General features: G+C 39.3%; 3 long non-coding RNA genes and 1 pseudogene across 4 annotated transcripts; 2 read left to right on the top strand and 2 right to left on the bottom strand.

The window, feature by feature from the left end:
- The first annotated feature begins 13,271 nt into the window (after positions 1–13,271).
- Positions 13,272–60,851, top strand: LOC141425743 (uncharacterized). Of its 2 annotated transcripts, XR_012450826.1 has the most exons (4): positions 13,272–13,368; positions 13,454–13,575; positions 52,163–52,291; positions 60,716–60,834. It is a non-coding gene; the product is annotated as an uncharacterized lncRNA (long non-coding RNA). The 2 variants fall into 2 exon arrangements; XR_012450827.1 differs by lacking the exon at positions 52,163–52,291 and having other exon boundaries at positions 60,716–60,851.
- On the bottom strand, positions 25,775–32,773 carry LOC141425741 (uncharacterized). The gene is made up of 3 exons (XR_012450824.1): positions 32,685–32,773; positions 30,085–30,208; positions 25,775–26,019 (listed from the first exon to the last, which is right to left on the bottom strand). It is a non-coding gene; the product is annotated as an uncharacterized lncRNA (long non-coding RNA).
- LOC109697090 (large ribosomal subunit protein eL21-like) lies at positions 34,418–44,119 on the top strand (annotated as a pseudogene).
- A 677-nt stretch (positions 60,852–61,528) lies between the features above and the next one.
- LOC141425742 (uncharacterized) lies at positions 61,529–64,041 on the bottom strand. Its single transcript, XR_012450825.1, has 3 exons — positions 63,953–64,041; positions 63,183–63,279; positions 61,529–61,663 (listed from the first exon to the last, which is right to left on the bottom strand). It is a non-coding gene; the product is annotated as an uncharacterized lncRNA (long non-coding RNA).
- Between the last annotated feature and the right edge of the window lie 8,048 nt (positions 64,042–72,089).

Raw genomic sequence — 72,089 nt, 5'->3', positions numbered from 1 at the left:
CTTCTGTCCAGATATTTCCATTTACTTTGTAAATTAAATGATTCCTATCCATAAGAATTGGCTGCCTTTTTCTTCTGGAGTGCCATTAAAAAGTTAAGAGAGGTTGTGACTGACCTGGACTTAGTGTACCTATCTTAGAGCTCACGATTTTTCTTATATACCTTCTCCCAAGTCAGTTCAACAAAAATGCATGCAGCTGAGTGTCTTCCCAGAGTTGTTGGGTCAACAAGCTCCCCTGGGAGGCTATGGAAGCACCTAATGGTCCCTTGAATACTGTGTCTCATCCACTGATTAACACAGTTCATGCTGCACTTCTAGAGATTCAGTTGGGAATTGCTGGACTTTGTGCTCCTAACTTTTCTCTTCACATGATTGATCATACTTAGTGAGAATTATCAGCTGAAAAACAAGCAAGTCCAAAGCTATAATAATAAACAATCTTCAGAGGAACAATAAAGTACCCAGAACTGATAACGTGATTCCCAACTAAAGAGAACTTCATTCTGGGTGAAATGAGAACCAATGGGAATGACTTTCAAAAATGACAGGGATAATGTGGCCTATATTCAAGATGAGAACTAAACCTAGAGGCAGAAAGGCAGGACTGTACAGTAGGTGCAGTGTGTGGGGGTGGATGGAACCCTGTGGGGAGGAGAGTGAATGGAGGAGATGAAGGTGAGGGGATATGGTTGATAGGCTTTATATACAGACACACATAGAGAGAGAGACATCTTGCAATTGCTTTAAGGGGGGCAGGGAGGGAGTTGCTGGGGGGCAGATGGTGGGGACAATCTAACCAATGTACAGTCTAAGTCTATTCAGAATTGTCACAATAAATACCCCCTGCATAATGAATATATCCTAATAAAAATGGGAGGGAAGAAAAGGGAAAAAGATATATAAAGATATAGATATAGATATATCACAGAGCATAAAGACTGGCTGGAATTGGAGAACTAATAGGAAGCTACTGGAACAGCTGAATCAACTTGCACCAAGGCAGTGATGGTAGGGATGGATATGGGATACCTACAGTTTAAATTGATGAAACATGACTGGTGGAGTGGCTCAAGCAGTAGAGTGCCTGCCTAGCAAGCATGAGGCCCTGAGTTCAAACCCCAGTACCACAAAAAAAAGACAATAAATTAATAAAACAATGCAACGGACTTGATGCAAATAGTGAAGCAAAGCAGTGTAAAGCAGAGATAAAATGACAGTAACGTTTCTGGCCTTGATTATTAGTCTGAGCAATGCCATTAATATAATTGAGGTGCATAGAGGAACAGCTGGTATGCGGAGAGAAACAAGGAGTTTATTTGGGGGTATAATGTGTCTGGGACATCCGTTGGGAACATCTCAGCAAATTATTAAGGTATGCCTAAGGCTCAAAGAGAGTATTTAATGGTACAGACTTTAAAATAAAATCCTGGTCTGTAACTCAGATTGAGTAGTCTTGGATGAGATAGACATTTAAACTTCTGAGCTTTCTAGCTTCCGTAACTGAAAAATGAAGGCAGTAACTAAATTATAGGATTTCATAAGTATTAAATACGAAACACATATGAAAATCACTTATACTGCTTGGCACAGTGTAGGTACTAAGAAGGTTAATGCCCCGTGAACCACTTCAGTAATCTCTCTCTGTTCTTCCTCTTTCATTGTGCCTCCCAACCCACCTTCTGCATGGCAAATAAAGAGATCTTACTATAACAAAGGCAAATCACCATGGGTTTGCTGCTTAAAAGTCTTTAAGAGGTCCTTCTGAACAATGGTCCATATGATTTGGCATTCTTTTTCCTTCGTGCCTATCTCATTCCAGCCTCAGGGCCTTTGCCATTGCTATTTTCTCTGTCTGGAATGCTCTTCCCCAAATTTCTCAAGGTTGGCGCTTTTCATCCTTCTGCTATTAGCTCATATGACACCATCTCTGGAAGCCTCTGATGATCTACTCCAGGCATCCTTTATCCTGTTACTCTAGTGTTATACTACCCACAAAATATTATTATTTGAAATGTACTTAAATATGATTTCATCTGTTCCCCCCTTTCAGAATGCCAGCTCCTTGACAACATGCTCGCTTTATTTCCTGCTACTGATACAATAGTTGTTGAAGGAAAAAATGTAAATAGAAGCATTGTGAATCCTATTCCATCATAGAGCTACTGTAACCTGGATGTTATGCTGAGGTAAGACAATTAACCTCTCTGGCCTCCATTGTCTTTCTCACTCTAAATGAACCAACAATTGCCATCCTCTTGCTGAAGACGGATGCAGTAAAGAATAAGTGAGATGAAATCTGGCAAGGTCCTGGACTTTTACAAGAGGAAGACACTCTATTTAACTGTTCTGCCCACCATAAAGATGACAGACACATGCCAAAATGACATAATCAAAATCCCAAGAGTCACATCAAACCACTAGACTATGAATCCCCAAATGGCCTGGAACAATAGTCTATTAGAATTTGCACCAGGTATAATGTTAATGTAAATCCCAGGATCACACTTCAGTGTGATAGTTCCTGAAATATTATGAAAAACAAAGCCATTCCCCAAGTGGATATGTAATCACAAAGAGTGCAAAATGCCTTCTGCCAGAGAAAGATCAACACCTCAGTTCCCAGGCTCCTGGCTTCCCTCCCTCCATGGGCACCATCAATCAATGCCCCTCTGGGACACAGAAGCCCACTCCTACACCATTCAGTCAGCATCTTCCAGGAATCTTGCTCTCAAACAAAGCTTTTCAAGAGCTACTCAGTCAAACTGAAGAGAATAGCTTAGTCTTGAACTTTATTTCAGGCCCAGCAAAGGGAAGTCGACCTTGTAAGTGTATGGATTATGGCTCAGTTTGGGAAAACTCTGGCTTGCAAAGCATCTTCTCTGGTTACACACCTTCTGTGAAGTCTCTGTTAGAACAAAATAGTCAAGAAAACTTTTGTCTAGTGTAGGGATTAAGAGAATAGATTTTTCATTTAGGCAGCCCCAGGTTACCCCGACTTTATCAAATGTGACAGTTGTGTAACTTTGGGCAAGTTATTCTAAGCTCTCAGGGGCTTCCATTCACAAAATGGAATAATTCACAAAATGAGGATAAAAGTGCCTACCTGTAGAGGGTTGTTACAAGGATAAAAGGAGGTAGAGAAAAAGCTAAACATGCTCAATGAATACTAGCCATTAATATGACTCAACAGTTAACAACCATTGATTGCCAATATCTAAACACAAGTTATTTCTTTTTAATTCATCTAGCAAATATTGGTTGGGCACCTGCTTGATGCCAGGCATTGCGATGCCAGGCAGATGCTGAAGATGCAAAAACAAACATGAGAGCCTATCAACAGATTTGTGAATATGCAATTACAGTGTGGCATAGTAAGCATGACAATGGAGAGAATTCAGAGTACACTGGGAGCTCCTGGAAGGGACAAACAGGGAATGAGGAAGGCCACTTGTAGGAAGCAATGCTGTACACCATGGATGCTATCCAAAGTTTGGGGAGGGAGGAGCAAAGAGAATCCTACACAGAAGAAACACTATCTGCAAATGCCCAAAGTACAGATAGCAAGGCATTCTCAAGTTGCTCAGGTGTGAGCAGGCACACGAGATGGGTAAAAAGGTCCCCATTAAAGATTTTGCTCCTTAGAGCCATTCAAAACATGGCAAGATTTTAAGTTAAAAGAGTAGCATGGCTGTGTTGCAGAATGATCAGTCTTCTTGTAGGGTGAAGATAGATTAGGCAAAGAAACTTCTCTGAGTTTACAAATTAAAGAACGCAGCTACAAGGATGTAGAGAAACAGACATATTCTAGAGATATTTAGAAGGGACAGAATTTGGCAACTGATAGGAAGGTAGAAAGCGAGGATGAGGAAGATGAATGCCATGATGGTGACGACACTCACTGAGACAGGAAGCACAGAGGAGGAACAACTTTTGAGGGTTCAGTAGATGATGACTATGGAGTGCCCACAGGCTGTCAGGTGGAAATGTTCAGGAATAAGATGGTAACTGAGCCCGGGTCTTTTCTTATCTCCATCATCATAGCTATCTTTTTCAGTACTTACTAACTGTCCCTATGATCCAGCCATACAGGACTTTTCTCCCTCAAATATGCCATGTTCATTTCTGCTTCCAGGACTTCACATCTGCCATTCTCTGCCAGCAATCATCTCCCTCAGATGGCCAAATTCCCAGCTCTTTGTCATTTAGATGTCAACTCAGAGATTCCCTCCATAGAGTGTTCTTGTCTGACTATCTGACCTGAGCTCTTCCCAAAGGCACTCTCAAACCCTCCCCCATCCTATTTAGCATCTTTTCTGCCCTCCTTACTGTCAGAAAGTATCTAGTCTTCTATTTCTTTATTTTTTCTTGTCACCCACACTCTAGATCTGAACTTTCCAATACCACAGCTGCTAGCCACATGTGGCTTTGTAAATTTAAAGTAACTAAAATTAAATAGAAAGAGGACTGGAGTAGACAGATAGCTCAATGACAGCGCATGCCTAGCATGTGTTCTGGGGTTCAATCTGCAGCATCACAAAAAAAAAAAAACATCAAATGAAAGACCAATATTAAGTCCTCAGTTTCACGAGCCACATTTCAAGGACTTAATAGTCATACATGGCTATTTTGTGGTAACCAATATGGTTACCGTATTGGCAGCACAAATACAAAATGGTTTCATTTTTCATAGAAAATTCTAATAGCTAGCTCAGCTCCAGAAAGAAAGCTCCATGAGAGACACTTCTATATCCCCTGAGTCTACAAGCATCTTTTCCAAACTGTAAGACAGAGCTCATTATTCAGAAATTTAGTGGATTATAACAAATATAAGATTTAATGAAATAGAGGAGAAAACAATAAACCCTATCACATTAAACATGGGGAAAGTAAATTTCTCAATGAAAATATATGGTTATGTGTCCCCTAGGTGGCATTATAAATTGTATTTCTTATTGTATGTTACAGTGAAAAAAAAGCCTAAATATAGTACCTGTAATATAATATGGCCTCAAATCTTTCTGTTGAGCCAATATGTCTTATAAAATTTGTCTGATTAAATTACTCCTAACTATAGCCCTGTGAAGTAGGAATTATTTTGCTTATTTTAAAGATGAAGAAACTAAAGCTATGCCAGTTACCTGCCTTATCCAGATAACAAAACCTACAAGGTGGGAATTGAGGACAAGACCTGGGTCCAGCCAACTCTAAATACTGTACTTCAGCCTCAGAAGGGCGTTCTTGGAGCTCTGGGCATGGCTGGCTTCCCTGCTGTGAGAATTGATGAGAAATTCGGGAAGAATCCTGAGGAAACCTGGCAAAGGAGGAGGAAGATTCTCTCACCTTAGAGGAGCAACCAGAGAGAAAGGGAGGTACAGTCAAGGTAGAGTTTCTTCGTGTTTATTTTGAAGACAGGACATTCTGAACACATTTATATGTTGGTGCAAAGGGAGACAGCCATGGGAGGGGGTGAATTCAACTATGACCTATTGTAAGAACTTTGTAAATGTCACAATGAATCCCCAGTACAACAATAATATGATAATAAAAAATATAAATTAAGGGGAAAAAAAACCAAGAGGATAATTCAAAGAGCAGAGTTCCTGAAAAGATGGGAAACAAAGAAACCCAGGTGAGAGGTGGAGAAATTAACCTTGGGAAAGGGGAGGAATGCCCTCTGGTTTATCCAGGAGGAAAGGGGCAAAGATGAATGCAGAGAGGTGAAGTGGAAGATACTAGAAGAGGACATCTGGGAGTTCCTCTCTGATGGCCTCTCTTTCCCTCTGAGATACAGGCTTTGTGTGTTATGGATGAAGGGAGAGCAGGAGAGGTGAAGAATCACTTCCATTTTAAAAGAAGAAGGAGGAGGAGGAGGAAGAGGAAAAAGAAAGAAGAAAAAAGAGGAGGAGGAGGCTTTGTTTACATTCAGAGGTACATAAACCCATAAAAGTGTGTTCGTACTTCTCCTATATCAAAAAAAAAAAATGTGCCCCCATCATGGCCACTGAAGAAGTCAAAATGCAAAACAGTGACAAACACGAACCCAGCTGGGTGGCAATGGAAGAATGTAGGCTCATGGGCACCACAGAAGACCCAATTAAAGAACTTTAATGACACTAGTCAGCAAACCACTTGGAAATGACTGGAAAATCTGTGGTTCTAACTGAGCTGTTTGACACATCAGGCCTTTCATAATAAGAATCTGACCTTGTCCCTCCCATGAACACATAAAGATGAAAGAAACAAACATCCAGCAAAGAGCAACTGAAAGGGAGAAGTAATCCAAACAATGTACGCGCATGTGAATAAATGAATAATAATTAAAAAAAAAAAGCAACTGAAAAATACAAAAAACAGCCATTTGGGGGAACTTATCTGACCCTCCAAGGGCATATAATCTAAAGCAGAGTTGTACCCTTTCTTGCATCCCCTTGAGTCTTTTACATGCAATCAAAGTTCCTAATCTTACATTTCTAGGTACACAGGATGATGTTAGCACAAAAAAGTTTATCTGAAGTTAGATAAACATAAGCCCTCAAAAATCTGCTCAGTTATCCTAAATCAAAATTTTTAAATGCCCTCCATCATTGTGCAGTGATGTAACAGAGATACAAACTATTGAAGTGAATTCCATTCCCAATATTAAAAACAGTTCTTGCTGTTTCTCTTTATTTGAAATGCTTGACTGCTTCGTGTGCACCACCATCCTCCTAGCCACTCACTCCCACTCCCTATCAGTGAGTCAATATTCTCCTCTTTCCGTGAGACTCTTCACATCTTTCTCCAAAGCCTCCCAGTGCCTTTACTGCAGACACACTGGCAGTGAAATGCATGCCACCTTGGCCCCTCCAGATTCCAACATTGCCCCATAAGGCAGGGTCACATCTCCTTCCACTCTACAACGACACCCTGCTTATCCCAGGATGCCTCAAACATGAAGATCAACAAGTATCTGCAAGGCCTTCACAACCAATGTGGGGAAGGTGGATCCCGTCCTCATGCCACACACCCAAAAACTTCCAGTCAGATCAAGACATAAAACTGCAAAGCAAAACAGGAGCAAACAGAAAAATACCAGAAGAAAAACATGAGAGAATTTTTGTAATAACCCCAAAACAGTTGAACAGGCCTTTCCATAATTTCCTCTCAATTCCAGAAGCCATAAATTCAAAAATTGACTGATTTGGCTCTTAAATATTGAGCTTCTTTATATCTCAAAACACCCAGACAAGATCAAAAGAAATTGTACTTTACATCACAGACCAAGAGCTAATTTCCTCCATGAGTAAAGAGCTCTTATAAATCAATAAGAAGAAAGATGTAAAAGCAAAGAAGAGTAAAATACAGTTCATAGAAAAGGAAAAACAAATGACTTAAATATACGAAGAAGCACTATGCCATTCACAGTGTTTTAAAATGAAAATTAAAGTACACTGAGAGACCATCATTCAATAATCAGATTGGCAAAGATCAAAATATTTAAGAACATATAAATGAAAATTAAAGTACACTGAGAGACCATCATTCAATAATCAGATTGGCAAAGATCAAAATATTTAAGAACATGTTGGCAAGCATTTATAGAAACAGGCACATTCTTGTATTGCTAGTGGGAATATACATTAGCATAATCTCTTGTAAGGTAATTTGACAATAAGCACTAAAATTTTGAGCATATATATATATATTGTCTGAACCAGTAATTGACTCCGAGTTTTTATCCCATAAATATATTCCTACATGTGAAAAATGTACCTTTGTCTATAATAGCAGAAAACTAGGAATGACCTAAATGTCCTGTGGTGAAAGACAGAATATGTTGTGTGTTGGGATGGATAAATCTCCAAAACATGGTTAAGAGGAAAATAGTATGATTCAAAACACAACAATATATAGAGCATGCTAGCATCTGTGTTATATATATTATATATAAATGTATATTTATATGTACATATATATACATACAGATAAGCATATGCACATATGTTCATAAATATGTAATGTTTCAGAAATGCATGTGAGAAACAGGTACTAGTGATTGGGAAACAAATTAGATGGCTAAAAAATAGAGAAGGAAGGAGATGTGGTATTTAAGATACTGTGAATTTTTAACAGATGCTAACCAGTTAAAATTAAAATTAAAAATGTTAATTTCCTGGGGCCAGGCATGGTGGCACATGCCTGCAATCACAGCTATGTGAGAGGTGTAGATAGGAGGATCGTAGTTTGAGGCAAGCCCCAGGTAAAAAATGAGACCCTGCTTGAAAAATAAACTACAGCATCAAGGACCAGGGATGTGGCTCAATTGATAGAGCAAAGCATAAGGCCCTGAGTTCAAACCCCAGTACCACCAAATATGTGTGTGTGTATTAATGCTCAGCAAATAAAATAAGGATACAACTAACTGATCTAAACCACGGCTCCATCAATACTATGCAGTATAAAACCATAGGAAGGCTGGTCAATGATCAGTTGGAGTCACCTTTGAAAGTTTTTTTCTAAACATGAGCTCCAATGACCGTTAGGGCCTAACGTTCTCGGAGGCACAGAAAACACGCATGTGCGGAGACCACAGCACTCCACTCCTGGCGAGCAGACTGGAACAATTCAAGCAGAAACGTGACTTTTTTTTTTTTGCAAACCACCATTACATGACTCTGGTTTAGTTCCAATCTTAATTAAAAGGTTTTTTGGGTTTTTTTTAGCAATTTGTAATAATATCACCAGAAAATTCAAAACAAAGAACGAAAAAGGTCCCTGAATTGTTCTGTGTCCAGCTAGAAGAGCATTTCCTCTAACCCTACTCAAGAAGAGAAGAAGCCAAAGTGGTCTCAGAGTTGAATTTCAGTCCAATTGAAATCTTACCCTCAAGACTGGACATAAGCCTCTTTGTGGACTGTTTGTCATCAAAGAAACCTGGCATGTTATATAGAAGACAGGATTAATGTGTTCACAAGTAAACAGAACAGTGAAATCCAACCATAGTTACTCCAGTTGATGAATGATTTGGAATGTTTATAAGACAAGGAAGCAATTTCTTTTCTTAGATTTTCTCCTCCAGCATTTCTGAGTAGTTACATTAGGAAGTGGCTATTTACCCTGGCACCCGGCTCCTTATCTCCAACACTGGGAAAGCAATTCTCTGAGCTACAAATACCCAGAGAGCTGACTCATTACCAAAAAGGAAGTTCTGTTTGGTAAGAGAATTGAAGGACATACTTCAGAACATGCATTAAACACTAACGTTAATCACTGCCAGAAACACAGGAGCAGAATAGAGGTGGGCTGATGAACTTAAATCCAAAGTTATTTTGATAACTTTTGGACCTTGGACTCTAGGCCTTGCATGAACAATGAGGCTGTGAACCCAACACCAACTTGAGTGTCAAGAACTTTCTGTTTCCATTATAATTGCAATAATTTATCTTCCTGTGATAGATATGACACCACTGACTCTGTTTCCTCATCTGAAAAATAAGCCTGGCCTACCTACATTAGGGCTGTGCCGAAATTCATCTTACTATGCCTAATGCTTTATAAGCTCTGCTATGAAAAGCTCATAAAATAAATACCTTTTCTTAAATTATAGGTAAAAATAAGGAAGTGAAAAGTACATAGTTTTATCTACCACAAAATTTTGTAACTATAAACATATTTTTTCAACTATACACACTAATACATATGTTAATTTTTTTCCCTAATTTATTTATATATTTCCTTTCTTTTCTATCATAAAACAGAAAAAATTATCTCTGGACTCTTCCCAAAGTGGATGCATTTTTTTTTTCTGCCTGGGCTTACAGCCAATAAAGATTAAACTGGGAAGGGAATTGATATGCCCTTGGAAGAGAGTATTAACCCCTTTGGTTGCCAGTTTCCTCCTCTGTAAAATAAGAATGCTGGACAAAAGTGGTTCTCAGACCTTTGTGTATTTTGGACTCATAGGGAGGGGGGGTGTTGCAGGAAGAGAGAGATGTCTTGACCACTGGGGTGGGATTGTGCTTCTGTATATTTTTTACAAACTCCAAGAGATTCTGATACACAAAAGAGTTAGAAAACCTCTAAATGCAATGATCCCTAAAGTCATTTCTTGCTCTAATAACCATGGATCTTTTTTTAAAAACATATCTGCTCTACATACTTGGACAACTTTATAAAAATGCAGAACTGTAATCCTGTACATACTTAAGGGGAAATTGTTTCTCTTCCTTTTTTTCCTGTTACTTCCTCTTCTGCTACTCGTCCCAAGCCCCTCTGTTAATAAAGTAGACAGAGACCTGCCCAGTCCCTTTTTCTAGATTTGGAATTCTAAACCCCAAATCTCAAATGTAATCTAAGCAAAAATATCAATTACATTCAAACCCTCTCTCTTCTCATTCTCACTTCCTCATACCATCCAGACAACCTCGGTTCTGGTCAGTCATGATGATCTGCCTCTGGACAGGGAGAACTCAGTGCTTGATGGGCATTTGTTCATTGTTTGTTGACTGGCTACCTGGCTTTGGAAAGGGAGAGATTTCAATCTTTGTCCCTGACCCATATTGAGTCATTGTCTTTACTATCTTTACTGGGAGTAAGAATGAAAACGATAAATGAAAGAGGCAAAAGAGTCAGAAAACCAGAACCTAGAGTCCCCCATGTTTACATCTGACTCTCTCTAACCACAGGCAAAAGAGACTCTGAAACTGAACTGGGTTTATAAAAGCAAGACAAAATAATGGCTTTCCCCAAAATAGGTAAGTAGAGTCTTACAAAAGATCATCCTCAAATCCAAGCTAATATCATGTGTAACCTCATAAAACTTTTCTGCTCATTTGTTAAGTTTTCATAGGAATTAGACTAGGGGAAGAAACTGAATTATATGGTGTTCTATTTGAATAGAAGTAATAATATAGTTTGTAATTTGGGACATTTGTCAGGAAATTAATAAATACTTTCCTAATGGGTAGAAATTTTCATGAAACTGAAAACCAATTAATTTACTTATAGGATCAAAGTATTTCTTTCAATGAATCACTATGAATGTGAAATTGAGATGTGATTGACCACCCCACCTCCAGTCATGGGCCTCCTCCATCTCTTTTTCTTGGTGTCCATCCAACCAGGCACAAGAGCACACATCACTTGCATTGAACATCTCTGAGGTTCCAGGAAAGATTCTTCCAGAACCATCAGGAAAATGGATTGTGCTGCCTTCCTTGGCTACACAAACCAGTATATAATAACCCTCCTGGTCAGGAAGTCCACCCTTCCATTGTTGTCAATGTATATTACAAATTTAATTAAGAATTCAACAAAGAGCCAAAGATCAAAAGAGCATGGCTGATTACACATCTTTAAATCCATATAAAAATCAATACCGAGCACATTCATTGGCCTGTTTTCCAGGACACTTCTGGGGCTTGTCATGTGCTAGAGAGCTCTCCACCGAGAAGACTTTGTTCTTCAGAGCAGTCAGCAAGCCTCTTGATTCATGTATTAAAGTAAACATTAATCATCATGGCATGACTAAGGCAAATCTTTAAGCAAGTTTGAGAACCAAGGCCAAGTCCCTCAGAACCAAACTCCTGTACTCAGTGACCTTCGCACATCTATGAGCCATGGGGACTGTGTCCATAGTTGGGGTCAGAAAAGCCAGTGGGAGTGCCATGGCAAGGCGGCTCTTCCATAGCCTTTTCTAATATCTCTTCAGTGGCTTGTATCAATTTCTGCTCCTTTTCTTTGATCTCCTTTGAATAAAATAGCAGACATAGTTCACTTCTCACTGCAGTTATACAATGATCTATTCTCAGTACCTAATGTAAATAGGTATGGATTCACCCCCACTCTCTCCTAAGAGGGGCAGGGCTTAGTGAAAGGTGCAAATCTTAGAATGTAAATATATCTGAAATGTTTGAAATGGCTAATACACATTGCCTAGACAAAAGTTCCATACAGTTGTTAGGTAAATGTAGAAGTATGAACTTGATCTGAGACAAAGCAAGAAAAATCAAGCAGTCAGTGAACATAGGCAAGTTAGTTAGCTATTTTAACTAGCCTCTACCTCAGGAAAAATAAATCTGATGTAAGTTAATCTTTTTAAAATTCCATGAGACATTCATATCTCTGCAAAACAATATACTAATTATTTTTATTAAAATAAATATTAGTTTTAATCTACTCCATTAACAAATCATCCTTCACTTTGCTGCTCAAAGCTAAAACTTCATATTCTGCTACTTCCTTGCTGTCCTTCATACAGCATCCAATCCACCAGCCAATCTAATTTGTCCTAATGCAAAATGTCAGCCCTCCAGATTCACAGGTCCTGCATCCACAGATTCAACCAAAATTTTTTTATTTGTATAGAACATGTACAGAATTTTTTCTTGTTATAATTCCCTAAAGTATACAGTATGAGAACTATTTACTTCACATTTACATTATGTTAGGTATTATAAGTAATTTAGAGGTGATTTGAAGTATATATGAAGTGGTATAAGCATATGGGTCTTATGCCAGTACCAAGAGGTTTTATAAAAGGATTCGAGTATCCTTGGATTTTGTTATTGTTGGGACCAGTCTCCTAAAGGATGACCATCCAGACACTAACAAGTATCTCACTTTTCCACCTCTTCCCAGCTTCCCACTGCCCTAGTGTGAGCCAAAAGCATCTCCCTCTAGCTCACTGCAATCACTGTCAAAATTCATTCTTCTGCTTTCCTTCCTGCCCTCCTCAAAGTCAATTTCCATCCGCAGCCAAGACGACCCTCGAGTCATTCAGCCCTCCCATAGCTTTCCCATGCACTTAGGATAAATGCAGACTCAACCCAGCTTCTCACAGTAGCCCCACAACTGCATCTCCAGCTCTATCGCCTGTCCTGCTCCCTGCTCAGTGCCACTCTGACTCTCACTCTAACCCTTCAGCTCACCAAGTTTTTTCCCACCCTACTTTCTTTCACTCGCTCCAAGAGGTATAGGATCCTGCACTTATTCCACTTTCCAGGTTTTCACTCAATGTCAGCACCCCCAAAAGAGCAATTTGTTACTCTTTGTCTAAAGTGGTTACCTAATCCCAATTACCCCGATTATTTCCTCCACAGCAGTGTTACATAAAATTGTAAAAGATCATTGATTTGAACCCAGCACCAGCCCCAAGTACCAACAGACCAAACCATTATGGAGTTTAATCATAGTAAGTTTTTGTTGGTTGCTTGAGGCCCAAAAGCCAATAATTAGCTAAGTAAGAGTTAACCAATTAACTAACTAAGCTGTAACCAATTGACTAGTGGACTAATCTCTGTAGCCGATTGAGTTGTTTTCTATGCCTCACTTCCATTTTTCTATGAATGCTGTTTGATAACATGGCTAGCATCCTCAGAATCTGCTCTGGTTTGTGGATTATTTTTTACTTTATTTTCCTTTGCTCAAATAAACTACTAAATTTAATCGGTCTAAGGAATTTTCCTTTTAACAGTTTTAGAATAATCAGCAGGATCCTAACCAGAGCTCCAGGATTCCCAGGAAGTATTAAGTAACCAGGCACAGGAACCTGCTGAGTCCATTGTGCTGTTTTCTTGCTGCAGTTGGAGACTGTGGGTAAGTTCTTGCTGAAATTTTGAGCTCTCTGAACTTATTTGTGAACCAGAAGAGTTTGAGCAAACTATTTCATCCAGACTGGGTTAGAAAGTCATGACTTGGATCAGACTTGGATCCTGAGGGGAAGTCTCAGGTGTCTGAGTGGGTCAGACAAGAAAATAGTGAATTGAGATAAGAAAGGTGATTAGTAGATAGGGAACCATGGGTTCATCTGAACCTATTTAGTGCCAATGGTCGGTTTCTGGTGATGCCTGTCTTCCTGGCTTTACAGACAGCCACCATCTTGCTACATGATGCATGCTTGTACAAACTCTTCTTTGTGCAGGCTCAGAGACAGAGTGAGTGCAAGCTCTGCTGTATTTCTTTTTATAAGGACACTAATACTGTAAGATCAAGACTCCACTCTTATGACATCATTTAACCTGAGTTACCACCTTGTAGACCTTATCTCCAAACTCAGTTTCACTGGAGTTCTACATATGAATTTTGGAAGGATGAAATTCATTCCATAGCAGACTCTGAGGAAACTGAACCTAATCCCAGAAACAAAAGTGTTCTGAGATTTTATTTAATCCAGTATGAACTTATTTTTACCTTCCACTCTGTCTTCCATCTGTAGGAGCTTTCTCACTAAGGTGAAATGGGAGTGTACAGTATTTTCTTGTCAAAATCCAGAAGAATTTCAGAAGTAGAATTACTAGCAAAATCAGAGAAAAGCATCTGAATAGACCTCCACAAAACTATGATCTCCAGGTGGCTTGGAGAAGAATGACTGATCTAGAACACTAGTGTTCTCTAATTCTATGCACTCTATGAGGGTATATATGGAAAGAGATGATGGGCATGTAGTTCTTTGCAATCAAAAAAGGAAAATTATAAATCAGTAAAAAAAAAAGTTGAACTAGGAGGCTGATATGCAAGTAAATTTGTTGTAACTGTCAAGACTGGGAATAAAAAAATGTAAGTGTCTTTTATCATAGTTTAGGCAACTCTGAATCATACTTCTAAATTTTTCTGTCTTCTTCTATATTTCTATGATTTTAAAGCTAGAAATAGATTCCATGAGAGTTTTAATAAATTATTAATTATTAATAAGCAAAGAGTTGAAAATGTTTCAAGGTAAGCTTCCTTAAATTCTTTATTATATCTACTCTGTGCACTTTTGTGAAGAATCTGATCTAAACTTATATCATTTTAGAGACTCAGTAAAACATAGGAATATTATTGTATTATTTAAGAATAACTATTTAGAATATTTTATTTGTTTTAACTATTTTACATTATTCTGAGTCATGTAATTACACATGACATGACAGTGACAGGTAGGCTGGGAAACAGCTCATCTGGTCAGGTGACCTCTTCTGCCTGGCTGGGAAGCACAATTTCCCTGTCTGTTCCATAAAACTGTGGGGATTCAGGAAACTTTATCCTCAGTAGAATTTGTACTTGAAAAACTTTGACCACTCAAGAGAGCCCTACACATAGTAGGCATTCAGTAAAAGTATATTAAATATATCAAATTGGTAAGATTATCCAAAGTCACAGACACATGACAACTTTAGGAATTAAATTTGGAAAAATTGTAACCATTACAAGATCCTCTTTCAGAGGACATACTCATTTTGAATTGTGCTTTTTTTTTTTTAACTAGATTTGAAAAGGACTAGAAGGATGGAAACTAACTTTTAGATTATCACAGTAGAAGAAAAAAACAGGAATATCTTAATAGGCAGCATCCCTAATAACTGCTTTTTAACTGAATCAAACAGTTAGGGGTTGTTTAACATGATTTCATTTCTTTTAATAGTCCACTATTAAACTCTGAATGAACAGTCTGATCTCTCTTCCTCAGAGTGAAACAGACTTGTCCTACCACCCAATAAACTCAGCTGACTTTCTCCTAGTATATTTTTAACCTGCACAGGAAATACTAAAGAGTAAGGAAGTTGGAATGTGACTGACCTTTTACCTATAATGATACCAGCCACACTGGTATTTGCCACCAGTGACATGGGAACAGAGCTGACGGTGTTTGCTGGAGAACTGAGTGGCTTCTTTTCATTTGACCTGATATCTTTCCTGTAGTTTTGCGGTGTCCTATAATTACTTCAGACGTCATTGATTTTAAAACAGGGCATTTACACCTTTTGAAAGAAACTTAAGAATACTATCGCAGGGGTATTGTTCTTTACTGAAGATCCAAACAGATTAATGAAATGGGAGTCTAGCAAGATTACCTTCCACACATGCAGCTATGCAATGACATGAGGCCTTCCTGTATAACATATCTTGTTAGGGTAGTCTAAGTAGAATGTCTAAATCATTAAAATGTCCAGTCATCTAACACAGAGCAATTTACCAATGTTTTGGTCACTAAAACATTAACAGTACAGCTTAATTATGCTTTGAAATCCTTTTACACTCAGCCATTAAATGACTGTTGGATGACTTTGGGCCCAGTTCATAGACAACCTTATATAATATTTGCTTCCTTCATAGCTGTAAACCAACAAAACATGACATCTTCTTCCTTTCTTTTCACTTAATTACATGACTCAGAATCAGGCTTTTAATTCATACTGGGTAGTAGCCATCCAAAGGCACCTACAGACATTTTGTACATAGTAACTGAGAAACATAAATTTATTTTATTACTACCAAATTCCCCCAACAGAATTCTGAGGTAGCAACCCCCCAAGTCCTACTGAAGTCACCTCCCCCACTGCTTGGCTCCCTCCTTAATGCTACTACCCCACCTACCCCCCCACTCCACCCCCACTCCCACCATGGTCTAAGATGCTATCATTGTTACCTAAGTTATTACAACTACCCCCCTTGCCATCTTTCCTCTAACCTCCTCTACTGCATTTTCCATTTGACCACAGATTGCCTCCTACACAGCAAATCTCATAATGCATCTGTCCAACTTCAAATCCTTCCATGGATTTTTTTCGCTGCTTCAAACTAGAATGCTGGCTTTTGAAGGTGATAAAAATGCTTAGACCCCCACTGTCTTCTCCAGCTTCATCAGCCACTCTATTTTCACACCATGGGATGTTAGCACTTGCTTGGGCATTCACTGAAGAAAACTTAGGTTTAGGTGTAGCTCTGTAATAACAGAGAGATTGATGCTTCTATGTCGTTACCCAAAAAAAAAAATCCTTATCAATCTTATCAGTTGCTAACCAAATAATTGCTTTGATGAAAGAGATGAGATTGTGTAAATTGACATGGTATCTTAAGTATCAAAATGATGCTTAAAAAAATTATAATTTTTTAGGGCTTTTTTTTTTTTTTTTTTAGTAAGACTAGGGTTTTGTTCACACTTACAAAGTAGGAACTCTACCGCTTGAGCCAGGTCTCCCATCCATTTTGCTGTGGTTATTTTTGAGATGGGGGTCTTGAAAACTGTTTGCCCAGACTGGCCTTGAACTGTGATCCTCCTAATCTCAGCCGCCCAAATAGCTAGGTTTACAGGTGTGAGCCACCAGCACCCAGCTAATTTTTAAATTTTTAATGTCCCAAATATATACATGTGCTTCATACTTACTAAATCTCATCTAATTCTCCCAGTGCCTTCCCAAGTGGGTAACATTGTCTCCAGTAAGAGGAGGTAACCACATACTGGAACTGTGGATTTGTTCACTAGATTCCAATTAATTTTCTTTGGAGGGGTTGTATAAACAAAAACTACATTTCCCACATTCCCTTGCAGCTAGAGTTCTGGAAGGAAATTGGGTCTCAAAAAGTAAATAGCACAACTGTGACATGAGGATATAGAAGACAGAAATAAGACAAAGACCACATTGTCTTATTCTGTTTTTACTATAACAGAATACTTGATAGTGGATTATATATAAAGAAAAGAGTTTCATTTTTGACTCATAGTTCTGGGAGCAGCAACGTCCAAGATCAAGCAACTAAATCTGGTGAGGGTGACATACTGCTTACAATTGTGGTAGAAAATAGGACAGGCTTGCACACGCAGAAGAGGCAAAACATGAGGGGCAGCCTCTCTTGGTAACAGTCCGCTGTCCTGGCAACTCATCCAGTCCAGGCCCAAGAGAGTGAGAAGTCACTCACAAAACAAAGACATGGATCCATTCATTCATGAGGGCTCTGCTGTCAAGACCCAAACACTTCCCATGAGGTCCACCAACCAACACTGCCACATGAGGACCAAGCCTCAACATGAGTTTTGGTGGAGACAAACACTATCTTATCCATAGCAGCCACCTTCCTTCCTTCCCTGCTATTTCCCCTGCTTAGTAGGTTAAGGCTCCTGGCTTCATGTTCCAGCAGCTGTTCTGGAAACTTCTGGTGGATGGAGGCTGTGCAGCAATAGCCTCAGCAAGACCTTGATGCAACTCACTGATGTTCTTTCTCGAAGGTAGCAGCAACCCTGGTCGGTCAGTTTTGTAGTTTTGTGGTCACTCCTGGATGATTTGGGAACAAACTAGGATCTACTTCTTCAACCTTCCTAGTGCTTTAAAAGTGGCTAATCCTTCATATTAAATCCCTTCCTGTGTGAAATACTTACAGTTGTTTCTCTTTTCTTGTATTGAAACTGACAGTGTGCTTAAGCTGCTGGAATAAAGTCATCCAAACAATAGAGCAGCTTAAGTAGACAGAAGGTCATTTTCTTCCATGTTACAGTCAGAAGTAGCTGGTACCACACAAGTGAAATGGCTCTGTTGTCATCAAAGTGCCACTTCTCTCTTCAATCCAAGACAGCTCCAAGGGTTGGCTGTCACTCAGCCAATTGGGAATTGGGGAGTCAATACTGAATGATCTTCAAACACTTACAAATTCCCATTCACATACCACTAGTTAGAAGTGAGTCACATAGTCAGTAGGTAAGCAACCATATGCACAACTTATGGAAAGGGAGAGAGTATTTTATTAGGCAAAAAAAGAAAGGAAGAATGGTAACTAGGGTAAATTGTCAATCTCTACCATGTCTACCCCTCCTTCCAATATCTGCACGCAGTCTTCTTTTCTGTGACTAGATCGCACTCAGCTCCATCTTTAAGTAGCAGTCTAAACTATTGTTTTCCATGTGAAAGTAGCTATTCAAAGATCTCTCCTGCACAGTTCTGCAGCCAAATTTCCTCTTATTAACTGATATCTGTGCTCAGCCTGTCCTCTCATTTAGTGTTGGCTACTATGTTAGTCAACTTTCCATCACTGTTACAAAATATCTGAGAAAAAAACATAAAAGAGGAAAGATTTATTTGGGCTGATGGTTTCAGAGGCTTCAGTCCATGGACTTCTTGGCTCCGTTGTTTCTGGGCTGTGTTGAGGCAGAACACTGTAGTGAAGAGTATGTGGTAGAGCAGAAGTGCCCACCTCATGGGAGCCAGGAAGCAAGGAGAGGGAAAAAGAGCCAGGGACTGAAGATACAATATTCCCTTCAAAGACCTACTTCCCAATGACCTACTTCCTAGCCCCAGCTCCTAGAATTTCCACCATCCAAGAACGCCATCAGCTGGGGCCAAGCTTTTAGCACTTAACCTTTGGGGGACATTTAAGAACCAAGCTATAATAACTACCTTTGGTGACAGCAATTTGAAACAGTTGAGAAGTCAACATCTTCCATACAATCTTTGATCTGGGCCAGCTTTCATTGTCTGGCCAAGGAGAACCCTTAACAAGAAGACACAGGAGACAGGTCCCTATCACTGAGACAGGCCTCTGCTACCCAACTTACCGATTGCTACTTGGGGTCATCGACAGATTTTCCAGCTAAGATTGTATGGCCCTGTTGTTAAGTTATATTAGATTGCAAACCATAGGCAAAAAGACCTCCCTTAATTGGAGTTATATTCCTTTCCATCTCTTTAGTAGTTAATAGATGCATGACTTCTCTTTCCCATTGGCAAGAACTACATCTTGTAGCTACAAAAGATGTTGTGAAATATGGTATCTAGCCATGTAGCTATGTGCCTTACTAATACGCAGAAATTCCAGTACTACAAGAAGAAAATAGGTATCCTAGGAGGCAATTAGAAATCTGTGCCACCATGAGAATCACAAGGTTATAGCCACTCCACTCCAGATCCCAAAGGCACAACTACTTCCAAAACTGTCTTCCAGTATCTGCAAAGAATATGAAGGCTCCTAGTTCTGCCCTTCACTCTGCTAGCAAATAGTCTCCAAAACAGGCATGATGTCTTTCTGTGTCATGTTGTTTTAACTTACTTCATCATTCATTTACTTACTTATCCTAGCAGCCATCATTTACTGAATACCTACTATGTGTCAGACATTTACTTAGAGAGTAGTAATGCAAAGATAATTATAAGAGTCGTTGGGGATCTTTATACAAGAGTTTCTATTTATTTGGATTATTTTCTGAGAAAATTTGTCATTCTTTTGTGAACATAGCATTACAACTTTTATTTTAAAAAAGGTTCAAGAGAAAGCATACACCAGGGAAAAGGAGTTGGTTTTTACTTTCCTCAGTTTTATAGTGTTTATATCAGTTGGCCTAACTAAAACTTATAATTTAATGTTAAATGCAGTGAGTCATATAAGAAACAAAAATTCTGGCAATAAGGACAAGTTTCATTCCAATTACATCTACACACTCTTACTAATCAACTGCTATATTGATACCTGCTTTCCATCATGAAAATGAAACTGCAATAGAAAGATTTTCTGCCTCCATGGAGGACCCCCCCCAAATTTAGAATCCCACTTCCTGTGGATCCAACCTACATCAAAATATTCCACAAAAGGAGCCAGACACAAGTGAAGACCTACTGTATTATTCCATTTGCATGTACATTATAATATCAGGAAACTCCTCTGTGTTGTTAGAATGAGGACAGGAGTGCCCCTGGTGGGGACATCAGGAGATTTTGGCCATCTTCCATGCATGGATCTAGAGCTGATTACAGGTACTTTCACTTAATACCTGATATGAAAATTCCAGTAGCAGTTTTTCATTCTTCAGACAACTTAGAAGGCATTAAGAGAAATGTAAGGGGTGATAGGCACAGTGCCAGACACCAGGGAGGTTTTAAACAACATATAGTACTCATATTCTCTCAGAGGTACTTTTCTGTTTTCCAATCAAAATAAGGCAGCTGAGGCTGAGAGTGTAGCTCAATGGTAGAGCACTTGCCTAGCATGCGTGAGGCCCTGGGTTCCATCCCCAGAACCACAAAATAATAGTTATTATTATTATAATGCAGCTGTGCTTGGTATGCTGGCACACACCTGTAGTCCCAGCACTCAAGAGACTAAGACAGGAGGATCACAAGTTTGAAGCCAGCCTGGGCTACCTAGCAAGACCCTGTCTTTAAAATAAATAGATAACAATAAAGCAGCTGTGATATGGAGAATCAGGAGTTCAGACTCTGTGTGTCTATGTGTCACCTCTCTGAGCCTCTGTTTGCTGAGCTACATCTGAACTCTGCTCTGTCATCCTCTTCTGGTCAAATGATCAGGGTTGCTATTTCCCTCTTTTGTTCTAAAGAAGTGTTTTCGCATTCATAAGATAAAATTAGGTTGACACTGAAAACAAGAATGATTTTGTAACAAACTGTGTAGCCCTTTACCAAAAGTTAGGACAGTGTGGCCAGAAATGCCTGGGCCCAGTCAGCCCTGAATCTTGGCTTATGTTCAATGCCAATCACAAACTTACTGCATGGCCTTAGGCAAAGTATCTCTTTTTCTGGACTTTGGTTTTGTCATTTGTGAGCTAAGGGGGCTGAACTGGATGTTTCCACCAAATCCCTCCCAGATCCAAGTAGCAGGTCCAAGATTCTGGTTGTCTGATGCAAGCTTAGCTTTCCGTACACAGCTATATGTGTTAAAAATCAACCTAAATTCAGATTTTAAAATCATTGTTACTCAATGTGCACTGTATACCACATTATCCCTGATTTTCAGATGAGGAAACTGACCTCTAGAAAGTTCAGAGCTTCAGCTCTGTGTGTAAACTTGGTTGGCACAAAACACAGGATCAAAAGCTTTGTCCTCCTGACTCCAGCACTTCCCTCTCCCCACAGGGGCTTGCAACTCATCCAAAAATCAGCAAATAGGCCCTAAAATAAAGCTAATCCCAAAGCAAAAAATTTTCTTTTTCTAGTTTCCTCCAGTTGAGAAAGAAAAGCAAGAATTGGGAGTTTCATTTATAAGGATTAAAATATCATGTCATTTGTTAAAATTATAATCCATCTAGAGTTTGTAGAAGTTCACACAATGACTCCAAAATCCCAGCCCAATTTAACACTTGGTATACAAGTCTTCATTTGTACTACACTTCACATTTTATCTGTAAGACGTAAATTTTTTAGGTCGTAAAAGATTTCATGAGTATATGGTCAAAGATCAACAAGGATTTTCCTGTCTTTTTTTAATTACACTGCTAAATTAAGATGGATTATGGGTAGATTACTCAACTTGACATGCCATCCACTGTTAGGAGTCACACATGACTTGGAGAGTTGCCTCCATGAAAACATCTCCAAGAAGCAAAAGAAAATAACTCTGGCGTGAGGCACTGTGAATAGTGCTATTGGTAAACTTAGAAATATTTTTAATGTTGTTTCAACCTGGCTAATGATTGTTTTAGAACAAGTCTCCCACTACGGCCTGACACTTGATCTGCCAGATTCCTTAAAAGACACTGGGCCAGGCAGGCGGTAATATATCATGCTCCACAAAGATACAAAATGTCCCGAACTTTGCCATTGCTCTCAAGGAGTTGTTAGAGTGGTTCGAGGTCACTTAAGTACTTCTAAAAATACCATGGGATAACTTTCCTGGCCCTGTTTCCTTTAGACTCTAGACCATCAATTAATGGAAAAGAAATAGCCATAATCAAAGTTTGCTTTGAGAAAAAAAATCACAGTATTTAATCTGTCTTTATGGTGTGGTTCTTTGGTGCTGAGTCTCCCACTGAATTTCTGTTTCCAAATTCTATGCTAACCTGAATACCAAGTTGGGTTAACATGCTATATAATGGGACTGTTTTCTAAATCAAGCATTACAACCCTGCATATTTGTTTATTCCTGCAGTTGTAAATTTATGGTGTGTTCCCACTAAAGCTGTGTTCTCAAATCTCCCACCCCCTCCCCCTCACACACACACACTTGCCCAGTTTGTTGACCTTACTAAGTACAAGAATAATATCTCTTGGAAACTGCTTATGTCCAACAGCACTTTCTAGTGTTCCATATATCATTTGTTAAACATGCTTTTAGAATCTATCATTCCAGAGACTAGGAATTACAGATATAGCATTAAACAAGTTGGGCATAGTCCTGTCCCCACAGAAATTACTGCCAAAACAGATTTAGACAGGAGCCGTACAGGCACCAAATGGGAAAAAAATAAAGGACCCTGCTGAATTAGAAATAGAGGCTCCTTCAGAAAAGGAATGTCACCCAATAAACAAGAACCTATTCTACCCAAAGCTCATTATCTCTTATCAGCATATAGAGTTCACAGTGGGGTCCCTGCAGAGTGTGAGGAGATAGGGAAAAACCCTACCAGCCCACTCATCTGCAAGTCTGAATTTGAGGAGAGCTTGCCGCGCACAGCAGGCAGTCTGATGTATGCCGTGAGTAATAGCAGACCATGAGCCAGGTGCTGTTCTAAACCCTCTACATAGATCCATTTATTTTTCCTTTCATTTAATTCTTCAAAACCTCTCTGCAAGGTAGTATACAGTTGAGGGAACTGAAACACAGAGAAGCTGAGTGACTTGCACAAGGTCACACAACTACTAACTTAGGTGCAGTACTTGAACCCAGACAGCCTAGCTCAGCTTGAGCTCTTAGGTCTTACCCTCTGCACTTCTGTACTCCAGGAGCCCGATGAGTGCCCTACTTCCCTCCAGCAGTCCTCACTCTTTGACATAGAGAGTGAGGGTAAGTGTTTCAATTCTTATGGTGACCAGATTCACATCCCAAACTTTGCAACAGGAAGCTGGTGCAAGAACAACCAGTTGCAGCTTAATTGCTCAGAGTGAGCTCTAGATGACATGTTGGACTTCCCAATCCCAGAGGCCAAGGGACCACTGGGGAAAGGGTGTTTGAAGAGCATCCCAAGTCATTATGAGGAAGACCAGACAATGCAGCACAATTAAAGTCCAAGTCCTTCCAACAAACATCTTCAACACAAAGGTTGCCTAACCTCTCTTGGTCAATCCCATCTCTGCTTTTGGCTACAAAGTGTTGTTAAAAAACAAAATGGCAACAATTCAGTTTAGTCATCTTCATTGAATTTATTTTGGATTGTAGAACCTAGATTCCTCTAGTGCTGCTGAGGGACTAGGTAAATGTCAACACTTCATTCTATAACATAGAGTAAGTGCTCCAATGGGCCAAACAGAGCAAGGTGGTTTTAGAGACAGAAGAGCTAAAGAAAGAAGAAACAACAACAACAACAACAAAAAAACAGATTGGTCATTTCAGTTACTTTCCTTGCAAGGTGAGGACAGGGAGATAGCGCAAGAGAAAAATAACTGATTGGTTCACATCAGGTTATAGTAGGTTATATGTAGTGGGTCACCCTATCTATATCTAGATGAAGGAAGAGGGAACTTCATTATTGTGCCAATTAAAAGTAACCTGTTTGGGAAATTCAGCTTTAACTCTCCCTCTTGATTCCTCAGGAGGGTCACATAGGAACTTAGCTTCAGTTTGGTCACATGGAACTTTACCATGTGTGACTCCATTTGATGTTTAGCTTGGTCTATTGGGGCCCAGCACAGAAACTTAGGCTACAACAATGGCTGCCTATAATGTTTATTTAGCAGTGTCCTGGAAAACCTAAAGAAAATCATGAACTAAGGATTTGTATCCAAGACTTAGGAGAGGAAGGGAGGTACATTTTAGCCCTGAAACACCAGTAATAGTACTTCAAAAAATAGGAAAAGATTAAAATTTTAAATTGCATTTTTAAAGATACACTATAACTTTATAACAGCTTTTCTCCCTCCACTATCTCCCAACCATAAGAAAAAACACTAATTGTATTAATTAAACTCACAGTCACAAACCCTAAATATCCACTATATATTACGATCTGTAGGGAACAGAGAGGGAACAGGACATTAGACTTTCTAACAAGGAGGAAAAAGAAAAGAGCCAGAAGCAAATGAAACTATCAGTGTTGGGTTTTCGATGATTCAAATCAGAGCTTATCAAAGACAGGGATATGTGGCTGGGTTAAAAAAGTAGTGACTTATGTCAAAACAAAAGGAAGTGAATCTTGTCCTCTCTGGCCAATGAAGGCTGGGGTACACTGAGAGAAGCCTCCTGGCATCCTGCTTCCTTCTGGGATTGCTGGGGGAATTAGGTAAATATAAACGTCTTCAAATAACCTAAGACGTGAGAAATCGAGAGCATAGCAGGCTGGAGTAGTCATCAGATGATATATTTAGGAGAGCTTATTTTACAAGCTAGAATTACAGAACAGAGAGATGCAGTCAATTAAAAGTATTAAAGGATGAGTTTCTATGATGAGGGTGAAGGGAGTTGTAATCCATGACGAAGAACCAGAAAAGACCATTCCCCAAAGACCAGGCGATAATTTTAATAAAATGACTCATCCACCGTCACCCCTAACAGCTAGTTTCCATATCAAGGCAGGTCAAGATTTCAACAAAGGGAAGTGGCTTACAAAAGAATTGTAAGAACAAGAACACAGAAGTGTTTAATGGGAAAAAATTACCACCGGGGGAAAAACTTGCTGTAGTTAGGCTATCTGTATTTTTCATGTAAGGGTCCTATGAAAATAGGCAGTGCTACAGAAGCCCTATACTCAGAATTTTATATGGCTATGAAGTGCTATCTTGTCCCTATGTCACTGGAGTCCCATAATTACTTTAGCTTCTTGGGTGGCTTAAGAATTAGGGCTGGCAGAGTGGCCCCAGTGGTAAGAGCACCTGCCTAGCAAGCCTAAGGCCTTGAGTTCAAACCCCAGTGCTGCCAAAAAAATTATGCTCCTTTGCCAGATAAGGAAATTGAGACTTGGGAAGGTCAAGTATATAGAGATGTCAGGCACCTAAACACAGCACTTAGATGTGAACCTAGTCTGAGTTCAAACCCACGCTCCCCCCCACACACATTCCAGGCCATAGACCTCTAAATAAATAAATAAATACAATCTGAGATCAAAGATGTTAAAGAATTGAACTTTCAACCTTCTTGACTTGCTCTGTCAAACCTGTCTCCTTAATTGTCTCAACTCTTAGGACTGTAGGCTTACCCCCCTCTTCTGCAACACTTTTCACTTCTCTGCAGCTCACAGGGGTTCCATCCCTGATCATCTGCATGGAACTTTCCAGAAGGCTTCACACACATTGCCCTTCTCTTTTGGTTTTCATGCAATGATTGCACCAATTTCCGCATCCTGTCTTTTTTGGCTGGAAGGGTCATGTGTGGGTTCCCTTTTGTGAGCCAACGACCTATCTCATCTTCACCCTGCAATGTCAGATACACAAAAGATGCTCACTAAATTCAAATGAAATTATAAAGCTTAGTCATTCTCTAGTCTGATAAATTGCTTCTTGGCATTATATAATTTAGGTACTACAAAAAAAATCTTTATCATCTATGGTGGGAAATTAATCAATTTCATAAACTATGGTATTTCAGTTACATGAAGTAATCAAATTCTAAATTTTATCTTAATTTAATTTGCTTTTTTACCCATCTTCCCTCCTCTCATGCAGTGACAGTAAAATAATAATAATGGTTAATATTTATCAACTGTTTATCATGTGCCAAACACATGCCCAATTACTTATATGTATTATTCCATTTGATCTTCACAATCACTCTCCTCAGTTAATAGATAAGGAAACAAAGACACAGAGAAGCAAAACAACTTCCCCAACTCACACAGCCAGTACGGAGAAGATTCAAATCCACCATAGAGACCGTATTTTAAATAAGCCACTTGGTGCAATTGTTGAAATAATGGTTCTACGGTCTATTTTTTATTTTCATCTAATGGTTATTAAGATGTAAGCACTTTGCATGACTTTCCTATTTTAATCTTTGCAAAAACACTTTGAGATTTATAATATTGCTTTTCTGACTCCAGCATTTATAGAGCTCTGCGACTTTTAAAACATTACTTAAAATGAGACCTCCTGCCTCAGTTTCCTCCTTCCTACAATGAGAATATGAATAGTTTTGATGTATGTGTTTGTTAACATGTATTCATTGCTCACAGTGGTTTCATTGTAGCATTTCCATACACCCACATATTGTAACTTGATCGAATTCCATCCCCATTACCCTTTCTTATCCCACGTTCCCCTCCCATCCATTTTTACAGTTTGTGTGTTTCATTATGCTATTTTCATATGTAGATATAATGTACTTTGATCACATTCACCCCCATCATCCTCTCCTTTTCCTCTCCCCTCTTACTAGTCTCCTTTTCCAACATTTTCATTTTATATATTTAGGTCTAAATTCTACATGTGAGAAAAAACATGTGGCATTTATCTTTTTTGAGGCTGGCTTATTTTGCTTAACATGATGACCTTTAGTTCCATCCATTTTCCTGCAAACAACCTAATTTCATTCTTCTTTATGGCTGAGTAAGGTACCATTATGTATATATACCACATCTTCTTTATCCTTTGATGGGCACTTTGGTTGGTTCCATAGTTGCTATTGGGTACAGTGCTGCTATAAACATGGATATACAGGTATCACTGCTGCACTCTGACTTACACTCCTTCGGATATCTTGCCCAGGAGTGGTGTAGCATGCTCATACCATAGGAGAACATGAATATTTCATGAGTTTCCAGCATCTGGAACAGCAGCTGGCACATGGCAGGATCTGTTGTTGCAAGCTATTATTGTTGCTATCACCCCCAACTGCTTTCCCCAACATGGCCACAACACTGAGTTGTAGACCCTCACTAATTACTACATGAGGGCATATCAGTTCCTTTTTAGTGTTCAGGGTATGCTTTATAACAAGTTGTTTTACCAAGTATAAAAGAAATATGCCTAAATGGAAAACCCATATCTTTATAAAATGTAATCATATCTAGCACAGTGACTGATCGAATACTTGATGATTCATGCATAAATGAGTGAACAGGCAGCCCAAAGAAGGACTCTCACACAAAAGCGAATTGCTGGTAAGCAAGATTATGAAGTTTAAATTGATCTGCAGAACATGGGAATAAAGGACTAAAATGAAAATCATATTTTTTTATAAAAATCACATTTTTAATATTCCAAAAATTATATTTCAGTATTTCACTTAATTCACTATAAACCGTGTCTTAGTTAAAATGAAATTAATATTTCCAAAAATGAGTAGTATGGAGTCACCTAAAAAAGCTATTAAAGTCCACACTAGTATCGGAGAATCTCATTGAAATCTCATTCAAAACTGAGGAAGGAAGTTTATGGTGGGGTTTTTATTTCATCCTTAATTTCCCACGCTTTTCAAAGCGCTGTATTATAACTCTTTTCAAACATTTGCAGGAAAGTGTTGTGATTGTGAAAATAGATGCCCTGAACACCCAACCTAAATATTTACATTCTGCCTTTTTAGTTAAACAATTGACTTTGTTCTTTAGCATTTGGGTCAAAATACTTAAATGTTTGAAAACATCAATAGTAAGAGGATATAGTTTTTCACTAGATAGTCTAAACTCATAGGTTTTAGCAAAACCTTCACAAGAAAAAGTGGAAACTCAAAAATGTTAATGCACACATACCCTGAAAGTAGGGGAAAAAAAACAGGTTGCTGGGCACGTATTCTTTTTAGCACAAAAGCACCACCCTTCCACTTCCCTAAGTTTACTGTAGTTTAAGCCCTAGTGAGCATTTACATCCACTTACGTCATTATAAGGATAACTTCAAGTTGCTGACTTTATGGAGGATTTACCTCTAAGGAGTTGCATTGGTTCATTTATTTCATTTCATGTCCTTTCATGGCATCCCTGTACACAAGCAGTGACAGTTATCTTGTCCTTTCTATACAGAACTAAAGCCAGACATACTAGGAAATGATGTGACTTGCACAAAAGAGATAAAGTCACATAACTATTAATTTGTGATCCTTGGCGTAGAATTCATGTCTTCTCTTAAGGCAGTAGAGTTTGCTCCTGCTAGATTAATCTTCTTTTATGTAAATTTAAAATGTCACGGTGGATGGCTAAGCTGAGCAGGAAAGACTGACTACCTGGGTAAACTCCAAGAACATTTTTTGAGGTTGGGTTAACCTGACCCAAGAGTAGCTCTGAGACTTAGGAAAAAGAGGAGCAATGTTGAAGGGACAGATGGGATTTTTGACACTCAATGAATAGCATAGAAGTTAACACTAATGAGTCAGCAAAATGAAGTTGTATAAGAAAAGGTGAGATTATGAATGGTTTGTGATAAACCTCTTTCTTCTTTGGCTTCACTGGAAACTCCTGCTGTGGCCCTGAGTTGTGTGTCTGAGCCTTGGAATAGACTCTTCTCCTGTGCTCTCCCTTGAGTTTCTAGAACTGCTATTGTGGTAGCTGTAAGGCAAGGTTCTCCAGCACTGGATGTGGGACAGGTGGCTTTGTGCACATGTCCACTTGCACTGAGATAGTCACATTTACAACACTGGAATTGCACCTTCAGGAATGAAGCCATTCAAAGACCTTTTGCTGCAAAAGCCACAAGGAGACATTTGGATTCCCACGGTCATCTCTGTCAAACCTGACATGAGCTGCCTGGACTGAGTCACTATCTTTCCACTCTGGGTCACATTACTGGTAACAGGTTTCACCTGTTCCAATATTTTGTTGATGACAAAAGTTACCCTTGAGAGTTGAGTGACAGAGGCAGCTGAGAAATTTCCAAACTAATTGTGGGAGAGACCAAGAAAACCAATACCCTAAAAAAGGAATTATGAAGGCAACATGGCCAAAAGAGAGTGTTCCAAGAGGTAACTGCATCCAAGCTCTTTCTTGGGGTTACCCAGTGGGGGTGGGGGTGAGGTATCAGCTTAACAGTAGCAGAAGAGGAAGTAAGCTTGCAGTGAAGCAGGAAGAACGCAGGCCTTGTACACTGAGGAATATCTGAACACATTCAAGCTAGCAAAAGAGGAGAAAGAATAACCAGCATAGATATCTAAAGTATATACTTGGTAATATCAATCATGCCCTTTCCAATACTAGAATTCTCTGAAGAGAAAAAGAGTTCCTCTGAGAGAAGCATGATTCTTCTCTGCCATCTTGAAAGACTGTTCTGCTAAGTCCCCTCCTCTCTGCCCTCCAAAATACCCCCATCACCCATTTTTTGTGAGTTCATTATAATATTCCTAAATATAATACCAGGAACCAGTTTCTCAAAGGCATTACCCCTTTGAGGGCTCTAAGTTAATAACTGTTTAAGCAATGGGTATTTCTATTAGTGTTCCCCTATCTTAACCTTGCAAATCCAAGAAACAGGACAATGTCAGGGTGAGAAAGTAAACAACTACTCAAAGAGAAGCCCAGAGGACCTGGATTTTATTTTATCTTTGCCACTTGCTACCTGTGTGGTCTTGTGTTAACTCAAGGGCTCTCAGACTGCTTTTTCCTTACAGACTTGCTGATGCCTCCCTCTTCTAAATAACCAGGAATGCACACTTGGCACATAGTCATTCTTCCTTCTGCACCTGGAAGACATCAATAATGAACATTTTTCACTAGTCACTCAGATTCAAAGTTTCATGTCTCTCTCTGAGAACACTTTTGATTCTAGAATGTATATATTGTTATCACTACAACCCCCAGAAAAAAAAGTGAGTTAATTAGTCAAAACTGTCAAGTTCAATTCTCAATTTGTTTAAAGTCAGCCCTTTATAAGTGCCTGCATGATGTTACTCTCTCTCTCTCTCTCTCTCTGTCTCTCTCTCTGTCTCTCTCTCTCTCTCTCTCTCTCTCTGTTCCCCTATCTCTCCCTGAAATGTAGTTTATCACTAAAAGGCTTCACTTTACAGGACAAGAACAATTTCCTAATTGGAGTTTATTTCTTTTAAGGAATTGTCAGTGAAATCAGTCATATTATAGACTTGGGATAACTGTGTAACATATCAGCCTATGCCTGAATGATCTGTGATTTTCTTGACACCTTCTTTCAACTGCTGCAAGCACCAGGCAAATATAACCAATGTATAGTATAAGCATTTTCAGAAAGGTCACAATGAATCCCCCCTGTACAACTAATATATGCTAATAAAAATGCTCTGAAAAAAGCAAACAAAAAATTGCAAATATCCAAAATACTAAGTGCTATCACAATGCAGTATTTCCCTGGGTGAGGAAGATATGATAGCAAAGTTTTCATTAGATGATATTCATGGTCTTTTTAAATGATTATTAAGCCTCAACATAGCCAGGTATGGTGTCACATGCCTGTAATCCCAGCTACTAGACAGGAGGATCACCAGTTTGAGGCCAGCTGGGGCAAAGTTAGTGAACCCAAATAAAAACAAAAGGGTTGGGGGCACAGCTCAAGTAGAAGAACACTTGCCCAGGGCACTGGGTTTGATTCCCAATTCTAATACATATGTTACTAAAATGCTAAATGTTTGTCTTCTATGAAGCTCTGGGATTATAACAAATAGTAAGCAAGAAAGTATGCAGGTATTGATTAGCTCCTTGGCAAATAGAGAAATAGTACAGGAAAAAGGAAGAGTTTGCCATAAATCACAGATAGGTGTCTGAGATACAAAGAGAAAATTCCTAAATACCAGGCATGGAATCCCTTCACTTTCACTGAGATGCACACATCCAAAGGGATCCAGTAGCTTTTTCCCCATGCCTCATGAGAATCCAGCTTTGGAGAGATCACAGCCTCTCTGTATTTTACAAGTAATACTCTGAGGCCCACAGAATCCAAGCAATAGCCCAAGACTGCATGGTTAGTAAGACAGAACAGGCCTCCTTCCCCCTCCTCTACACAGCACTTTCCCTGACTCTGCTGCTCAGCTCCACACTCCATCATGGAGCAACTGCGTTGGACTTGCTCATTCTTTCAGCAAAAAAAGTACTGAGAAACTATCTAACATGCTAAGCCCTGAGTATAAGGCAAATTCACATTCTCCTTACCAAGCAATGTGAGGTTCCTTTCTTCCCTCCCAAAGGGGGTGGGGGAAAGATCAAAAGTCAGTAAATAGGTGAGGACTTTCGGATTGGACAGACAGCCTGACTATACCCTTCACTAACTACACGACCTTGGGCTTCTGTGTTCTCATGTATAAAATCATGAAAATCCTCAAACGTGGTTTGTGAGGATTAAATGAGGTAGGGGTTTCTGGGTTTTTTGTTTGAATAAGATAGTTTCTATTCATAGTAAAGAGCTCAATAAATGAGTTTCAATAAGAGAGGGACTCAGTAATGGTAGTCACTACCATCACTACTTAGTAACTGGTAAAGGACTCAATAGAAGGGGGTTAATAAATAATAGTAATCACAGCTACTGCTGACTGAATTGGGGCTGAGCAGGGGAGAAGTACTTATGGTCCCTTTCTTTTCTTTCTCCCATCAGATGGCCTCAGAGGGCCCACCCTCTCACCATCTGTATCACATGAATAAAGAGAGTTATTGGTGAATTACAGAGGGCCTTGGAATGCCTCATTCAGTCATTCTGTCTACAGCAGGACCTCTTAGTGTCCTCTCTCTCTCTCTCTCTCTCTCTCTCTCTCTCTCTGTCACTCTCATTTCTCAAGCTTTCTTAGTGAACCCCCACTTTTAAATTCCTTAGAGTCAATGAGTCATCCACCAGTCTAAACTTGTGCACATTCTTGAAAGATACAATTCAGAACCCTTGCCTAATAAGTTTTCAGACTAAGATGAAAATTGCTAAGACGAGAAACAAAAGGAAGGAACAGTGTACAGAGAGCTTCCTAAGAGACACCCTTCACCCACTGTCTCTATATTTCATCCGTAATAGTAGGAGCATTACAGTGGGAGCATCCTGGGTTCCCTTTCTTCCTAAGCTGTGCTGAAGGAAATAGGATAGGTGCTAGTAAACACTAAGTTTGGAAACACAAAGGTAGCTGGGCTAAATAAAGACAGGCGAGTCAGATCTAGGATGTCTACAAGACACAGAGTTAGCAGAACGACAGGCAGGGGGAAGCCAGACAGCACCTGCTTGGAGGGCTTCAAGGGAAAGAGTTCTGAAGGGCAGTGGGGTGACAGCAGAGAGATGATTTCAGAGTTGACAAGAGACAATGAAGTGGATGTGCCAGGAGCTAACAGAGAAAGGGACCCCATGGGAGCAAAGGGCAAAGGCCAGGGCATTGGCAAATCACTCCAGAACACCATGGTCCCACAAGGGCAGTGAACTAAAACAATGGGTTAAGAATCACACATACATTACGCTGCACTCTCTTCCTATCAGGTGTTTATCTGTATTAATCAGATACACATTTATCACAAAAAGGAATGGTAATACCCCAAACCCAAAGCCAAGCACCTAACTTCAAAGGCCAGAAGTAAATCATTGCCTGCAAACAGGTCACTGAAAGGAAAGACATCTAGAGGTGATAGCAGACTATTTTTCTTTTTTACTGTTAAAAAATATGAGGGTCTAGAGAACTACAAAAAAATATAAAAGGATCCAGGTAAAGAAGCTACCTGGATTTTTCAATTTTAAATTTTTCTCAATGTTTTCATTACTATGTCTTGTAACCTATGATTGTAAGGGGTTTTTTTTGGGGGGGTGCTTTTGTATTTTGTGTTTTGCTGTTGTTGTAGGTTGTGGTAATGATGGTGGTAGTTTTTGTGGTTTGAACTCAGGGCTTTGACTTGCTAGGCAATGATTACAAGTTTTTTATGACTAGAACATTTACATTTATGTTTTTTGTACAAAGATGTCTAATCCACCTGCCCCATGTTGAGAGTGATACTTTTATAAATGCTTGTTGACTAAGCTCGTCATGCTTCTTACTCAGGTCATAAGACTCACACACATATCCCTTTGAGGGCCTTTGATTCACTTCTCTACAAAGTCCCTGCTGGCCACATAGGTGACAATTTGTATAGTAAAATAATAATTCTCATCTAGCAAGCTCATTCAATGTGACAGACACTATTCTAGCACTTTGTAGTCATTTCCAGTCCTTGATGAATAAGGACTGTCACCCTGTGATAAGGCAGGTGTCAGTAATGTTGAGAAAACAGGGGTCAAAAGAAAGAAGCAATTCTTCTCAAGTCACAACATTAATAAGCCACTGAGAGGAGACTGCAGTCCAGCTCATCGAACTCCACAGTGAGGTTATGGGGTCTCACTCAAGAATCAGCCAGAATCATGCAAAGAATCTCTTAGGCCTATATGTCAAATTTTAAGGGCGGGGTGGGGGGGCGGGAAGGAGGAGGAGGAGAGAGAGAGCATCTTTGTATATCTCTAGAATAGTTTTTCAAATGAAAATTTATGGGGTTGTCACCAGTGGGATGGGGAGGATATAAGGAAAGGGTATAGGAAGGTGACTATAGTGAAAATATTATGCACTCATGTATGAAAATGGAAAAATGAGAGACCTGTTCAAACTATTCCAGGAATGGGGGACGGGGGGGGATAAAAGAGAATGATGGAGAGGGTGAATTCAACTATGATATATTGCAAGTACTTTTATAAATGTTACAATGTATCCCAGAACAAGATTAATAAAAAAGATTAAAAATTTTAAAAATGAAAAATTAAATATGCAGCACAAAGCCCCAACAGTTAGCACACAAGATTGGAACTAGACTCTTAAGCCAGCTAAGGCCCTCTTTTTCCATTTCCCAAGAAGCAGGAATTGACTGGAGGTTATAAGTCTTCAAGTTCCCCAAATACCTCCCTCCGTGTGCCAGGAGACTTAAATGGACATAACTGCAGCATGAGGTTTCACTGCATTGCCCCTGAGAGCCCAGAGAAATCATGCGAGGGGAGGCCCATCTCACAGGGAACAATCCACAGTGTTTTGCAGACACCTGCCACTCACAACGATGTGAGTGGCAGCTCCTGCTCACCCTCTGGACTGGGCTCACCTCCAATGGGAACCACTGTAGCTGGAGAGCAACCAGCCAACTTCAATACCAGCTCCAACTCCCACAGTACACTGGCTCCGTGTTCCTCAGGATGGGGCCCTGGCTGGGCCACAGGAATAACATCAGCTCCACAGCAGCCTCAGGGAAAAGGCCAGTGTGCTCATAGTGTTGTTTCTGGAAAGGTGAGCAAGTCTGGGCCTCAGGAAACATGAGGCTACACGAAGCCTGAAAGAGGCCCTTGTTGAAACAGAGCTGCTGCTTCCCTTTTCCCACATTGCTCCAAGGGTGATGCCTACTTCTCCTGAACCCCCTCAGCTCCTTATCTGAACCCCAGGAAAACCACAACCACAGCCCTGAGAACCCACTGGCACAACAATGCCATGGAGATAATATTCAGTTGACCCAGACAATGAGAGCCACGCCCAAGGAACTAGTTAAATAAGAAAGCGGATAGGAAAGGGCTGAGGCACTGTGTGACTTTATAATTTAGAGAAAGATAAAAAAAAATAAAAGGCTCATCAACAGCTCTAGTTCAACGTGGACAAAACCAGAGCAATGCTGATAATAACAGAAACTGAAAAGCCAAAGATTCTAGCAGTCAGGAGGCAGAGGCAGGAGGATCTCAAGCTGGAGGCTGACCTGGGCTACAGAGTGAGTTCAAGGCCTGCCTGGATTAGTATATCAAGACTGTCTCAAACAACATAAAGTAAAATCTGAAGGGGAGGAAGCCTTAAAAACCCCATACCTTTCTCAAACAAGTCACAGCTTGGAATTCAAATCAATTATATTTCCCAACCTAGAAAACATTCATCAGACCACAAATTTATTTGAGGTTCCAATGACATTTTAGAGCTCCTCTTTCTAAAACACCCTTCTTTTATTACTACATTACTAGGATTTTTTTGTGTGCTTGTTTTGTAGTACTGGGAATCTAACTCACCACCTGGTGCTTTATAAGTAAGTGCTCTACCACTTGAACCATTCCCCCAGTCTTTTTGCTTTTTTAGTTTGCTTTTCAGATAGTGTCTCACACTTTCACCCAAGCCAGCCTTCCTAGTAGTTGGGAGAATGGGTGTACACCACGACACCCAGCTTGTTTTTGAGATAACGTCTCCCTTAGTTTTTTTTTTTTTTTTTTTAAATACATCGATAATTCATTTCTGGGTTTCTTTCTTCTCTCCCAGCTTGAAACTGGGAAAAATTAATTAGTTAATTAATTAATTAATGGAACATATTGGGGTCAGTTGATTGGCTTGTTTTAAAGTCGGAAAATCTGATCTCACTTCAAATCTGAGTTCTGGTTTCTTCTTGAGGACATGTTTTCTTTCTAAGTGGCCTGTGAATGCATGCTCAGTGGTGTAATGAGCCTGCATCCTTTTGCTGTGGCACATACTGGTTTTTGTGACCACAGCTTTCCCTTTCCTCCCCCATTCACACTACCTTGGTAACTCCAATCCCCTCAGCTTTGCTGAGGGAACTGACCCTCCACTGCTCTCTCCATCTCTGGGCTTGGTCTCTGCCAGCCACTCTCCACCAAATGCCCGGGTAGTATCCTAAAGTTTAAATATCTTCATCTTCTCTGTATTAGTTGGCTTTCTGTCACTGCAGTCTTTACTACAATTCATGGTTTCAGTACACAGTCACTAAACCTGTTGTTTTTGAACCCATCGCAAGGCAGTACCTGTTGTAGGCGCACGTGGCAGAAGGAGCCTGCTCATCTCCCCCTAACTAGGCCTCACCTCCTAAAGGCTCTACCACCTCCTAGAAGTGCCATGGGCTGGTGACCAAGCTTTTAGCACAGGGGCCTTTAGGGACACTTGAAAATTGCCTTCTTAAAATTTTTCAGTATTGATTCATTACCCAGAGTAATTCTTAATTTTTTATTTTGGTTTGGTTTTTGTTCTTGTGAGGATTTTTTTGGGTGGGGGATGTTTGTTTGTTTTGTTTACATCTGATTAGATCTTTGGTCACTTTAACCCCTTGAGGTCAAATCACCATAAACGTTAAATTCTGAGTTAAGAACCCTAGGCCTAGAGCAGAGGTATCCAAAAGGGTGTAGACAGATGATCCAGGGTGGATCAGAACAGTAATATTGCCATTTCCATTGTTATGTATCCTTAATGTTTAATGAAACCAAAGAGAAAACAATGAAGAAATAACTGAAGTTTAGTCATCTTGACTGTGTGGAAGGATACCTGCCCTGTCTGTCCTTCACAGACATTTTCTAAGTTCCACAAAGGAAGGGAAGAAATTCCACCAGGAAGCATGAGGTGGTAGCCTCTCTTCTCCCTGTCAGTTATTGGAAAGAGTTGTATTCTACTTGCTAGAGGACGCCATCAATGCTTAATTTTATAAGATTAAACACTTTGTAGATTCTTTACAATTCTTCTAAATTAGATGAAAAGTTTATACCCCATACTATGGACTAGTTACTTTGTGTCAAAAGACTTGAAAGAATTGTCCATCTGAAAAATCACTTTCACCCTTTTTCTTTTATAAAGACAAAGGCCCCAGCTATCTGACCTTTCTTGTCAAGACTAGTGGCTGCCAGGATTACACAAACATTTTCGGAAAAATAAATATGCTTAATATGTCCCTTCAAAGTAAAGATGACACTTTAAAGATGAATGAGAAGGTAACTCTCTAAATGAATTTGCTAATGTGATAATGGATGTGGTAGGAAGCCTCTGAGACAGCCCTACCTATCCTCTCTTCCTGGTACCCATGCCTTTGTGTTATCCCCTTCCCTTGAATGTAGGTTGCATCTAATGACTCTCTCACAAATAAAACACAGGATAGGTTACTTCTGAGATAATGTTGCATAAAGGCCATGACTTCCATCTTATTCACCCTCTCTCATGCTCTTTATGGAAAAGCCCAATGGCAAGGAACCACTGAGGACCTGAGGTCTGTCAACAAGCACATTATGTGAACGTGGAAACAGATCTCCCCCCAAGCTGGCCTTGAGCTGACTAGAGATCTGACCAGCACCCTAACTGCAACTTTGTGAGAGACCCTGAGCCAAAAGAACACAGTTAAGCCTCCCCTGGAACCCTGACCTACAGAAACGATGAGTAATAAACATTTACTGTTTTGACATACTCATCTGTAGGATAACTTGTTATACCACATGAGATAATTCATACAATTCGGGAAACATTTCCTCATCATTGAGTTGATGGCTGGAAAAAACACAAATGTCTCATTTTAAAAAGTCTCTGATTACACATTTTTAATAATCTCAAAATAGAATTTCTAATCTATCTTAAAATACTCCAAATGGATGAAGACTGTTCATAGGTTTGGGCCATATTGTAAAAATATAAAAATGCCTTCTAAAGAATTTACAAGAATGACATCAGAAAAATTGAAAAGTTATTAATCAGATTTGAAGAAAGAACCAAGATCACATGTATATAAATAAATGCCCATATAAATGATTAAATAACTGCTAAAGAGGAGGACATGCTCATGTCATTTTCCCTGTTAAGTACATGCATCTGAAAGAGTTTACATATCCTTTTGGCCAGAACCACTATCTTCCAGGAATTCACCAAAATGACAAACACTAAAGAAGGGGAAGAGGCACCCCATACATGTTCTCTTGGCCTTTTAGAAAACATGAAGCTGTTCCTTTGGTCATGTACATGTGACTCTACAAGAAGGGTGGTATTGTAGACATCAAGGGAATAGATACTCTTCAGAAAGGAAGGCCCCACATGTGTTACCATGGCAAAAATGGAAGAGTCTGTAATGTTACCCAGAATACTGTAGGCATGGCTGTGAACAAGCAAGTTAAGGGCAAAAGTCTTGATAAGAGAATTAATGTGCACATTGACCATATTAAGCACTCTAAAAGCTGAGATAGCTTCCTAAAACTCATGAAGAAAAATGATCAGAAAAAGAAGGAAGCCAAAGAGAAAGGAACCTGGGTTCAACTGAGGCTCAGCCTGCTCCACTCAAAGATGCACACTTTGTGAGAACGAATGGGAAGGAGCCTGGACTACAGAACCTGTGCCCTTTGAAATCATGACATAATAGATGTGGGGCAGGGCTCACATCTGTAATCCTAGCTACTTGGGAGGCTCAGACAGGGAGGATTGGGGTTCAAAGCCAGTCTGGGCAAAAAGGTTTGCAGACCCCATCTCAACAGGGAGAAAAGCTAGACACAGAAGCTTAAAATAGAAGGATCATGGTCCAGGCTGGCCTGGGCAAAAAAATAGATCCAAAATAAACCAGGACGAAAAGGACTGGGTGTGTGGTTCGTGGTAGAGTGCCTGCCTAGCAAGCACAAAGCTCTGAGTTCAGACCCCAGCTCCCGAGGAAAAATAAAAATGAATTTATATAGTTTATGTGCATGAACTTATGTCCCTTGAAGTCTTGAAGATAAGTCTCAGTAAGCTGTGACCAGCCCAACCTATCTTGTAGTCCTACAATTGAGCCACTTGCAATCTCAGGACCCTCTTGAGTGAGTCTAGCAGCCTCCTTTAGAACTCCTTTCCTGCCTACCACACACACCCCCAGCCCCCATGTCTACTGAGGAATTCCTACTTATCTTGCGATGCTCAAGCACTCATCAACCATTCCAGAACACTTTCCTCGTCCTCTCCTTCCACTTCTTAATGCTTCCACAGACTTTTGGAATTCTTTTCTTACACGACTTACTGCACTATGTTATATTTTCATACTTGTTTCTTTTCCTTCTACCTTTGAAAAACTGAGGGCTTTCTACAAAACTCACTTAGCAGACATTAGTCTGCTGAATGTTCTGTTGCAGACATGTACAAATGGATGAGAAAGTTTTTCAGAACATTTTTCTCTAAGGCTAAAGGTCCATACAACAACTGTGTATGAATCTCCCTTCATCTCATCCTGGCCAGACATCTGTATACTTCACCACCAAGATTTAATAAATTTTTTCAAACAAAACTAAAAATAGATTTAAGTACTGCTCAGCACTTCTGAGCAGATGTCTTATAACATTGTACAAGCAACAGCAGCCAATGGTAAGGAGCCCTGTGGCCTCAGTTGAGAGTTACCTTGGCCACCTGTTGCTCTGGAATCTTGAGCATGTCAAACATTGTCATTGTACCTCAGTTTCCTCACCCGGGAAAATAATAATTAGTGTGTTGCCTGTTACACTATAGCCCTTGTACAGAGATATTAAGTAAATAAACAATAAATGCTAAATAAACTCCCAGACTAGACTATCCCTGGGTATCTAACAAATACACACCTTCACACATGGATGTAGGCATGTGGAGGAATTGAATAACCACATTACTGAAACCATGTTAAGGCTCTGTTTACTTATTATAACAGTGTCTGGCTCATATTAAGAGCTCAATTAATGTTTGTTGAGCGGTTCAGAATTTCCCAGATACTTCTGCCCTGCACAGATTTAAATTCACATTGTGGTTCAGACTACCCCTTCCAAAGCATTGTCAGGCTGGCTATTGTTGGAAGCAGGATGTGGGAAAACAGTTATGTAGCTGATGTTACAGGAAAAGCCAAGAAAGAAACATGAGAGGAAATGACAGTTCAATAGGAACCAAAATTCTATCAGTAATTGAATAGGAAATGATTTAAAAATGTAGTATCTACACACAGCACAAAATGTTCTAGCGCTGCAGAAAGTATAAAAGGTTTCTTTTAAAACAAACAAACAAATAACAACTGTGGCAAGTTCTAACATAGAATAAAACTGTTAAAAAAGAAAATCAAATCTATTGTCAGAATTCCTTCAGCTGCAAATAACTAACACAGACTAGTGTAAGAAGAGGACTTTACAGGCTCACATAAATGTCAGATTTAGAGGTTTGTCCCAGGGACTTTAAAACCGTCTTCAGGTGGATCTGCCAATCTACCCTTTCTTACACACCCATCCTTTCTCTGATGCCCACTCTATCTCTAGTTCATTATCTTCTACTTCAAGCAAGTTTCCTCCTTTTGGCAGAGGAAAAAAAGGACAAAGCCACCAGTATCTTCAAACGACATTCCAGCTCACTGGCCAGAAGTGAAAGGTTTCTTTCCCTCTGAGGTCCACACAGGGTAGGGAGGGATGCTGGTGAGACCACCACATCCTTTAGGAAAATACTCAGAAATCTACTGCTCCAACCACAGTCTCTCCAGCCTTTCCATTGCCTTCCTACATTAGTGAACAGCTTTTACATTTTCACATGTTTTATATTGGCTCATACTTTTTCATTTGTCTTCTGGTCCCAAGCGTTTTTACGTGTTCATACATAGTCTTTACAACGATCAGTTTCTAGTATGGAACATCTAATAAAGTCATTATGCAATAATTTACCCATTTCCTTCATGATTAATGATTATGTCATTTCCAGACTTGGCTTCATTTTGAAAATATAGTAATTATTCTCTTCTTACTTATGTTATTTTTAATGAGCATTTCCATCAGAACTTGAATTAATGAATGAAATAGTAAGAACATGTATAAGTGTGCTGTAGCATTACCAAGTCTTCCTCAGGAACAGGTATCATGAGCAGATAAATTCTCATTAAGTTATGGTCCCTAAATATTGTCACTGGTTCTCAATGCCTTCATTAATCCTCCTATATTTACATCCTGACTTCCTCCCCTGAATCTATTGTGCTCAGATTCATGTTTCTAGGGAACTTTTCAAGATAGCCACATTGATCATACAAAGTACAGAGCAAGGAGAAAAAAAAAAAAACCACATCTTCATTTCTATGAAAACTAGTACAGAAGAAGGGTTTACTTTTTTATCTGTCCACACCCTTGAGCATTTCTTCTTTCTGTTTTGGCAGAAAAGGATCAAATAAATCTAAGGGACTTTTTTTTCCATGAAGGAGTTTAATGTGATTAACACTGGCCCTTTTTGAAAAGTATTGTAAAACAAAGATTAGCCAAGGCCACCATTGCTTACTTAATATTGTGGGTCCGAACCTTGGATGTCTGAAGACTGACCCAAGGAGGGTTTGGTAAAGGTAGACATCTGAACCCCACCCCAAATCCTTCCATTCAGAATTCCCAACAGGAGGAGCCAGGTATTTCTACCTTTTCAAGTTTCCAAGTGATTCTAACACGGAGACAGGGTTTGGAAACCGAATAAATCAACCAGTAATGAGGCACAAGTATTAAGGCCAAATATCTTTAGCCCTTCAATTTAAATTGAAATTAAACTTTATTGGGGTTCTTTCATCTTTCTTTTCCCTGCCTCTCACTTCCAGGGATGTGCCCTTGAAGCTCTGAAGGACTAGCAGGACCCCTGGATCCAGAGATCCATGCCACTTTCTCCAGGATCCACCAAATTCTGGATCCCTCACTCAATCCCCTTGTCCCCAACTTGACCCCAGGAAAAGGACACTGTTGGGCAACTGAAATCCACTACTAATTGTCTACTTACACATCTCATCTTCCTTCCTAAACCACACCTTATGAACCACAAGTTAGCACAGCACAGAGCCTGGCACCTCACAGACATCAGACAGGTATGTGATGAGCAGAGGGTGAGGAGAAAGATTGCCGAACACCAAGGGGAACTTTGTGTTCAAAGGTCACATCCCTTTGATGCTACCTGCATCATGCTCTTGTGGGGCAGAATTCAATGTTCCCAATTTAAAAGGAAAAACAGTACTTATCAGATGAATTTCATTCCATCAGTGATTGTTTATAGTTGGATGCATTTCTACCTGCGGCCTAGTTTTCTTGAGATAATTGACTCTAAGCACACAGCTAGAAGTCCAAAGATCCCTTATATGACAGACACATAGTTACCTAGAGATGTGTTCTCTGTTTGGAATGATCAAACTGATGGGACCTGACCCAGACAAGAGCCCTTTCTCTTTCAACATTGTTGGTTATCATGAGATCTTGGCATTTCAAAGAGGATTAGGCCATTTGGGCTGGGCACTTAAGATTTCCCTAAAGGCCAAGTCTGAGTAATTTTCAGGTAATGAGCATTAATGTCCAAGGAAAGAGACAGTCTGAATCACCTTCTGAACCTATGCCACAGATCCACAACGATAGTTTCGGTAGTTCTAGAACCTCGCATAATTGATCTTGTGACTTGAAATTGAATCACTCTCCAGAGTTCTTCCAGGGTGGTTTTTTCCTTCATTATATTCTGTCACAGCTATGCTCCTCCAGGCAGCTAAGAAAAAAGAAAATGACACCTCCCTGGTGTTTCCACCTTCACTGACCAGCCTTTAATGCTCCTCTAAGTCCCTTTCCCCCATCAAGGGCACAGGGACACCACAGACAAACTTGTCCTGTGCTAAGGTTGAGATGCAGGGGAAAGGCGTCCTCTGGGCTCATGAGCCACAGACACAGGGATTCAATCTTTACTTCTCCAGGAATTTGAGAGAGGAAGTGATCAAATTATACAAACTCATTTGCACATCAAAGAGAGAATTGATATCAATGTGAAATACCAGTGTATAAAGTATAGTAAAGTTCATTAAGCCAGACTCCACTGTTCAAAATTTGAGATCATAAAACCTTAAAAGTTGTTAGAAATCACACAGCTAGTGAGGTGTGGAGGTGTAATCCCAGCACTTGAGAGATTGAGGTAGGTGAATCTCAAGTTCCAGGTGTGAGACCAGGTCTGAAAATAAAATAAAAATGGTTGGGATATAGCTCAGCATTAGAACACTTGCCTAGCATGCAGGTGGCTCTGGATGCAATCCCTGGTACCTCTGACACAAAAATGAGAGAGGAATCACACAGGTATCATGCAACAAAACAGTAGTTTGGAAGTGATTCTCTAAAACTTAACTCCAGTGCTCTGTTCACTAAAGAAAACTACTTTTAAGGGGATGGGAAAGTTGAGATTGTAGTTTATTCTGAGATGAAATGATTTATCATCTAAAACTAACATAACAGAGGATTCTAGAGATGGGGGTAGACAAAAAAAAGTACATGTTTCTCCTCTTAAAAGAGTTAATGAGGTTTGAGAAAGAATAGGAGGTAAGAGTTAAAAGTCCAATCTTCACTTCTCCAGCTTAGGAATCTTGGGAAAGTTAGTTGGTTGTTATAAACTTCAACTTTTTCTGGGGTGGGGGGAGTTCCTTGGCAGTACTGGGGATTGAACTTAGAGCCTTGTGCTTATAAGACAAGCACTCTACCATTTGAGCCACTTTTTGCTTTAGCTTATTTTTTAGGCAGAGTCTCAAGCTTTTGCCTGGGGCCAACCTTGGACCAAGATCCTCCTACCTCCACCTCACAGCAGGAATTACAGGAATGGGTGACAATGCCTAGCTCTATGAACTTCAAATTTTTTGACCTAAAAAAATGGACCTATTTACAGGGTTGTTATGAAAATTAAATGAAATCAGACAGATAAAAAAGTTAACCATTCTTACCCATTCTTTACAGACTTTTCTGAAGGACGCTTACTTCATGCTGTCTTGGTCTGTTGTGCTTACTTATTTGCTTAATTGCTTGTTGTCTTCCTCCTCCTTCTAGGAGGATAGGCTCTTTTCTGTCCTGTGTCATTTGATCCCCAATTCCTAATACAGGGCCTGACCCACAGTGACAGAAAAAAATGGAAAATGACATAAAGAAATTAAAAATGTCATAAGGAGAAATCAAAGTGCTTTCTGCTATTATCATTTTAAGAAATGTAATGTTTTATTAATTCTTTTATCCTAAATTTGACCTATGTAAGAATATGGTTATTTTTTTCATTGTACATATACATATGCATATATATCCAATACCATGTGTATTAATATAACTTATAGATTTAATAAACTATATTGGGATATCAAAATAAAAATATAGTACTTATATTGTACATGTACTATATATGATTAATCATTGGAGAGAGGTAAAGGAATAGACACGTGAAGAACAACAAAGAGAAACATAGCATGAATCTGCAAATATTCTATTTCTATTTCTTTTGCACTTATTGCTGTTTCTGGGAATTGAATCCAGGACTTGTGCATGCCAGGTGAACACTCTACCACTCTACCACATCCCCAGACCCTCTATGTTTTTTATACTAAAAATGACAGGCAAAGTTAAAAACCCAAAAGCCGAATGAACCACAGGAGGAAAAACTGAATGAGAAATGACCTTTGATATAAAGGAAAAAGACAGAAAGTGATTCTGTCCTGACAATCTTGTGACATAAGCAGTCACATTCTACATTTGCAGGTGGGGAAATTGATGATAAGCAATTTGTTCTAGGTCAAGTAGACAACAAACTGCTGGGCCATGTGGTAAAGCAAAGGCTGGGGTTGTTAGACATTGGACCCTTTCCTGCATCAAGGACTCATCAGATCCGATCACCAGCAGTAGAATTCACAGTGTATCTCTGCTGGAAGAAGCTATGCAATCATCACTATTAAAGCAAATTCACTTCCCAGAGAATCACTAAATGTCCTTTAGACAAATGCAATACAAATACAACACTATTAGCCAGCTTTCATGAGGTTATGGTCAATAACAACCCCAAAATCTCAGTGGCTTTTCCAAAACTAAGGTTTATTTCTCATTTATTTCATATATTAGCTGTGGTTCCATGTAGCTTCTCCACTGGGGATCCAGGCTGAAGGAGCAGCTCCTTGGGGGGACATGCTGGATTTGTGGCATGACAGTGCCTAACTGCCATGACCCTTAAAGTGTCTGCCAGGAACTTCCTCTCAGACCTGGTGTACATGACTTCCTCCCACTCCATTGGCCAAAGCAAGTCACATGACCAAGACTGATGTCAATGGGAAGGGTAGATATAACGCATGCAGTATATGATTGCAGACAATAATACAAAAATTCTCTGCTTTTTGTAATCATCAGATGGAGTTTCTGTTCTAGTTTCCAACAAACATACTAACAGTTTCTTTTTATTGTTTATATAAATCATTTCTTTCAGAAGCACAGGTTGCTGGGAAAAGAATTAAGTATTCCCTAAAGTTCCCAGAAACCATCACCTTTTGAGGAAAATGCAATAAATAGTAAGCATTCCCATGACCCCTTCAAGTATCCTAAGATTCCTCCAAAATTGTTATTACTACACCGTAATTGTTTTAAATATATTCTCCTAGATCCACAGATTTTAATTAGATAATAATAATACTTCAAAAGAAACAAATAGCATCGATGCCCAGGCTGAGTTCATTTTGCTAAACAATGGTTTGGAATTTTCTCATTGTGGGCGTTGCTGTCTAAGTGGAAGGAAATTAAATAAGACGTGTCCATGCTTAATCTAATGCTCTGTTGGCGCCATCTTGAAAATCTTAATAGTCTTTGAACAAGTGATTCACATTTTCATTTTGCACTGGATGCCACAAATTATGTAGCCAGTCTGGCTCAGAATAGAAGTTTCCTCCCCTGGAACATTTCCCCCCATGCCTCTGGTAACACCAGGCACCTCTCCTATGTGTTCTCCTATTGCCCTGTGACTAAGGCCCTTGATATCCTGCACTGGAATTTGTTTATACATTGTCTTCCCCTCTGATCCATGGGTTCCTAGAAAGCAGAAACAATGATTAAGGCATCATTGTATTTCCCATATCTTCTACTTAGCAAACATTTGGTGAATAAATGATTATCAGACATGGTGTTACCTTCCTAAAATTTCCAGTGTTGTGAAATTTTTTTCTCTTGCAAAAGAAAGACAGCTTAGTCCTACCACAGGTTATTCGTGTGCCCTGTGGCAGATTTCGCCAAGTAAACTGGTAACAGGAGAGTCCTCTTTACACATCTGCAGACTGCTGTGACTTTCCCCAAAGGGACACAGAACTGGAGCAGGATCTCAGATCACAGGGACTGTTCCCCAGGTTCACTATTCTCCTCTCATATAATATAGAAAATCAGGGGCAGAGAGGTGGGGAAAGGGCGTGGGAGGGTGAATAAAATGCAAATATTGTGTACACATGTATGTAAGTGGAAAAATAATACCTGTAGAAACTATTCCAGGAATGGGCATGGGGGGAATAAAGGAGATGGTGGAGGGGGTGAATTCAAGTATGATATATTGTAAGAACTTTTGTAAATGTCACAATGTATCCACAGCACAACAATTAAAAAGAAAATTGTATGTGATGATTCACTGCTTTTAATTTTTGAAGTTTTCAGTTACTGCCAAAAGCACAGGACAAGAGACAAATGCAAATTACTACACTCCAAAGGAAAAACTAGAAATTTACACAGTGTACATTATTCAGATGCTACATGGGAATTAATGCCTCTATTTTTAACTTATAAGGTAGTTCTGATGCATAGGAAGTAGTATACACAGAATAAATTTCAACAAACCATAAAAGGATCAACATCTCTCCATATACTCTTATCTTAGAATAAAAATAAACTGGAGCATGGGGTACTTGTGCTTAAAAGAATTCTGGGCAGTTAACCAAAAACAAATCGAGAGAAATTACTGTAATGTTGGCATTGCTTAGATGGTCACAAGCATCACAGTCAAAGCACTCAGGCTTGCATTCTAAAGTTCCTAAGTTCAAATCCTGACTCTGCTGTTTCCTAAAGGTGTGACCTTGACTTATCTACACAAACCTCTCTCAGTTTCCTCATGTTTTAAGAATGGATGACAATCCCCACTGCCTCATGGGCTTGTTGAGGAGAAAGATGAAAAGATTTGCACATAGAGCCCTTAGCACAGAAAGTCTCAAGGAGCAGGTTCCCCTTCTTCCAGCAGCTCGGCAGAGGAAACTCAACATTCCCTCCTCTACCTTCACTCCTTTCATGCTGGATTCCTCTCTCCTCCTCCACATTAATCTCTAGTTATAGATCTGGTTAATCCCCAAACCACAATGATCAATAACATATCTTTGTAAAGAAATGCCCACAGCCTTGGTTTCCTTGGAACAATTTCTTCAGTAATGAGAATTTTGTGGACTTTGAAAATATATGGATAAACATACATCAGGGATGCCTTGCCAACATCACTAAGTAACTTTAAAAGGTCAAGTGAATAAAAAAAAGAAGTCTGGCTTTGCTTTACTGGAAAGGAAATGGTGTCACTGGTAACTTTCTGAAGAGAGGCACCTTATATACAAAACATGAACCTCTTACACTCACCCCAAGAGGATGGTTCTCTGTGACATTTTCCTCTCCAGTTAACCTTAATGTTCCTCATAAATAATATTTGACAAGAAAAAAATACTCACTAGGAAAGCTATTTTTAAAAAATCCTATCTTCAGATATGCACGTCTAATGTTTGCAGCTATGTTTAGTTTTTTCATGATTTCACTGTCTGATAATTCAGGAGTAAAAAGCTTTAAAGCAACAATTACCAGGTGCCTGCCTTGATGAAAATAACCAGAGAGCTACCAAAATCTTGATTCCATGTAGAGTTATATGGATAAGTAATGTAATGATGATTTTTAACAACACCAGAATTTGCTGCAAAAGAAGTTTAATATTATCAACAAACATCCATTAAGTAATGGCTCTATATATTGGGCTACAGTGTTGCGAGATTCTGAGACTCAATGGTCCAACCACACACAATTCTACTCCAGTCTGGAGGGTCCAAAAACTGAAGATACAGTAGCTCATGAGAATAGGAGACAGAGAATTAGATTTAAAGTCAGAGGACCTGACACCTGGACTCCAGGCGAGAACTAGAGGTCGGGTACCAGTTCTCAGAGACCGCACCAGACCTCTGGGTGTAGTATCTCCCCAGCTACACTCATCCTGTCCTCTCCAGTGGGTGGTGCCTTCTGTGGGCCACCCCCAGCAAGGGAGGCAGGGACAGCAACTAGGAAAGGAAGAGGTGATCCTTTTCCGTATAAGAGAGAACCAGGATTCTTTTATTATTATTGTTGTTGTTGTTGTTGTTGAGAAGAGGAAACCTAGCACTGGCAGAGGGGCCTTCTCTGCTTTTATCTTTCAGGTTTGACTCCTGGCACTGGCTGTGAAACTTGGAACTTTGAGGTTCAGGGAATTCAGAGAATTTGGTGGCCCAGTGTTTAGGGAGAAAGGGAAGTCTGGGGTGTAGATTGACCCTGCCTAATGACGTGTTTCTGGAAGTGGGTGGGCAAGTTGACTGGACATTGGGCTGTTGCAGTGATGGTGAGGAAGATTCTTTTCTTGGCTGCACGTCTGTCAATAATTTTCTTCCCTGAAACAGAAAGATTATGAGGGGCTGGGGGTGTAGCTCAGTGGTAGAGCACTTGCCTAGCATGTGTGAAGCCCTAGGTGTGATCCCTAGCACCAAAAAAGTAAAAAGATTATGCTGAAGAGTAATTTGGAATAAGTCACAAGATAGGTTTAGGAAGTGTTGGGTTTCAGATGAACATGGCTTTTGGTGTCTTCCTGTGATGACCCCCACCCGGCACTGCAGCACCAGTCTCATGAACGAATGTGTTGTGAGCAAGCGCCCGTAGCATACATATCAAACATGCGCCAGAAAAGCAAGTTCTAGTGTGGGGGGAGAGTAAATATTTCTGTTTTCTGAAAAGAGTTATTTTGTACTTTGTTTTCTATTAAAATGTATCTAGTTTCAAAAAAAAAAAAAAAGTCAGAGGACCATGGCTTGAACTCTGGTACGAACTTTTTGGAGAGAGGCCTTGAACAGAGATCATTTAACCTCTCTCTCTCTGAGTCCTTAATTTTCTCAGTTATTAAAATTGAAATAAATATGGCCCTTATTTATTTCAGGAGATTGGGGTGCTTGAATAAAACTGTAGAGGACAGGATTTTATAAACTATTACAGAAACAAGAAATTGTTTCATTTGAAGCTCTGAGGTGGATTTGACATCCTATGTGACTTTACCCTGAGACTCACAGAGGGATGGTTGTCATGTCCAACACTGCAAGCAAAATTGAGTGTATCTGCATGTAGTCATTTTTCTGGGTAGAGAGACCATAGCGCTCATGAAATTCTCCAAAGGATCATTGGTTCCTCTCTTCCTCTCCCCTGCTCCTTTGTCGCTCATGACTGATCCTCTTCCAGCCTGTCAATTGAATGGGTAAAAATTCCATTTCAGGGCCAGATGCAGCTCAGTGGTAGAGTGCTTGCCTACCATGCATGAGGCCCTGGGTTTGACCCAAAAAAAAATGCATCTCAATGCTGTTTTAGTTTACTTTTCTCAAATTAGTCAAAAAAGTTAAATATCTTTTCCCTTTTGTTGCCAATTTGCATTTCTTTCTTTATAAATTGTGTTCATATTCATTTTACCTTTGCTATTGAAATATGCAAAAGAAATATTTTTGCTTTCTACAGTTCTCTGTACACTTTGCTTATGCTTTATAACAGGCAGGTTATTGGAGTATGTACTGTCAACAGCTCCTCAGAGCAAGGGCAAAGAGATAGCACCACATTAAATGTATACACTACCTTCAGAAAGGGAGAAAAATTAGGTAAGGAAATATAGTGTTTCTGTGATATGTGGTGTTTTTTAAAAATTTGTTTTGAGCTTAATGGATCATAGATCATTTTGATCTATGATTTATTTGTCTTATTTTTACCACCTTCAGCTCTTCCAGGTCCTCACACACGCTAGGAAAGCATTCTACCACTGAGCTACACCCCTAACCCATTTACCTTAAATGTTCTATGGTCAAATCTGTAGAGCTTTTTGTTAATTTCCTGGGTTTGTTTTCATGCTTTAGGAGGAATTTTCTAGTCAAAGAGAAAGGTTTTTTTATAACTGCTTCTAGCAGTTTAATGTGTTTATTATGAAAATCTTTTATGCATTTGTAATTTTTGTCTGTATATGATAAGATCTCAACTTACCTTTTTTATCAAATCATCCTAACACAGTCCATCTTCTCAGCCACTTCATGACATGCTAAGACTTCATACATATTTGACCCGTTTCTGAGCTCAATATGCTGTTCCATGTTTCTGCATCTCTTTTGAGCTAAGACCACATTGTTTAACTACCACCACTTTTAATGTCCCAGCTAACCTCATGACTCACCTACTTCAAGTCTTTATTAAAACTGTGAGTAGAGTACAATTTCTGTCCTCTCCCACTTCCCACCCCAACTGTGGCGCTCTCTAGCCCCTCCATTCCTTCATTCTTCTTAACACTCTGATTTTCTATATTTTACTTATTTATTTTCATATTGCCTATATCTCTAAGCTAGATTTAAGTTCCATAAGAAAACAAATGTGGGTCTATTTGATTCACTTTTGTGGAGCTCCAGTGGCGCAACCAGTTAGCATGCGGTACTTATATGATTCACTTTTGTATTCTCAGTCCTAAATACTTCTAAGCACAGAATAATTCATCAAACATATTGTTGAATTAATGACTGTCTGGTAGAGAAAAACTTCCCACATTCAACCATTATCCTTCTTTTTGAACATTTACCAGCTCTTTTTACACAACCATTCTTCCATGAAACAAAGAATTAATGTGACAAGTTGAAAAAAATTCATGGGATTTTTGATTAGGCTTAATGTTAAGTAAGCTGATTCTTTTAGGGAGAACAGATGTTACAGTATTGAACACATCTAAGTAAGAATCAGTTATTTATCCAAGCTATATCTTATGTCCCTCAGTATAGCTCAATAATTTTATTCATTAATGACCTGTGCTTTTTATATTAAGATGATTTCTAATCATTTTGTGATCATTTTTATGAGTCATTCATTTATTCAACAAACATTTACTGTGGCCTACTATGTACCAGGTGCTACTTTAGGAGTAGTGAATGAAATTGTCTCTGCCTTCATGCAATTTATATTCTAGTGGCAATGAAATTCTGTTTTCCCTTATGCTTTCTAAATGGTAATTTGGGGTAGAAAGCAACTGAATTTTCTATATTTTAACTTGCCTTCTTATTAAGAAGCTAATTTTTCATAAATTCTCTTATTGTTTCTAAAAGTATTAAAATTGTTTCTAGTTCTACCAAGCAGATTGTGATAATTTTCCTCTCTGTTTTCAAAGGTACACACATCTGGTTTACCTTCTCCCTTTGTCCATGACTACAATGAAATATTCCAATAGTCTATCTATTTTCCTATACTTGCACTTCTGGAAATTAGGCCTGTACAACATGTTACAAGTTTTATTTTGAGTGAGTCAAAACATATGATAGGATAGTTGACAAATGCATGCAATTGAATCAAAAGCCATTGTGAGAAAATATTAATTTCTCTCTTTTTCCCCACTAATTGTTGTTGCAAATTGATAAAAGAAAATTAGCTGGGTGCTAGTGGCTCACACCTGTAATCCAAGCTTCTCAAGAGGCAAAGATCAGAAGGATCGAGGTTCAAAGCCAGCCAGGCAAAATAGTTCACAAGACCCAATCTCAAAAAAAAAAAAAAAATCACAAAAAAGGGCTGGTGAGTGGCTCAAAGTGTAATCCCTGAGTTCAAACCCCAGTACCCCAGTACCTCAAAAATACAGGAAAGAAAAGAAAGTTAAAGTTAGTTTGGTTTGTGTTTAAGAGGCTAAGTCATTTACTAAATCAAATGGTTTGTGTTTAAGAGGCTAAGTCATTTACTAAATCAAATACTGAGGAATCTATTTTTTAAAAAAAACACAGGATGCTTAGCTCTACTTAACTCTCTTACATGATTCTCTATCGACTATTGGTATAAAACTGAAATAACTAAAGATTTAATTTGCATATCCAAGCACATTGAAGTGAAGATGCATAAGTTTTACACCACATTTGTAAACTAGGATTTTCTGGGGGTGTTCCATGTGTCGTGATAAAATAAAACCAAGATTAAGAACAATGATGGAGTGCCCATTTCTACAGCTGAAGACAATAAACTGTGCATCCTCAACTGTCCTGCCCATGCTTAGTAGGTAAGTGATAGAGCCTGGACTCAAACTCCAGTGCCCATGCTTTCTTTCATTTGGCATTATGCACATAGTTGACACATTCAAATTCATTTCCTCACCTGCCTGGAAGATTTCTTCAGTTGTTACCTTTGCATATTATTATAGTAGGGCATTACCTGGTTAAAAAAAAATGCACATGTGGCTTTCAATTTTACCACACCCTTTTCCTAGAGGTTTAAAAAGCAAATATATGTTTGAAAACAGTAAACTCTTACAATAGTCCTATGTGTGGGGAGGCAGAAATGATGAGTCTTCTATGATATAAATCAACATTCTAATGGTTAAAAAATAGGCGTACCCATTCATAAGTGCCACAAAGCACCCCAAACTGAAGAGGAAGGAATAGCTGAGTGGAACTGATAACAGCCTGGCCTACAGAGGAAGCACGACAGCCATTACAAGCTATTGAAAAGTTCCATAGAAAAAAATGACATACAGCAGGAAATTCCTGACCAGTAGTGTAATCTCTTACATAAATGTGTTGGCAGATAAATGCATTTTTTATGATTTTGCTTATGCCTGCTGTTTACTACCCCTTTAGATATGTCACCTGACAAATATATTATAACTTTATTCAAACTTGGGTTAGTGGTATGATTCAATAAATTGTAGGTTCATCTTCATTCCCTCAGAATGCTCTGGCCTTTTGTTACCAAGTGGGCAAAGAGGTTAGTAACTAAAATATATTTTTAAAAATTGCTTCAAATTCACCCCCAGGAAAAGCACTATATTAAGGATTCATTACAGAAGTACCCTAACTTACTAGTATAGTATGTAAGAAGTTAGGCAGTGGAAATTTTAAAATATAAGCTACATCTTGGACTCCAGTAGTTCATGCCTATAATCCTAGGTACTTGAGAGGCTGAGATCAGCAAGATCATGGTTCCAGGCCAGCCCAGGCAAATAATTTGAGAGAACCCCATCTCCAAAATGACCAGAGCAAAATGAACTGGAAGTGTGTCTCAAGCAGTGGAGCACCTGATTTGCAAGCATGCAGCCCTGAGTTCAAACTCCAGTCCCATATATAAATAAATAAAATATAAACTGTAGCCATAATGACAAGACTATCAACAATACATTGAGAGAAAAGAGCTAAAAAATAAACTGATATGTATTGAACTCCATATATATGAAAATATTTACTTAAATGTTTTACTTATATATCATTTCATTTTTATAACAATACCATAGAATGGGTATTATGTTCATTCTACAGAGCAGAAAACTGAGTTTCTAAGAGATTAAATGACATGGTCCATGCCCTCTGCTGCCTAGGCAGAACTAGATTTAGTAATTCCTGGCTCTACTGCCTTCTTCCTACCCAGCCCTGGGTAAACCACTGAGTCTTTGACAGACTGTAAAATGAGAGTGAAGACAGCTACCTTACCACCTCCAAAGGCTCCCAGAATACACTTAATAAACAACTAAACAGAACACAAGTAGTGGTTGCTATTAATACAAATAGTCAAGCTAATAAGAGAAAGTGATAAAGATTGATTTCCAAACTGTTTCCTCGGACACTTTGTTTTCAAATGCTTCATGATGCAATACTGAGCTGTGTTTTCCGGGCAAGGTCTTACTGGTTGTCAATGAATCATTTCCTTCATATTCACATGAAAGATATGCCTGGGTAGGTCAGGTTCCCACCCTGCTTTATCTTCACAATCCATACATTGTAAGTAGGTAAACAGCACTGTTCAGAATCTCACATATAGAAGTCTAAGAGTCCCTCTTTATAAATATTTCCAGTGCAAAGTACTGTGGGTCATTGGCCTATTGACATTGGGCCTATAGTCACAAGTCCATGAATGGAAAGGCAGCAAACTACATGGCAGGTTTTCCACTCTTCTTGTCAACTAAACTTGATTTTCAAATAAAATCTTAGGTGGAACCAAGAGTATAGTAAAAATGGATAGTGAGAGCAATATTTTATTAGACTATTTTATCAGTTCAAATTTGTAACATGTGTTTATTATAAGATTAACTAACACAAATAATGAATTTTAAGGAACACAGAGAGTTTGAATGGAAGTTTATTCATGACATTGATACAAGTCTTAAAACTCAGTATCCAATTTATTTCATCTTATTTTGTTTTCACTGAGTTGTGCAACTCTGATTCACAAGCAATTGCATATGAGAACAGGTTTTTATGGTTCATTGTGCGAGAACCATATGGGCATATAATGCACTTTGAGCATATTCAGCCCTTGTTACTCTTTCTCGTTCCCCCCTTTATCACAAAATTTAATGGGTTTCATTATTCTATTTTTAGACATGTGTACAAAGTACTTGGATCATATTCATCCTTCTTCACCCCTCCTTTGGCCCTCCCAGTGGATCCCACCCCAACAGTGCCCCTTTCACATTCTTGGCATTTTTTCTTAGGTCTAGATTCTACTCTCTCTTTTTTTTTTTATTAGATTTGGTTTTTATTGTATAGCACACATATCAGGGAAAAATGCTGCATACACAACTGCAAGTCATGTGAGGGAGAAAAAGCTATAAAATAAAGAAAGAAAGCTGCAACTACTTTAGTTATGCAGTGCTGACCTGAGGAATCCATGCAGCAAAGGAGTTCTGACCTGTGAGAGAGGATTTTTGACAGTGGCTGCCCCAGATTTCTGCAGCCTCTGAGGCCCCAGGCCCAGGCCTCTGCGTAGAAAGCCCCAGCCTGTTTGCAGAGAAAGCCTCTGCATTTTGGCAGGTCTGGGTCCTGGTCTGGCAGGCAAGAAGACATTCCTAATGAATCTCGATCAGCAAAACCTTGTAGCCGTCTCGAATCTATGATGGTAGAAACTGTCAAAGATTTCACCTTCCTTTTCTTGTATTACTTTTTAGAAGCTCCTTTCCCAGCTCCCATGCCCTTGGGGCAGAGAAGGCACCAACCCAGTCTGCAGGCCTGAGCTGTGACCTGGGATGCATGTGCAGGAGAGTGGGGTGGACACCTTCCTAGAGAGATGACATGGGGTGAAGGCCCAAGCTGGCCAATGGAGGAGAAAGGAAAGGAAAAGGAAAATGCCAAGACACCAAAAGAGAGTAGCGGTAGGGGCAAAATCTCAAAACAAAAAGAAACCAAAACCCTACCAATGTCTGATCAAAAATTTAATGGATATTTTTAGACCTAAATTTCAAGAGAATTTCAATAATATAGGAAATATTAAACATACTAAACCCCTTAACATAATCCTGTCATAGAGAGGCACTCAAGAAATATTTGTTATTTGTTGCATAAACAATAACTACTACAGCAATTTGGTAAGTTATCTTTTGAAATCCTAATGCCATTAAATGGGTTTTAAAATATGCTAACATGGGCTTTTACAAGAGTAATTGATAGTATTTTTTAACTCAATTTTAAAAAGCTGAAATCATAGAAATTAAGACAAAAATCAGTTTAAAACAAAAGTAACTAGAAAAGGAAATCAATCCCATATTTTCAAATAAACATAGCAAAAACATTCTAATTGTTCTGCTGTTGTCACTTGGAAGGAGCCTCAAAACACATTGTTATAGGAAAACATCTCATTCATTGGAACATTATAATTATAGTAGCAAAAGTCTGAAAACAACCTAAACTTCCACCAATAGAGGACTGGCTTTGAATAAATTTGGTACATTTATGCAAGAGAATACAACATAGCTAATTAAAATAATAAAGTAGATCTCTATATGCTAGTGTGGAAGAACCAAGAAAGCCTGCTAAATTTGAAAAGCACAGTGTAGCTGAACAAGGAGCGATGGAGTCCCCTTACATGGGGCTCTCAAGTCAGTGTGTAAGGCTGGATTTGCACACGGTCCAAATGTCCCCCAAAGATCCCTCAGGGAAATGCTCACAAAGCCTCTGTTAGAACATATTGCACCAGCTGGTGTTGCCTTTGGCATAAAAAGGCATTGCTAGTTCTTCAGTTGCCCAGCAGATGAGACTGGCTTCCATTTAGGGACCACATTTGCAACAAATACAGCCTTTAAAAGCCAGCCTCTAGCCAACTTAAAAAAGAAGAAGAAGAAAATCCTGCCATTTGCTACAAGGATGAACCAGGAGGATAATACACTAAGTGAAATAAACCAGACACCAAAGGCCAAAAACTAGGACTTGCAGAGTGGCTCAAAGAGTAGAGTGCTTGTCTAGCAAGCATGAGGACCTGAGTTGAACCCTTAGAACTGTCAAAAAGAAAAGGACCAAAAATCAAAAACTTATGTGAAGTATCTGGCAGAAGGATAGCTGCCAGAAGCGAGTGGATGGGGACATGGGGAAGAGTCTAATTAACATGTAAGACTCTTGAGTGCACAACTTGCACAAGTTCTGGAGATCTGCACACACCACTGTGCCTGAGGTTAGCAATATTTTAGTGTATGCTTAAAAGTCTGTTAAGAGGGTAGATGTCACATTCAATGTTCTTACACAATCAAATAACAAACTTAAACAAATTTTTTAGAAAGCTGACCTCATCCTGGGCTCAGGGCTGTGATGCTGAGGGCCAGCCCAGCCGAAGGAAGTGTGGGTCAGTATGTCAGTTTCCATTCAGCCACTGATGGGATGGCATGTGGGTCACCAGTGCTGAGTCTCTCTCTCTCTCTCTCTCTCTCTCTCTCTCTCTCTCTCTCTCTCTCTTTTTCCACTATTTTTGTTTTGTTAAATACATGCAGTTGACAATATAAATCAAATTCACTTAGGGTGCACCTCCACTGTCAAATTCTCCCATGTGTATAAATCAACAAATAAAAGTATACACATATCCACATATATGCCTTCCTATATAATATCTGGAGATATGATCAAGAAATTATCAGCACAGGTTTCTTTCGCCAAAACAGCTAGGAGACCTGGAGACCTGGAGTGAGAAGGATCCGTTTCACTGCAGTATTTTTGTATTGCTTGAATTTTTATTATGTATAGGTTATAACTTTTTAAAAATACCATGTTTTAAACTGGGCATGGTGGTGTGTGTCTATAATCCCAGCACTCAGGAGGCTGAGTCAGGAGGATATAAATTTCAAGGCCATGTGGGCTACATAGTAAAAGACCCAGTCTCAAAATAAATAAATAAAAAATAAAAGTCAATAAAAATGCCATGTTTCACAATGCACATAAAATCTAATGGCTTAAAAAAATTTAAGATTTAAGCACAGACTGAATACCTCCTGCTGACAACAACTTACTTTATCTGCATGGTAATGTTAACCTTTGGGGGCCCTTTCAATTTTTGGTAAATGCTAAACCTCTTACCCTGTGGAATACATATGGATACACACATATAAACCTGTGAAGCCCAAAAACTCTAGACTTAAAGCTATCATACTATGACAACATCTCTATGTGGGACTCTTGCCAAAAAGGTTTAATGTAATTCTCTTCATGAAGGCAGAGTCTGATGAACTGAACATACGAGACATTCTTCAGTCTCCCCAGCCAAGGCACTTCAAAGCTTCAATGCCATGAAATGAAGCAAAACAAAAACATAAATCCCATGTAACAAATGCATGTGTGAACCTTAAGCAAATTATGAATGGGGGTCCTGGGTATTGCTCAGTGGCTGCTTAGTTTGGGGTTGATCTCACAATGTTGAAAAAAATTATGAATTGGGGAGGGGAAAAAATCTATAAAATATATATCTGGAATGATTAGGAAAATCTGTATATGGATTCTATCAAAGATAATGCTCTAAAATTACTGTTTATTATATGAGTGTGATTGTACCTGTTGAACAACTGAGGGATGAAATGTCATGATGTCTGCCAGTCGCTTTTTTTTTTTTTCTTTTTTCTGTATTGGGGTTTGAATTCAGAGCCTACATCTTGAGCAACTCCACTAATCCTTTTTTGTGTGATGGGTGTTTTCGAGATAAGATCTCTCAAACTATTCACTGGGGCTGGCTTTGAACATTGATCATCCTGATCAGTGCCTCCTGAGTTGCTAGGATTACAGACTTGAGCCACCAGTGTCCGGCTGCCACCTACTTTTATGGTTCAAAAAATACACACACAGATAATACGAATGAATGTGACAAGATATTAACAACTGGTGAAGTTGTGCAAAGGGTATTTAGGTGGCTTTTCTATAAGTCTGAACTTTTTCCATATAAAATTAAAGGAAGGGCTGGCGGAGTGACTCAAGGGCTAAGAGCACCTGCCTAGCAAGCATAAGACTGAGCTCAAATCCCAGTGCCGCCAAAAAACAAAAACAAAAACAAAAAAACCCTTTCATTCTCTTGTAATTCTAACAGTGTCCACCACCAAATTTTCCCCTCTCCCCTCTTCCTCATCTCCCTCTCTATTTCCAAAATGGATAGATTGAACTGTTGAAGAAATTTAGCGCTCAATTCATTTCTTCAAAAAATATTGTGAAATATAGACAATCAGTATGAGCTTATGCTCTGTTGTCTTTGTTTCTCCTGCTAAACTAAGAGCTTGGTGGGGTCGGAAATGATGCTCTCCATCTTTAGAGCCCCAGTGTTGAAACACAATAGAGAGAAGCAATAAATCTGGGCTGAACTAAGACTTTGAACAAGTTTATTGATCTTTGGGACTTAACTGTGTTCTTTTTAGCAAACTGGCTAACAGATTATATAGGAGTTTGAAAAAAATGTTGAAATCAAACCACTAAAATGATCTTTTGAGGTTGTCTATCACACAGCAGAGCTAAAACAAGCCTGGCTTCTAGTAGCTTTGTACTCCCTTAGCAAGTATGGAAATATAAAGCACAGGGGAAGTGAATCAAGTTAAGATGCTTGCACAGCCATCTGTGTGTGCTGCTGGCTTCATCTGACTTCTATGTGTTCTGTTTTTATTCTCTAATATGAGATGGACAGCATTTTCTGTGATGATGGAGCTGCAGACCCTGTCTCTGGCCCCACAACACCATCCCACTGTATAGCAAATTGGAAGCTAAATGATAGAAAATGATGCCAAGGGATTTAACAGGAGAGAATGCTGCATTGCACACCATTCCCACTATCCAGCCACTGTCCAGGAATGGAGGCAACACTGAAATGCTTGCAGGGGAACACATGGACTGTCACTACACATGTGCAGAGCACACCAACTAAACTGTGTTAAATATGAAGAATATTGTGCATTATCCATTAAAACTAAAATCAAATTTATCTACTGCAATTACTGTTTACTTTTTAAAAAATATTTCCTCTTAATTTGACTCCCCATTATTTTCCCCCCTCTTTTTCATGAACTTTCTTTTCTTTTTGGCGGTGTCTCTAGAAAGGAAATACATGGCCCTTCTCTAATTGATACTTAACTTCTGCAGAACTCTATGAAATAACATTATTCTGTCTACAATAAGGTATAGGAGAGCCAATGCAGCCTCTTTATTTAGAAGGCAAAATAATTAGTGGAAACAGAATTAAATTTAAATATATATATGGTTTTTTGCCATGAGTGACAAAAGTAAGTCTGAAGATTATTTTCTTTCTAGACTGAAAAAACCCAGGGCTAATGATCTCTTACCTGCCTTTAGGAAATTGCTTATTCTTTCTTTTTAAGACAAGTTTTGCCTCTTTCCTGTTTGCCTTCTTTCTTTCCATTGGTCCAAGAAGACAGAAGAGAATGAAAGAAGAAAGAAAGGTTTATAAAAACAGAACATAGAAAACCACAAAGCAGTATTCAGGCAAGAGCTCAACCGTTGAAATCAACTGGGAAATTTATATTTACTCATGCAGCAGTACCACAGGCTTGCTCTGGATACAATATATACTATTTCCCCAAACTCATGGTTGCCCTGTTGCATAATTACCCTGACCTACACAATGAACCTACCTCTTGCAATCCTCTCTAGCCACCACTGTCAATTGTTCTGGGCCTGGAAAATCAGAAGTTCAGATTTACATCCATGGAAATTATATGGATGCTAACACTAAAACTGTTGACCTGGCTAAAGGAAGAAGAATAGTGACACACTTCTCACTGACAAAATGGTTTGGGCCCATATTTATATCTATTGAAAGCCCAATGAAATCTATTTTCATGATTAAGCTTTAAAAAGTAATAAATGAGGACATTTGCAGCTGGGGTGATAGCAGAGCTCACTGGCTCAAGATAGTTGAGAACCAGGTGACATAAATAGTGATATGAGCTATATTCCCTACCCTAGCCACACACACCCCTTTTTTTAAATCTTCAAGTCCTCCCTATGTTTTTCTGCTTCTTTACCCTTTTCTTTCCCTTTCCCTCTTCCACACATATGCTGGTGTCAATGACTGCCAAAGACACCTGAACTGGTAGTTATTCTTGTCTCCCGGAGTCAAGACTATGAGCTCCTTGTTCCTCTTCACTCATTTATCAGGTCATGGCCAGCAAGATTTAGTTCAAATTAGCATACCATGAGCCACTTGTGAAAGTACTCTGATATTTACTGAGAAATTCCCTTGCCAGATCCAGAAAAAATGAAGAAGAGGACGTCTCTGTCTGTACCTGCAAGAAGCTCACACCTCAACAGAGGAAAACGAACATGCAAAGGACCAAATTCAATGCAAGAGAGAAAAGCAGAGGTGAAGCAACTGAATCCCAGTGGGGAGATAACCTCACTAATCCCTACCAAGACATTAAACTGCAAGCAGATTTTTTTCTCTTTTAAAAAGGCTCAAAAGTGAAATTTACTAGAGAAACAGTCACACAAAGAAATCTTCAACCTCAAAAGGCGTCTTTTCCCCCAAATTTCTGCATGAGGTGGGAGTTGCACAGATGTTTACTCTAAAGGAACTTTAGCATTAAAAGGTAACTAAGTTACCAGAGTTACTATTTGTAACTTACTTGTAATACTTACTACTTGTAAGTGCTATCACATGTGATCACTTTTACCTGAAAATAGCCCTCACCCTCACCTTATCCACAAGATGCTACAAATGAAGCTGTGCACAGTTGACTATTGTGCAGACAAGCTGAGCATCCCAGACTACACAACACAAAAGGGGATAGATAACTGACAGGTAGGTTATCTCTCTTCACTTCTTTTTGTTACCCAGAGAATTAAGCCTGTTCAGGGAAACTGGTCTCTCATATTTAACACTTCCCTAGGGTTGGACATCCATGACATGGAAAAGAAAACACCACTGGGAGAAGGTGTAGAGGGAGACAAGTGGCAATTGGAGGCAAACTGCAGCCCAACTTTTCCCTATGTCCCTGTCATGTCTTCCCAAAGTTAGGTAGATTTCTCAACCAAAAACAAAATCCCACACCCTCCTTTCCCACAAAGCACCATCCCCTAATGCAATGAGGAAGTGGGAAGTCAGTGAGCTGGGACTTGGGAGTCAGGCACCTCCATGCTCCATTCCAGCTGTGCATTTCCTAGCTTCTGGAATCTCTGAGCCCAAACATCTTCATCTGAAAAAAGGAAGGAGAAGAATAATGATGATAATAGCTAGTAATCATCAGTTAGGCACTGTGCAAAGGGCTTTACACACTGCTTTAGAAAAAAAACCTTAAGGCAATTATTAATAATTATTATTACAAGTATATTCTTCCTTTACAGAAGAAGAAATTGCAATTCTGAGAGGGAATTGAGTAACTTACCTAAGGTCTAACCCAAATACCTGAACTCTTGACCCTTTATACTGTTATAATAATTCCTGTCCACACAAGTGTTGAAGGGTTAACATTAGTGTCTATTGACTAATAGGAACTAATGATATTCTCACTCCTTTTCTTGAAGACAAGGTCTATGTAGCCCAAACTACATAAAATAGTGCTTTGAACACAAAATTTTCCTGCCTCAGCCACCCAAATGATGGGATTACAGGCAAGGGCCACCATACCAGTCTATTATCATTATTTTTGATGCCATTGATCAAAAGTATCAAAAGGGATACTTTTTTTTTGTTGCTTTTCTCTGTCCCCAGATTCTGGGAGCTTTGACAGCTAATAAGAACAAATCAACAAACCACAATCTGGCAAGTCTAAACCAGTGCCTGGGCACCAAATAACAAAATCAATGATGTTTCATCATTAAAATATATCTTTTGAGAATGAATGAGAGATCAAGAGGCAAGGAGATAGGATTCAGTACAACCTAAAATAGTTTCCCATGCATATGTTATTAAAAGTTCAGAATGACAAAATTTATGGGACAGTGTTTTTACATGTTTCAATTAGATTTCCTAAATTAAAATTATTTACCAGGCATAGTGGCACATAACTGTAATCCCAGCAGTCAAGAACGTGAGGCATGAGGATCTTGAGTTCAAGGCCAGAATGGGAACAAAGTAATGCCTTGTCTAAATATAGATATATAATTTTAATACATATATAGATCATATGCTAACTTATGCCCATTTGAACTGTACTTTTGTTCCATTCTTGTCTTTTGATTCACTTTTCATTATAAAGAAAAACAGTAAATTTTTTAAATCTCTGATAAGCTAAGATGCCAGTCAGATTAAACACAATAGCAAAGCATTTGGCAATATGGAGACTTTCCTTAAAAAAGTAAAATTATTATTGCATTTCATCACTTCCTTCCTTACTGCCAACTAATGTGCCCAGATCTGAAAGGATCATTCTCAAGCCACACAACTATTTATAATAGTGTGTTCATTGTCTTCCTTCCTCTAGCACATTGTCGGTGACCTTGACCATTTCAGGATGGATAAAATAGTGCCATCAACATATGTTTATGAAGCTCTAGACATCTTGTAAGAGATTTTGTAATTATTAAAAGCAATAAAGAGTGACAAGGATAGTTCTATACTATAATACTGTGTGTCAAGAGAAAAATGTCACCCTTACCATAAAGTACCCTGAGGCATAATTAGGAGGTAACAAAAGGAATGATTTCCTGGGCACAGTAATGAGAGGGCAGGGATAAAACCTGGCAGCAAAAGCTTATGCCTTCTCTTCAACACACCTGAGTAGAACCCCAGTCACGAGTCCATGTCCAAAATGTGGAACACCAAGGAATACCCAGGACAGCAGTACTCAGTAAGAGGTGCCAGCAAAAATTTCTGTGAGGAAATGAGGTATTTAGAAGTTTCTGACTTTTCCTAATAGCATCATTATGAAAATTAAAATAATGAATCCTCCCAGGCACCTACTACCAACATTAAAGGAATTCAAACTTCACAGTTCCTGAACACTCCCTACTCATAAACACAGATTCATACAGTCCCCACAGAACTATAAAGAAATTCTGCCAGAAGGTCTCCTTCCTGTTCATGTGTTTCTCATAAAATCTGGTCATATCTTTTCTCTTTTTCCTAACTTTTATCTCTGTGATTCCTGTCTGTTAAGAACAAAAAATTCAAATAAATGGGCCTCCAAGTGTCTGCTCAGTTAGCTGCACCCTAAAAAAGTCCCTTTCCCCAGGATCAAAAAAGAAAGCATCCAAGTGTCCTATAACACTAAGGCCCATTTGCTGCTTTAGCACCCCTTCCCTAAAATGGGAGCTCAATGGATACATGGCTATAGATGAAGAGTCTTGGGGCAGCTCCCCACACCCCTTGTCTGTCCTGGGCCCCTTCTTGTATAGGCGAGGACCAGCCTGGGCAGCTGCAAAGTCTGGGCATCAGTCCCCCTCACAGTCAACAGTGACTTCAAAGATGGAGCAACTTCTCCTCAAGGAACTGTTCCCCATACAGATCAATCATGTCTTCCTCACTTTTTCTATCACCATCTCACCTGTCAGCTCCCACTTCTAACCCAGTCTCTCCACTTAGCAGCTGTGTGACCTCTCTGGGCCTCAGTATCTTCAATCTGTAAGAGGAAGGTGGGAATAGTATTGATTACTGTTGTGAGGATTAAATTAGTTAAGGTTTTGAAGGTGCTTTAGAACAGTCCCTGGAACACAGTAGATAACAGGTAATTGCTAACCACTATCTCTAGCATTATTACTATCAGCAGTAGTATTACAATTCTTTATCACCAATACAAAGGTTCACAATACTCTTTATCTCCTCCTCCCTTATGCAAACTTGGGGGCAAATTGTTCAGATCCCCACTATAAGAGTCTATGCAAAGGGACAGGCTTAGCAAAACCCGATGCCAGAGTCTGGGATGTCTCCAAAGGTTTTTATTTTCTCTTGAAAGGAGGCACTGCATGCTAAACATGTCCTTTGTAGTATTAATAATCACCCAATGTGATGAAGAATCATACACATGTCAGTGACTTGATTCCATGGATATACGTCATGATTGAAATAGTCAAGGTCACAAACAATGGGATAAAGGGAAACAGTGACACCATCCCCCCTCCCTGAATTTCCTCCAACTTTTCTATAAAGTGCTCTCTTTAGCATTTTAGAGTCTGATATAGTGCTCATGTCTGGTGAACTCATTCTGTTCTGATAACATTTGTATTTTGAGCAACATCCAGTTCATAGATTGAAACAGAAAAATAACAGTCTAAAATAATCCCCAAACTTCTTTCCTCAGATAGAGGTCTTAGCCATGGCAGTTTGCATAGCATGTCACCCACTTCTTCTGTCCATAATATCCAGTAACACTCACAGGCTGTGGTTCTGAAATGATGGTCTACCCAAGGTTAAAAAATAATGATAGATCCAACCTTTCAAATTGGTTTTTGCCCACTCAATCTTTGCCAGCTTTGCCAGCTCTAAGATGATGACATGTTTCAATCACAGGAGGTTTTCTTTTGTGGGCACCTATAATTTCCACATATTTCATGAACTAATTCATCCTTATTCACCTTAAATATAGAGGGACATTCAGGCACCAGGCAAAGTAGATCCAGCCAGAATCACTGAAATAGTCTGTACTTAACACTGTAGTTCATCACTCAAGTTCAAGTGATGTAACCCATCTCACACAGTGATGTGACCCACCCTGTAGAACATCTACAGCTTGGTGGGGAATTGAGAAGGGCATGGCTAGACAAGTTGACGCGTTACTAGGCACTAACTATGGGAGTGAGGCTGATTCCAGATTTTGTCCCTCCCAAGCATGACCAGAGGGTAGCCATCCTTTCACTCTGCATCCATTCTGTATCCCTCTCTCATGGCTCATCCATCCCTAAGTGGGCTTTCATTTGTAATCATTGTCTGTTCTATGTTGTTCTGCCACTAGAGAGAGAAGATTCAGATGCCCATGGAGGGAGGTGTCAAGGGAAGAGTTACTCACAGTGACCTGACTCTAGACAAGACCACCTTAGCTTACAGGGTTCGTCTCCGGCTAGTATAATTTTCCTTACCTTATTAAGCAAAATGAGGGTAAACTCTCTTCCCAGCTTTGAGTTGTACTTCAAAAAGCTGCTTTCAATTACCATACTACAAATTAGCTATTACAACTCTCTCTATCCTACTAATTAGATTTTATTCTTCACATACAAAATTAGGTAAAATCTGTAGTAACCTTTTTACATATTACTTGTCATCTTCCCTGGCACCTTCCACTCCCATCCCCACCAACTACATTGGAACTTTATAACTTCTCTTAGGATATTCACTCTTTACATTCAATTTCTATAAAGGCGCCTAACACAGCAGGGCAAGTTTCAGATTTCTGATTGTTTGTTGGTTTATCACATGAACACCTCAGTTACAACTTGGCAAAAACTGTATTCTCAAAACTCACTCTTATTCTTAATATTTTTAAAACCATTTACCATTGTCCTCCATCTGTCCTCCAGTTGTGCTTGAATTAACTTCTTTCCTCCTCCCCTTTTTACAATTTCCTGCACTCCTGTCCTCCTTCACCATTTTCCTCTTCTATGACCGTCTCACCTCCCCACATCTAACTGCCTTCCAACTCAAGCCATGCTACCTCCTCAGTCATCCATCCTTCTCATATATAGAAAGGTCGACGTCTGTAGAGCCTTTTCCTCACTCCCTCAGTTAATAACTTTGATCTCTGTGCATCACACTGTTCAGGGAAACAAAGTCACTGAGACCACTTCCTTCCTGCAGGGAGCAGGAATTTTATTATGCTAGCGGACTCAGGGGAGATAAGTTCTCAAAACCCTGAGCCCCGATCAGAGTCAGGAGATGAGTTATACACCCCCCAGGTGGTTTTGCAGTAGATGCCTCACAGCTGGTCAGAGAGACAAGCCAGTTACAGAGAAACAAGTTGGTTACAGAGTTTCTCCCAATACCCCTACAGACTGTGGTCACAGTTACAGGAAGCCTTGCAGAGCCTAGCTGAAGGTCTGTGACACTTTTGACCTTGCAGAAAGCTATTTGTAGCCCCCAGAGTAGGGAATTCAAGGTAAATTCTAGATACACAGTAAATCCCAGAAAAATAGCCATGTTGGCTCCAACAACACTGCTGTGTTTCTCCCCTCCCTCCCTCCCTCCCTCCCTTCCTCCTCCCTTCCTCCTCCTTCCTTTTTAGGGATCCATAGTTTGGAGATCTGCTAAAATGTAAGGACCCAATGAAATTCATATGTACTATTTTTTTTTCTTTTTGTGATGAGGTCTCACTATGTAGCCCAGGCTAGCTTTGAACACATAATTCTCCTGCCTCAGCCTCCTGAGTGCTAGAATTACAGGAGTGTGCTACCTGCCTGGCCATATGCACTCAAAGTTTTACATAAAATGTCAATGCTGTACATTTAAAACCCTTTTCTGTAGCATGTCTATTATGTTATAACTATTCATTTACATATCTGTTTCCCTGATTAGAATGTAAGGAAAGGTTGGTATTGTGTTTCTTTTTTTTAAAAAAATCCTCTTTGTGTATACTACTGAGATTAGTATGTACAAAGTAATAAAAGTCATCAGCTGATTTCCTGTCCAGTGTGATATTCAGGTGTTAGGCTAATGCAGCTTCTTCCAAACATCGTTTGAATAACACTCCCACAATTTTTGTCACATCTGCTACAACCTGACCTACTATTTACTTAACATTTATGTAAATTGTTTATAAAATCTTTACCAAAGAATTCCTCCCATCTTTGAACACGTGCCATTAACCTCCCAAAAAAGATGTGAAGTCATTTTCTCCCCACCTCTTTGAATCTAAACTTGTCCTCTTACCTGGCTTAACCAATAAAAGATGGCAGAAATGTTTTTTGACTTCCTTAAAAGGCTTTGCAGTTTTCTTTTTCACTTTCTGCCATGATGTAAAAATGCCCAGGCCTGACTCCCAAGTGATGAAAGACCCCATGGAGAAGGAGGGGGGCTCCACTGCAACAGCCATTCTGGCCACCCACCCTGGGTTGCCAGACACACCAGTCTCTTTAGTCCATTCCTGCTGTTACAACAAATCTGAGCCTGGGTTAAATATACAAACAGAATTTTTTTCTCATACTACTAGAGGCTGGGAAGTCCAGGATCAAGGTGTCATCAGGTCAGCATTTGGTGAGATCTTGCCCTGCTACATAGACTGCACCTTCTTGCTGCATCCTCACATGGCAGAAGCTACAAAAAGGTCACATGGCAGAAGGGTCAACAAACAGGCTGCCTCAAGCCTTCTAAGGGCAGTAATCCCATTCAGGAAGACAGAGACCTCTGGACTTAATCACCTCCTAAAGGCCACACCCCTTAATATTATCACATTGGTATCAAATCCCAACATATGAATTTGAAGGAGACACCAACACTTGAACCATAGCAACTAGTAAAGCTGTCTTGGACTTTCCAGCTCAGGTAAGCTCCCAAGCCACAGGATGACCCCAACAGACATCAGGTGGAGAAGAATTGTCTGTCTGAACCCAGCCAACCCACAGAATTCTACTAAGTTCTGTTTTAAACCACTGTGTGTTGGGGGTTGATTGTTACACAGAAACAGATAACTGACATGTTGCTTCTCTTAAACTCTACTCTTTTTTTTTTTAACCTAAGTATGTGTTAAAAGAAAAAACTTTGTTACTTCCATAAATAGAAAGTTAGTATCACTTGCCATAAAACTAAACACAATGAAAGAACGAACAAATGCCATTCACCCCTAGCCAGACGTTGCTGCCTACAGAATCTTCTCTACCAGTTTCAAAGGAAGATTTCAAAGTGTAAGAGAGATATTAAGGATACACCAGAACCAAACTGGGATTCTCTCCTTAGTATAAATTGAACTGAAAGAAAGTGGAATGAAAATAACATGCTTACTCTGAAGTTTGATAGGAGTACCATCACCAAAAGTCGTTACTCTGTATAATAATATAGGTGGAAACATCTATGACAAACCAGATGAAAGTGTTACTCAAGTGACTCCCATTTGGAAGATGTTGCACCACTAACATTAAACACCAAACCTGGGCAGACACCAGGTGTAGGACCACATTTAGCACAGTGCTAAACAGAAAAGCGTTTGAAGAAAAGAAAAACCAAAATGCACTCTTGTCCTAAAAAGTGCTTATTTCCTATCAGAGGAGACCAGATATAAACAGTTATTACAGAGTAACCATGGTAAGTGTAAACTGTACAAGTTTTAAAATATAAATAAAGTCTTGGACTAGACACCAAACCCTAAGATTTTGTGCAAAAGTTTGAGGATGAGGTGAATATTTCTGGACCCATAATTTTCATCAGATTCTTAAAGTTGTTCACGGAAACACATTTCATAATTTGGAAGACTGGGTTAATAGTATTGTTCTTAGTCTAAGGATTTCTGTCTCAAGACTTTTCTAGATTGCCTGGACATTCTTTTTTAGTTTATAATTTTTGAATCATAACTTCAGTCTCCTTGTTCTTCTTTGTGACTTTATACCTTTTGCACATAGTGATATGAAAGTTGCCTTAAGTTCTCTGATGACCAAACTTCCTTCAAGAACTTTACCACATCTTAAGCTCTTTGATGCTAGAGACATGTCGTATTGCTTCCTGTCTTCTATTATCCATAAACATCTGTTAAATGAAGAGCCAACTTCTAGAACTCCTGTGGGAAGTTTTCCTGTCGTCTAGCACTGATCAAAACTGTGTTGTCTATTGACCAGACTATGAAAACTGAATGTGTATAACCTGAAATGTGTACATGATAAAATATTTTAAAAAACAAAAGGCACCAATTTCTTCCTGCAATGTGCTCTATGTGTATGTTCATAAATGTTTCTGGAATGGCATTTTTTATGTCTATGCCTGTTTAGGTCCATCTTGAATATTTTAAATGGTGTGGAGCTGTGTTTATTGACATACTGAATAAAGCAGCCATTGCGACATGATTCATATATGGGGTCTCTCAGCCTCTACTGGGCATGAAAGTGCTACTGTTGACATTTATGCTTTTCTCAGTGATTCTTCTTTTATCCTATTCCTCCAACATAGCAATTTTGTTTCTTTCTGGAACTTAAATTCAGTGAAAAGTATAGGTCTCTTAAAATGTGAGTATTTCATCAGAATTTGTTTTCAATTTTTTAGCTCTGCTGTGAACTGGATGAGCTGAAGCCTCCTCTGTTCAAAGTGCTTGAAGGTTTGACATTTAAATTTATTCTAAAATAGTTTTTGCATGAAAAACCAAGAAAGGGAGGATTGTGGTTTGTACCTTGGCATGCACTTTTATGTGAGTGGGACAGAAACAGAGTGGTGGTGTTGAAGTAGTCTGCAGGATTTACTGGCACTGATTAGGGCAGAAGTGGCCCAGGATCCAAACAAACCCATAATTCAAATGACTAATTCTAGCTTTCACCCAAGCCTCCACCCCATCCCTGTCCCCACACACAATCAGAATATATGGAAATGTTAATAAAGTCATCATCTCAACTCTTCAAAATGGCTGATTCTTTTGTTTGTTTCTTTGCATTGGTTATTCTTGAGATAGGATCTTGCTTTATGCCCAGGCTGGCCTGGACTGTGATCCTAATATTTATGCTTCCCCATGTAGCCGGGATGACAGGCATGCAAAACCATACCCAGCCACTGATTGAGATGGGGTGGCGAGAACTTCATCCCCTCTCCCCCATGCCCAGCTGGGCTTGAATTATGACCCTCACCACACCCTGCTATCTGAGTACATTTATACATATATGTATTCAAATACTCTAAAACTTTATTTTTCTAAATACTTTTTGACCTAAACTTTAATTTTTAAGGCATGTTTAAGTGTCACCTACATATACCCCTTGCCTGTTTCAGTACTTAAAATATGCTTTTCCTCCACCTGAACCTCTGAACCTTTTTAATAATACCTCCCATTATAATTAGGAGTTTGAATTGATTAGCCATGACAAGACACAATAATAGTCTATAGAGACTTAGTACAAACTGTGTATGAGTTGTGTACATGAAAACACCTGACACTTAGAATGTCCAGCTTACTAGTACAAGGTAGCAGATTTTCAGAAAAATACATCATAAATGGAGTAGCTGTCAGATGAGTGCCAAAGCTCCACCTCCAGTGGCCCCATATGATGACTTCAATGACAGCCCTTGGAATACCAAGGAGTGTTGTTTTCAAGCTAAACTGTTACCCATTTTCTCTTCGAGTATCTTCCAAAAAAGAACAAAGCATGTGTGTGTGTTCCTAATTTGAGGGTAGAGAGATTTAGAATCAGATCTTAGGTGCATGAGATGCCAATAAAGGCAACATTAGAAGGCAGAGTAGATATGGAGTGTGTCAGACCAGAGGTCCTGGAATGACTTCTTCAACTTCAAAAAGTCTCTTTTTTAGGGATAACCAAATGAACACATAAACCCTGCTTCCCCCCAAACCTAAAGAGTGAAAGGAAAATGTGGAGTGTTACTTTAAAGGTTGAAGGAAGAAGTACAGATGGAGCACAGCCCCTCAAAGTCTGTAGTGAGGGGAGGCTACCGATGCTCTAAGTCCTTTATTCAGCAAATGGGGTAATGAAGCCATCTGTACATTCACTCACCTGGAGCTCATGTCTATCTGGCAAAGGTGCCCTGTGTGCCTGAAGTGGCTCTGTATTCACACAATCATCCCTGTGGTAGAAGGGGTCCAGTGCAGACAAGAACAGAAGACAGAGAATCTCAAAGTCTTGGATGTAAAATATCCCTCCCTATTTCTCATTCCAACCTGATAGTGGTGTGGAAGGATCCAGAAACAGACAAACTGGATTCCGTTTCCAGCTGAACCAGTCTGAGCCAGTATTTTCATAAGCTGCAGGATGGATGTAAAGGCAACACTTACTTTACCAAAACAGTGGTGAGGTCAAGAACAGGCCTGGGAAGAGCCCATGTCTGTGTGTGCCCAGGAGGAGGGAGGCAGAGGGCTGCCCTTTCATGCAGTGCGCTGGTGCACATAGCACAGAGAAGGCAGACTGAACCTTCTCCACTGCAGGTGAGAGGCCAGTAAAGTCACAGAGCGGACACTTACGCTCCCACCACGGTCATGCTGCTGTGTCCACATACAGGTTCTCTTTCTCCTGAAGACACAGCTAATTGTCCCATGCTCCTATCTAAGACAATCCTGCCGCTGAGGTACTGGAGCCTACTACTTCTCATCTACATAAAGACATTGACCTAGCAGTTATCCTCCTGTTATTACATCATCAACTAATTACTCTCTACTGAATCATTTCCAGTATACAAATGTTCTGTAAAAAGTTTTCCCTTTCCAAAAAAACAACAAAACTCTCTTCGTTTACATCCTCCTCCAGCTACCATCCCATTTCTTTTCCTTTTTAGAGTAAAACTTCACTAATGAGTAGCCTCTAGTCCAGCGCCTCCCAGTTCTTCCGCAATCTATTTCCAAACAGTTTTTACCCTCATTACTTCATTGAAATAGTTCTGGCTGAAGTCACCAATGGCCTCTATGTAGTTACATCCACAGTCAGTTTGCAGGCCTCCTCTTATTCACCCTGCCAGCATACCTGGTCTACTTGATCATTCTCTCTGTCCTGAATACTTGGTGTCTGGGACATCACTCTGAGAAGAATTCTGGAATAGCAACCCATTTCACTCAGAATAAA

This window comes from Castor canadensis, chromosome 8 (genome assembly GCF_047511655.1).
Source record: "Castor canadensis chromosome 8, mCasCan1.hap1v2, whole genome shotgun sequence".
Classification (NCBI taxonomy): domain Eukaryota; kingdom Metazoa; phylum Chordata; class Mammalia; order Rodentia; family Castoridae; genus Castor; species Castor canadensis.
The sequence above is the reverse complement of the archived record's forward strand: the minus strand, read 5'-3'. Positions and strand labels throughout refer to the sequence as shown.